This window comes from Astatotilapia calliptera, chromosome 1, assembly GCF_900246225.1.
Source record: "Astatotilapia calliptera chromosome 1, fAstCal1.2, whole genome shotgun sequence".
In the NCBI taxonomy this organism is placed as follows: domain Eukaryota; kingdom Metazoa; phylum Chordata; class Actinopteri; order Cichliformes; family Cichlidae; genus Astatotilapia; species Astatotilapia calliptera.
The window spans coordinates 4,115,070-4,187,158 of NC_039302.1; the positions used below are offsets into that span (position 1 = coordinate 4,115,070).

At 42.0% G+C, this 72,089-nt stretch overlaps 4 protein-coding genes across 5 annotated transcripts in view; 1 reads left to right on the plus strand and 3 right to left on the minus strand.

The window, feature by feature from the left end:
* The first annotated feature begins 5,658 nt into the window (after positions 1 to 5,658).
* Positions 5,659 to 25,867, plus strand: kiaa0895l. The gene is given in 7 exon segments (XM_026145943.1): positions 5,659 to 5,859; positions 5,861 to 6,208; positions 6,298 to 6,441; positions 6,711 to 6,843; positions 9,159 to 9,464; positions 21,886 to 21,983; positions 23,631 to 25,867. Coding segments are annotated over 7 exon segments (1,332 nt in total). The 5' UTR covers positions 5,659 to 5,718; the 3' UTR covers positions 23,793 to 25,867.
* Positions 25,868 to 33,279: 7,412 nt separating this feature from the next.
* Positions 33,280 to 52,979, minus strand: LOC113008537 (casein kinase II subunit alpha'-like). Of its 2 annotated transcripts, none has more exons than XM_026146029.1 (13): positions 52,868 to 52,979; positions 45,643 to 46,019; positions 45,446 to 45,557; positions 40,375 to 40,476; positions 40,203 to 40,253; positions 39,979 to 40,038; positions 39,311 to 39,394; positions 37,121 to 37,231; positions 36,935 to 37,036; positions 36,335 to 36,435; positions 36,079 to 36,227; positions 34,954 to 35,041; positions 33,280 to 33,725 (listed from the first exon to the last, which is right to left on the minus strand). In XM_026146029.1, the coding sequence occupies exons 2-12, from the start codon at positions 45,747 to 45,749 to the stop codon at positions 34,968 to 34,970; spliced, it is 1,053 nt and encodes a 350-aa protein (XP_026001814.1). In that variant the 5' UTR covers positions 45,750 to 46,019; positions 52,868 to 52,979; the 3' UTR covers positions 33,280 to 33,725; positions 34,954 to 34,967. The 2 variants fall into 2 exon arrangements, with proteins under 2 accessions (XP_026001814.1, XP_026001900.1); XM_026146115.1 differs by lacking the exon at positions 52,868 to 52,979 and adding an exon at positions 46,453 to 46,513.
* A 1,646-nt stretch (positions 52,980 to 54,625) lies between these two features.
* Positions 54,626 to 59,458, minus strand: znf319a (zinc finger protein 319a). Its single transcript, XM_026146370.1, has 2 exons — positions 59,106 to 59,458; positions 54,626 to 58,119 (listed from the first exon to the last, which is right to left on the minus strand). The coding sequence occupies exon 2, from the start codon at positions 57,949 to 57,951 to the stop codon at positions 56,191 to 56,193; it is 1,761 nt and encodes a 586-aa protein (XP_026002155.1). The 5' UTR covers positions 57,952 to 58,119; positions 59,106 to 59,458; the 3' UTR covers positions 54,626 to 56,190.
* Positions 59,459 to 63,815: 4,357 nt separating this feature from the next.
* jph3a (junctophilin 3a) overlaps positions 63,816 to 72,089 on the minus strand; it is an 18,193-nt gene continuing 9,919 nt past the window's right edge. The window contains exons 3-5 of the mRNA XM_026146249.1: positions 71,705 to 71,829; positions 69,123 to 70,372; positions 63,816 to 65,640 (exon numbers count right to left, since the gene is read on the minus strand). Coding sequence (XP_026002034.1) covers positions 65,560 to 65,640; positions 69,123 to 70,372; positions 71,705 to 71,829 — 1,456 coding nt within the window. The 3' untranslated portion in view covers positions 63,816 to 65,559. The remainder of the gene's footprint in view (positions 65,641 to 69,122; positions 70,373 to 71,704; positions 71,830 to 72,089) is intronic.

Below are 72,089 nucleotides of genomic sequence, written 5' to 3' on the forward strand. Positions count from 1 at the left end.
AATGGCAAACAATTCCAGGGAATTAAAACAGTGGAAACCGGTTCTCAAAAAGAACCGGTTTTCGATACCCATCCCTAGGTCTGGTGAGCAGTGACTGTCTATAATTCTACTGTTATGGGACCTGTCCTGAAGCACATAAGCACAGAGCCCACCACCGTTTTCCTTATGGCAGGGGTGGGCAACTCCATTCCTCAAGGGCCAGTGTCCTGCAGGTTCTAGATATCACCCTGGGTTAACAGGGTTAACCTGAATCACCTGAATTATTTTATTACCAGGCCTCTGGAGAACTTCAAGACGTGTTGAGGAGGTAATTTAGCCACTTAAATCAGCTGTGTTGGACCAAGGACACATCTAAAACCTGCAGGACTCCAGGACACTGGCGAGTTGGCCACCCTTGCCTTACAGAGACTTTTGGAGTCCTGCTAACTCCACTGAGGCATCAGGGATGTTTGGATGGAGCCAGGATTCAGTAACAATCAGTAGACAACACCGCTGTCTGCATCGCTTGCTGATCAAAGCATTGCAGGAAGATGCAACGAAAAAGAATAAAAAGCACAAAAAAGATGCACCGTAGTTGGAAGCGCTGTGCTGCCTCATGTGTCCATACGCATCACTATCTTATAAAAATAATAACACAAATAACATACAAATAACAAAGTTTTACAGTTTCGAGAAAAATTATCATCATTTATGATTAATTTCTGTAATATTCTGGATATTTATAAATGAGCTATTTGTATATATTAAAGCAATTTCTTACATTTTGTAACTTTGTAATATATTTGCTTAATTTAAATTAGTTCGGTCTGTTACTGTTCTTAATGTCTTGGAGCTTGTGTAACCTTACTTAGGGAACTTAGGGAATAGTAAACCTGGTGTTACTATTGACTTTAGACGCTCATGTTAAATCTCTGGTCCACTCCTGTTTTTATCACTTGAGAAACATTGCTAAGCTGAGTTCCATTGTATCGCGCTCCGAATTAGAAATTGTCATTCATGCATTTGTTTCACCTCGTCTGGATTATTATAGTTCTTTATTTACTTGTTTATGTAAAGCCTCTTTGAAACATCTGCAAGTTGTTCAGAACGCTGCTGCAACGCTTCTGACCAAGTCAATGTTCCCTCTAATTTTTCACGTGTCTGAGCGAACACACAAACTCCCTGAGTGGTCCCTTTGACCACTGTGAGCGACATCAGACGTGTGCACTGTGGTCACGCCGGCATCTTATCCAAACATGGTTTATTAAAATAATCAAATTACAGCGTTTACATTTATGTTAGACTACTTTTAATTAACTGCTTTAGCCCACTTACAGTAAAAATTAATAAATAAATCTTGTTCATGAGCTGTGTAGTATGTTAACACTATTGGAAGTAAAAATAACTGAACTCCAATTTCGAAAACACAACTTACTTTTTTTTTTTTTTTTTTTTTATAAAGCTCTGACTTGTATTATGATGATAATAACACAAAAGTTAGGCGCACACAAATTTTATAATAATTTATATAATATAATGTGTTTTTCTGGATACACTGTGCTTTTTCAGCATTCAAAGATTGATGACACCGTGTCAGAGCACTGGCTATGAATTTCAGAAGGATCAGGCCTTAACAGAAAAGTTAGCAATAGTTCTTTTCCTATTACAGCTACATCCACTTCTGTCGTGCCTAGGCTGCTCACTAGGGCTGGGTATCATCACTGATCTCTATAATCCATTCGATTCCGGTTTTCAAAGTCCCGATTCGATTCAACTTAGCCTCAGACAGTCAGAAATATTATAATTCTGATCATTTATTAGTACTGACTTCATCAGAATTGTGAACATCACAGCAGATGCCTTTGTGTGAAAGTAACTGAGAATAAAACACAGAAAAACATGAAGGAGATTTTCCTGGTCTGGCTTTTTATAGCAGATAACCTTAAAAAGATTCTACAATGTTCTGCATATAAAGTTTAAATTTCTTCAGTATTGAACAACAGAAAAAATAGGCTTTCTTGTCCGAGGTCATTTAAGTGAAAAAAAGATAAGAAAAAGACAGCAGCCACAGCGCTGTAAACAACGGTAGACTGGTGGGTAATAAGCGAATGAATAATACAGAAAACAGAGATTGGAGACGGGAAACTGTTCTTGAAGTACAGAGAGAGAGAGAGAGAGCTAGCTGTGCATGAAGTGTGATTTTAATAGTCGTGGAAGCAAAACAGCAAAATTCATGACGACATTGATCAAATGTGAAGCGCAGTTTGCTGCTTCTTTTGCTGCTGGCTCGGTGAATTTTGGTTGGAGAGACAAAACCTGCAGCTCAGAATCAGCGCAAAAAGACGTAATCACAGCGCGGACCGGACGCATCAGGATCGCTAAGCTCCGACAGCGTGTCCGTCTACGGGCCGTCGGGTGAGAAAGCCGAGAAAGACAAAGTTGATTCTGATGCGTCGGGTCCGTTCTGTGTTTACGTCTTTGTGTGGAGTCCGTGTACCTGCTCTCATTTGCTGTTTGGTTGTTGTTGAAATGGTTTTGTGAGCTTTAATCTGAGAATCTGGCGTTTCTGGCAAAACACAGTTATGTTTAAAAGTCGATTCAGGATTTAATGAATTGATATCGCTTTATTCAAGCTACTCACCTCCCTCTCTCCACCTGCACTTTCAACTGGACCACGGCCAATCAGAGAGGTCCCGCCCCTTACTATCTCTGATTGGTTTAGTCCACGATAGGGGCATAACGTGTGTCTGTTGTTGACCACAGGGAAGGTTGCAGATTTTTTTTTTTTGCTACCCGAACAGTTGGTCGCACAGGTGCAACCAAATTTTTTTTTTTTAGTCGCACCAATTTGGTCGCATTTGCGACCAAATTGGTCGCACTCTAGAGCCCTGCCGAGACTGTCCAAGCCGGGGCTCGAACCGGCAACCATACAATCGTATGAGTATGAGTCTGTGGTCTGGGAGAGAGTCTGTAACTCTCTGTCTGCAAAACACAGCATATAATGACCAATTTTGGGCAATTAATTATATAGTTACTTCTTCAAAAAAGTAACTCAGTTTGGCAAATAAAGTTTTTTGCAGCTATTTTTTTAAACGCAGCCAATACGTTTTTAAATAAACATTTCAAACTATTTACAGAACAATCAGCTGTTCTGCATCAAATCTGATGCCACACAAATTATTTGTGCCACTCCAAAAAATATTTCTGTCCACTATGAGATAAAGGAGAACAACAGCCTGATACCTGCAGGCCTGACAACAGGAGATGTATCACTCCTGTAACACCTGTAACATTCAGAAATTGCCTCATTGTTTTGACACACACAACAAAACTATTGACTACACTACACACTGACTACACAAGATTTGCGCTAAACGTCTCAAATCTCTCACATCTCAAAACACCGCCGTCACTCCTAAAACTTCCCCCCGTTTCTTAACAACTAGATGCCACGTCACCATATCATTTTTTGATTTGTTGACATGGTACTTTTTTTGGACCAATTGGAAAGGTGGGGGGTGGGGTTTGCTTTTGCTCACAGGCTTTCGAGCCTTTTTTCTTATAAAACGCCGTTTTTACCGTTTCTTCCCCCAGTAAATATAAACAACGACAGTATTCAGGAAGAAAACCAAACATTGCAGATATTTTTATCACAACTCTGGTTTTACGTGGCCGATCAACACAATTTAAAAGCTGGTATAAAGTCCACACTTTTTCCGTCAATTGTTACAAAACAGCTAAAAACCCATCTTTTTAAACTTGCGTTTGGTTGATTTTTATTTTTATGTTTTAGCTTCTGTGAAGCACTTTGTGATTTTTATCTTGAAAGGTGCTATATAAATCACATTTTACTTACTTACATACTTTAAAGTATTCTGATTAAGATTCTTCTCTGGAATAGGAGTGTGACAACTGATTTTTCCTCAAATCTATTATCAAGTTCTTGCTGTTTTTGCTTTTTTATAGGACGAGTATATATTTTCTCTGATTTTAATCTAATTAATTAGGTGCTTCCAAAAGTCTTCCTTTGTTTAAAAGGCTTTGGGATGGCCTGTTGGGCTGTGTTTAAATCCATTCAGTAATGGCTGTAGCAGTAATTGATATAATCCTCCTGTTGTGTTAATTCCTCCAATATATTAGATATAGGAGATTATAGACAAACTCCAGTATTTACTTGTCAAAAGTTACATATAGTTTAGTTTTCTCTCAGTGCCTCGATGAATCTCCTCCTCAGAGTAACATCTTAGGATGCCTCTGATCCAATGTGGAGCAAACGTCCAAAACAAAAAGCTGCACCTCCACAGAGCCCCTGGAAGTCTTGGAAAGTGGCAGTTTTCCTTACATTATCTTTTCGAAGGACTTTACTATCTAATTTGTGAGGTCACAGTGCCTGTCACCATCTTTCATATACAGTCTATGGATAAGCAGCTTTGTTTTTGCTTGTTGTTGTATTTTCACTTATTCTTCGTTGTTATTGTTTTTAAACTGAATACCGTTATTATTTGTGTGAAGAGAGCTTTCGCTATGTAGCTCATGGCTAATGCTAATGGTGTTTAGTTGTCATAGTTGAGGTAGCTTGATAGCTAATTTGTCAGTGGATTCCATCAGGTTCCCGTCCCGTCCCTCTCCGCTTTGTACGTAATGACGCAGGAGAGCGTCATGGACGGCGTACACTGCGTGACGCGTCAAATCTTCCAACTCAACCGCCGCTTCCTGGCCGGCCCAGGCAGCCGCCTCAGGCCCCGCTCCTCACTGAACCGCTATCCGCTTATTATTGTTATCACACCGACTGAAGAGAGCTCCGCTCCGGCTGCGTGGAGCTGCCGCCGGGATGAGTGGACGGAAAGGCTAAAATTTGCACATCCTCCGCAGAAGTCTCGCCGCTTGGTTAGTGTTTGACTTCTTTTTATTTGTTTGGGTAGTTAAAGGCTTGCAGGGAACTGATTTTTTGTATTTGTCTTCCTCCAATAAGAAACGTTACTGTAAAACTCTAATGGCAGCTAACTCCACGGAGAAGCTCTAAACTGCTTATCACAAGTTTTATTGTCGCAGGAGCTGAGCGCTGCCGTTTTCTGTTTTTATTTTTTGTGTGTGCACGGATATCATCTGCTGCCACTCATTGGATCAACTCTCACAGCCCCATTTTCCTGTCCTTTCACACCCAGCAACATGAACACACAGTGGTACACTCACACATTTATCAGTCTCAATGAAGAAGCTGGAAACCTTCATTACATTTGTTTTAAAGGAGTTTAGATACATATGATGATGGGATTTTTGAGTGGTTGGTTTATTGGCTCTTAGTAATAAAATTGGGAATTTATGTTATTTCATTTCATATTTCCAAATATTATTTTTTTCCATATATATGGATTTATATGTCCGTATATAGGCTTTATTATATGCTTGTCTATAATAAGAATAATAAGTCTAATAAACTGAGTGGTGTGCATTAATCTTGCTATTGTTACAGCAGCGCGGGGCTGAGCGAGGTGCAGCCTGAGGAGCAGCTGCTGTGGTGATGGTGTTGGACTTGGGCGCAGTCTTCATGGATCGGGTCGAGGGTGAAAGAAGTGCTGGGGACCTGTTGAAAACAGACGCTCGAGAAGATCCACCCAAAGCTGTTAAAAGGTGTGGCGTCACAAAAAGGGAGACAGTGTCACACAACGGGCTCGCAGCCCCGACGAGCTGCAGCAGCCAGGTAGTACAGAGAAGATCATCAACATCATCGTCATCAAAATGTGGGACTGCATCCAGAACGCCACTCCGGAGGCCCCTCAGCCTGGAGGTGACATCCCAGCGCATGAGAGGGTCTCAGGAGCAGATGGTGGACCGGAGGATCCTACAGCCTCCTTGGCGCAGTGGTACGGCTGCCCCCTCCCCCCCGGCTCGTAGCCTGACCAGCCCCAGCCTGGGAGTGAGTGGCTGGATGCGCCGTAGTGAAAGCACCTGCTCCGTGAACTACTCCCTGGGGCTGCGGGGCAGTAAGGGGCAAATGCGACCGGCCACCTCCCTCCCTCATATTGCTAAAGGAGTGGGTGGTTCAACACTCCCTACAGCCACCAGGCCCTGCCTGCTCGTTGCCCTCAGACCTCTAAACTTGGAGCAGGAGAAGCAGGCTTTCTTCCAGTCTGACTACAAGTATGAGCCTCAGTTTGAGTATGCGCAGCCTGAGCCCAGGAGCGTGCTGGACAAGTACAGAGAAGGCTCGGGTCTCTTTCTTGAACAGGTGTGTCACATTCAACCAGTCTAACAGTCAGCTCTGAGCTCATGAGATCATGAGGATGATGATAATGATGATGATGTGTTTAACTGCAGGCAGTTGGGATCATGGAGTGTGTCCTGAGGAAGTTTGGCTCCTATGAGAACTTTGAGGAGGTGACTGGTGGCAGCGCTCTGCCTAAAAGTCAGGTGTGGGCTGCTGTGCGCAAATACCTGCAGAAAGAGGGCTGTGTGGGGGAGGTGAGTGCAGTAGCCAGATTTCAGTATATCTCTGCTATATTGTGTCCATTGGCTGAATGCTGAAAATGCTGAAAAAGCAAACAACCCCCCCCCCGAAGTGTTTTTGGTGAGACAGTAATGTGACAGAACAGCTGCAGAAGTGACAAGCTAACAGTAAACCTACATCTACAGGATTACTTGAACCCTGTGACTGATTTAGCTGAATGACTTTCCACAAAGCAGCCGATGAGCAAAATCTGATGATTTTGTGTGCGTGTTTGTGTCTCCAGGTTGTTGTGCGTCTATCTGAAGAGCTGCTGTCTCAGGCTGTGATGGTGGTGGAAAGCTGTCGTCCTACTCTGACCATTAACCTATCTGGGGCTCGACAGCACTGGCTGGAGGGAATGCTGAGACATGAGATCGGTGAGCAGATAATAATACGTAAGCTTGGTAGGAGTCTTTCCACATGGTTTCTATTCCCCATAGCAGTTGTGACACAAAGAGGTAATTGATTATTATTATTATTGTTATTGTTAATATGGCTGACATCATTTATGGTTTATAACAGTAGTTTGGTACCGGTCCGCGAGAGTTGAGGCTCGGGTGTGAAATTTATGGTTTTTTCAAACTTTTCATGGTTTTTTTCGTTAACTCGGTTTCCCCGGGTCTTTCCCATGTTGTAGCTGTGCGTCTTATTTTGAAAGAAATATTTATGCGTTACCATAGCGACCGGAGAGCATTAAGGGGCAGAGAGGAGGATGTTACTCTCAGTGTTGTTGTCAGGAGGACGCTGCTAATAAAGTTACACATTTACACAGTGAATTCATGTTTATTATTATATTTACAAACTACCACAAGTTTTTGTCTCAGTCGTATCATTTTATTTTGCTGTATTTATCCGCCACACCGGTCGGTGGCACAAAAAAGGTTGGGGACCGCTGGTTTATTATAAGCTCTAGTCAAATGATTTGATTGAGCTTGAGTTGCAGCTCCCAGAGCAGAAAAATGAAGACTGTTCTAATGTGTCAGAAACTGCCACCAGAGCCTAGCCACGAAAGTGAGTCGGTCCTTAAAGACTCCTGTGTTAAAATACCCAGCCTTACAGCAGAATTAAACATGTGTACACCAATCTATATTTTGGTGTTTATAACAAATTTTCAACTTCATGACAACAGCACGGGGCTGCGTTTTCATACAGTTAGCCTGGCGGTGTCAGAATGGTAGACAACAAACTGACAAATGGTGTCATGCTGGCTATACTTTAATAAATGTCTGTGGTTGAATCAGCAGTCAGTTGCTAAACTTCAAGTGGCCTTGAGGTTTCCATTGATGAAGAATGGACCCACTATCGTTGTACCCCATATACCACTCCAAACCATCACTTTTGTTGTTCCAACAGTCTTGGAGGGATCCATCCAATGTGGGTTAGTGTCAGACCAATAGCGGTGATTTTGTTGGTTAACTTCACCATTCACATAAAACTTTTCCTCATCACTGAACAAAATATTCTGCGTGAACTGAGGGTCCTGTTCCAATTTTTGTTTTGCCCATTCTGCAAATTCTGTGCCCCAATCTGGGTCATCCTCATTGAGATGCTGCAGTAGCTGGAGTTCGTAAGGGTGTCATTTGTGAGTAGCTAATATCCTCCGATGTTCGACTAATGCCACTCTCCAGTGACATGCGGCGAGTGCTACGCTGTGGGCTCTTGCTGAATGAAGCTAGGACAGCCACTGATGTTTCTTCATTAGTGACAGTTTTCTTGTGTCCACATTTTGGCAAATCCAACACTGAACCAGTTTCACGAAACTTAGCAAGCGGTTTGCTAACTGTAGCATGGGAGATGGGTAGTCTCGTAGGGTGTCTTGCATTGAAATCTGCTACAATGACCCGGTTACTGCGTTCACCAGATATCAACACAATTTCGATCCGCTCCTCATGTGTTAACCTCTTCGACATGTCAATGACTGTGAACAAAGAGAAACTTGTAAATAACTCATGAAAGGATAAAGTTATGTTGAAACCAAGCACACCATTGTTTTTCTTGTGACATTACCAATAAGTGTGATGTGTCACATGGCCCTCTTCCTATTGAAAAAACAAAAGTTGTATCCAAGATGGCCGACTTCTAAATGGCCACCATGGTCACCACCCATCTTGAGGAGTTTGCCCCCTCACATATACTAATGTGCCACAAACAGGACTTTAATATCACCAACCATTCCCATGTTATTACGGTGTATCCATATAAATGGCCCACCCTGTATATGTATACAAGTGTGCACATAGCACTGCAGCAGACTGCTGAGGATCTGATTGTTAATAAAGTTGTATGTTCTCTATGTCAAATAAAGTTTGAATTGATGGAGCCTGTGATATTGGGAGTTACAGTGTGCCTGCTCCAAACCCACCCATGTCTGTTCAGAGATTTCCTGCTGTTATGAGAATCTGTTCTTCTCACCGGTCTGCACCTTTGTGCTGATTCCTGAAAGAACCAGATTTTTCCCAGATTACAAATTAATCTGCGGGAGAGTTCAGTGTAATGCCCTCATCAGCCCTGGGCTAAAAAAATCACTGTTACTGCATGCCAGTTAGCATGCTGGTAGCATTTGGGTCAAACCACAGTGGTACATCTGACAGAGTGGTTTTTAGATATGTGTTTTATCAAACTACAGTGTGAAGCATGTGCAGACAGCATGGAGGGCCAGCAAAGTGACTGCAGCAGCTTTCCTTCCTCTCAGGCACACATTATCTGCGAGGTGTGAACAACAGCGTGCAGCCATGGGCCACCGCCGAAGGCAGGAAGCAGTTTGGACTTAAACCAGCTAATCCCACAGAGGAGGGCCTGGCCAGCCTGCACAGTGTGCTGCTACGGAAACAGCCCTACCTGTGGCGCGCGGCTCTGCTCTACTACACAGTGTACCACGCCACCAGCATGAGCTTCAGCCAGCTCTTCAGCCACATAGCACGGTTCGTCCAGGACCCGGACGTCCGCTGGGAGTACTGCCTGCGAGCCAAGAGGGGACAGACGGACACCTCGCAGCCCGGTGAGCGTGCACGCACAAACACACACAAGAAACATGTAAAATTAATAGACTTGGCATTTTCCTAGGCAAAACCTATAAGATTGAATGCAATGAAATGTAACAGTATCAGGTTAGGATTTCATGCAGTGATTAACTTTGACTATTTAGGATTTTTTTTCTTCTATAATGAGTCTCTCCTGAGTGGGGAAAAAGCCTAAAATAACCTGTAATATAATAATATGAACACCCAAACATAAAGCCTGTAATCCACAAAATGATCCCAGCGAAAAACTGTGAAAACGTGTTTTCATGATGTTTGTCATATTGAAATGTTTCAGATGATCAAACAAATTTAAATATTAGACAAAGATAACACAAATAAACACAAATTAAACATCAAGTAACTGTGGTGTATCGCATCTTTGGAAGCATTTACGAGTTCAGTTTCCCAGCCACACCCAGGCCTGATTATCGCCACACCTGTTCACAAACAAGCCCGGCTATAAAAGGTTATAAAGCCACGTCTAAAGCTGCCAGATAACATTCTGGTGATCCCCGAGACTTTTGGGAAAATACTCTGTGGACTGATGAGACAAAAGCATGAATTTTGCTGTTTGCCAAAAAATACTCGTAAATACTCTAGGACAGGGGTGTCAAACTCAAATACACAGTGGGCCAAAATTCAAAACTGGAACAAAGTCGCGGGCTAACGTTAATATTTATTAAAATATATTTATTCCTCCAGATATAAGAATGAATCTTTTCTTATGGACTCAAACACGTTTTGCTGAAAAACTGAATATGGAACAAGCAAAGCTTAATACTAAACAATATATATATATTAGCTGTATAATACCAGTAGGCCAGCTCTAATAGTAATTTGGTATGGCTTCGCGGGCCAAATGTAATTAGGCTGCGGGCCAAATTTGGCCCGTGGGCCAGAGTTTGACACCTATGCTCTAGGAATTACAAGTAAGCCTGCAGTCTGAGAGCAAAGAGCTCTAACGGGGTGGCACGGTTAGATACGGCCTGATTATTCAAGACCTTGTATGTGGGAAGCCAATACAGGAGAAATCTGCTCTCTCTTTCTAGTCCCTGTCAGGACTCTTGCTGCAGCGTTTTGGATTAGCTGAAGGCTTTTCAGGGAGTTTTTAGGACTTCCTGATAGTATAAATGCACAAACTCGTTTTTTAACATCACTCTGAGACAGGAAGTTTCTAATTTTAAGAAGAAAAATGTTTTTATTTCTTTCAGTGCCACTCCCTATATAGGTTTGGACTTTCCCCTTGATAATAAACACGTTCATTTAGAAACTACATTTAGTGTTTACTTGTGTTAGCATTGTCTAATATTTAAATTTGTCTGATTATCTGAAACATTTAAGTGTGACAAACATACAAAAAAAATAGGAAATCAGAAAGGGAGCGCACACTTTTTTACACCACTGTACACCACTTAACACAGCTAATTACTAGTGCTGTCAGCGTTAATCTCGTCAAAATGACATTAATGCCATGACTGCATTAATGCGGCAAATCTCCGTTAGCGAGTCGCCCCGTGCGTGGGGCTGCATGCTGTCAACGCGTTAGTGTGGTTAGCTTGTTAATGCGGTTATGGCGTTAAGATCTTTTTAACGAGTGTAACGCTGACAGCACTAGTGATTAGCTGTCAAGTGTCAGTGTAGCACTCAACTACACCATGCCTCTGTGGACTGTGGTGGTGGTTTTTTGGTTTCATTAATATCAGTTTAGGGTTCTTTTTCAGCAGAGATAAATGATAAAATGAGAATTATGAAAACCTCAACTTCAATGTTCAGATTGTTCACATTTAAATTTTGGAAATATGTGCAAATTGGCTAATATGCAGATATTATTAAAATCCTATTTCTGAAAACCTAATATCCCATAATAGTCCTAACTCTTTAGTCCTTGAAAGGCATCCATCCATTTGCTTCCGCTTGTCCTTTTTAGGGTCGTGGGGGGGCTGGAGCATATCCCAGCGGTCTTAGGGAGAGGCAGGGCACACCCTGGATAGGTCGCCAGTCTGTCACAGGGCTAACACACAGACACAGACAACCAATCACACTCACATTCACACCTATGGGCAATTAACCTATCCACACTAACTGCATGTCTTTGGACTGTGGGAGGAAACCAGAGCACCAGGGGAGAACCCACGCAAACACGCGGCGAACATGCAAACCTCACACAGAAAGATGCCGGCCTGATGGTGGATTTGAACCCAGGAGCTTCTTGCTGTGAGGCAACAGTGCTAACCACCAAGCCTACTTGGAATAACCCTTGAAGTAGAGCAGGGCGATATGACCAAAAATATTTATCACGATATACATTTGAAAATTTGCAATAACGATGTAACTGACGATATAATTGACACGAGACAAAATACTTTACAATTCCACAACTTTATTAGTGTGAAAGACCCCATCAATGTATTTTCACTTAAACAAGCAGCTGTTTTTTATGTGCATTAAAGTTATATAAAAATTTAACAGTGCAAATGCAAATTCCTTGCTGACAGTTTAACCAAAAGGCATTTCCAGTGGAAACTGGGCGACATATCCTCAGCATAACCATGTATAATATGTATAAAAAACAATAATTGCTATAAGAAATTTAATTTGTAGTAAATTCTAAATGCATTTAGGACATTTTTTACTCACTTTGTCTCTTTCACGATGTTATTTCTCTCTCCAACAACGTAGGTTACAATTACATTAGCATGACCTATTATGCAAATTAGGCAATTACGTCATTTGGCGACTTCTAGCGACTTTTTGGACAGCCAATAGTGATTTTCCTTACTGAGGAGTTGCCAACACTGCGTGAGGCTCTAGACTACAGTAGCCGTAATGCTCTGGCAATCCATCAAGCAGTGCGCCTTCATAGCTTACCAAAGTCGTACTAAAACATTTTTTGACAGATTTCTGTGCGCCATGTACCACATAAAATCGGTTCGCGGTCAGTAAGCACAACCAGAATTCATACACAAGGCACACTCTCGATTTTTGAGAAAATTAAAGGATTTCAAGTGCACCTTGTAGTGTGTAAAATACATTATAGAGAAGAAAAGAATATATCGCGATATATATCGTTACCGCACATGCTTCAAATTATACCGTGATATGGTTTTTAGGCCATATCGCCCAGCCCTAGTGCCATAGGGCTCCTTCCATTTCTGAATGATCGCTTGAACAGTGCTCCGTGGGATGTTCAAGGCTTGGGAAATCTTTTTGTAGCCTAAGCCTGCTTTAGATTTCTCAATAACTTTATCCCTGACCTGTCTGGTGTGTTCTTTGGACTTCATGGTGTTGTTGCTCCCAATGTTCTCTTAGGCAACCTCTGAGGCCGTCACAGAGCAGCTGTATTTGTACTGACATTAGATTACACACAGGTGCACTCTATTTAGTCATTAGTACTCATCAGGCAATGTCTATGGGCAACTGACTGCACTCAGACCAAAGGGGCCTGAATAATTACGCACACCCCACTTTGCAGTTATTTATTTGTAAAAAATGTTTGGAATCATGTAGGGCAGGGCGATATGGCCAAAAATATATATCATACGGTGGCCCTGAGAGGCCAAACGGACTGCAACTTCAGTAAACACTTGTAAAAAGAAAAACGCTGCAAAAGCACACACAACACAATAGAAATGTTTCTGGGGAGACAATAACCGGACGGACCAGTTGCATGAACCAAAACATGTATGTACGGCTGTATCAAAATTCAGCCTTCTGCAGCCTTAAAGTACGCAGCCTTAACGGTCCTCAAGGGCCGCGTACTCAAAGACCGCTGAGGCCGGAAGTGCGAGGCTTGTAGGCTTGTGAAATGGGACGGTCTAGCCTCCGTCGCGCTGCCCAGGTTGCCTAGCAACCATGATACTAACAGCTGGAAACGTTTTATACAGCTTTGTTTGACAGAAATGAAGGAGAACATATTTTGTACATTTGTTTCTACATGAGCTGTGTGTGATGTGATAAGTATCTGAGGCTGAGACCACAGGACTGTAAAACATGATTTTTGGGCTTCATTTCTATACTGAGCAGTCATTTAAGATTAGCTAGTAAATAACAATTAGCTCATGTTGTTCATGAGACTAAAGTCATCTCACTTTGGTAATGTAAATATAATATGGCCAATATTATATTAATCATTATTAGTTATTACAGCAGTGAACATGAACTCTGAGCTTCAGTAAAGATTCAAGTTGAATTTATTTATATTTCCTATCACCTTAAATCTTCACTTAAAGACAAGTATCTTTGACAGTGTATCTATAGATGTATTATATATAAGAGACAAATATTGTTCTTTTAATATGTTGGCATTATTAAATTTGGCTCAATGCTTATATATATGTGTGGAAAAAGCAAATGTGCGAGCTGTGATAACTGTTTCTGATAGAATGAAGAGTAGACTGATATATGAAATATTCCTTTATTGGGTGAGAAAATCAGACCATGTCATAACTGCTTTAAGTCATACAGAATAGACATCAGAGCCTTAAACAGGCTGACGTCTGCTAAATGGGTCAAACTGGGCAGAAAGAATCCAAACACATAACATCATTATAGAATATGATGTAACACTATAGATCAACTTAGCTCAGAATATATAAAGCATATAAACAATTACAGCAATATGATGCAACAAACACAGCAGTGCTACTAATCCAAAATACTCAAAGCTTCATAGAACTGAAACCAACATTTATTTTTAGGTCCATTCTGCTGCTGATACATACTTAGGTTTCTGAACATTAAACTTGTTGCTGCCTTTCATAGTGTGTAACTTGAAGGCCCTGAGTACTTTCTCCCACACTGAAAACACTGGAATGATAAAATTATTTGAACATTACCTAATAAGACTGATTCAGGACAGACAATTAGTTATTTTAAACTTTTCTAGCAGTCCTTCACAAACAGGGGACAGTCTGTCTATTCTCTCCATCTGTCAGCTGCTGCTGGCTCTTCCTCCTCCTCTTCCTCACACACTGCTGAGTTTGTCCTGGTGGATCATCAGGGGTGCAAAGCCTCACAGATGATGTGCAGCAGTGTGTCCCTCAGTCTGTCGTCACTCTGGACACTTGCAGTTGTCACACATGGAAATCAAATGTGTGATAAGCTGCAGGATTCAAACACAAGTGTGACTTATAAACACATGTTCATACTTTTATTCCACAGACACAGGACAGACAGACAGGTGGCAGTCTTAGGTGTACACACTGCTACACAACAGCACCAGAGAAGGGGGATTTAGTGTTTGTGTTATTACAAGTGTAAACAAGTAGAGTTCCCAGATGGTACAGTGGACACACGTGTGACTGCTGTGATTAAAGCATCTTTCTTTCAGCTTAACGAGTGAACCGTCAGCTCGTTCAAACACACGTTAAAGTCCATTTGGCTCGACACCTCCGAACAGAGGCAGCAATATAACATAGCTAACATTAACAGTGCAGTGAATCTTGCTTGTGCCGTGATATTCAGGACTGCAAACCGAGCAGCATCACTGACTTTCAGCCTGTTGTGTTTGTGGATATATGACTGACTTTAATTATCCATAAAATCATCAGATTCTCTGTAAGATTAAGGTTGACTATCTAACGGCGTATAAAGTAAAGGCTTTAAAACAAAGTAAATACTGAAAGTACAAACATCGCTAATGTCACATAACTTTGCCGGCATGTGGCCAACAGTAATGTTTTAATGTTCTTCATTATTAAACATTTGCACATAAATAAGTGACATAATATTCAGAACTTACTTTTGAAAGTTTACTCTTTGGCTGCTCCGCTTCCACTTTGAAGTGTCTCCCAGTCCCAGTGCACTTGTTAGCATGTTTTGGTTCGTGCAACTGGTCCGTCCGGTTATTGTCTCCCCAGAAACATTACTGTTGTGTTGTGTGTGCTTTTGCAGCGTTTTTCTTTTTGCGGCGTTTTTCTTTTTGCAGGTGTTTTTCTTTTTGCAGCATTTTTCTTTTTGCAAGTGTTTTCTGAAGTTGCAATCTGTTTGGCCTCTCAGGGCCACCGTAATATCACGATATATATTTGAAAATTTGCGATAACGATATAACTGACGATATAATTTCTGCGAGACAAAATACAAATCCACAACTTTACTAGCGTAAAAAAAACCCATCCATTTATTTTACTTAAACAAGCAGCTGTTTTTTTGTGTGCATTAAAGCTATATAAACATTTAACAGTGTAAAAGTAATTTCCTTGCTGAAAAGTGGCCTTGCTGTACAAACCTTCATTATTAAAGTACATAAAACAATATAATAAGAAAATAAGCCTTAAAATATATATTTAAATCTCAACATCCTAAACCTTGATCAGCTGTAAAACAGCCTGTTTTAATTTAAGCATTGTTTTCAATAAACTGCATGCTCAAAAAAATGTTTTGTCTCTCTCACATTTCTTTTTGTTGCATGTTGAAGCTGTACTTGGAACCTTGTTAAGATCTAAACATGCAAAATATGATTTTTTTATTTATGTTTTTTCTACATTTTTCAAGTGTGAATTGAATTGGGACTGTATTACAGGTACTGCGCTGCAGTGGTTTGTATCATATCTATCTAATAGACTCCAATTTGTTCATGTAAATGGAGAGTCCTCTTCACTCACTGAGGTTAATTATGGAGTTCCACAGGGTTCAGTGCTAGGACCAGTTCTGTTTACACTACACATGCTTCCCTTAGGCAGCATCATTAGAAGACATAGCATACATTTACACAGCTATGCAGATGACACCCAGCTCTATCTATCCATGAAGCCAGGTAACACATACCAATTAGTTAAACTGCAGGAATGTCTTAAAGACATAAAGACCTGGATGGCCTCAAAGTTTTGGTCATCTTTGCTGCTAAATTCAGATAAAACTGTGTAGGGCTGCAACAATTTGAGTAATTCAAATTATTTAAGTTAAAAAAATTCTCCACCCAAATTCTTAGCTTCAATGCTTCGTTAAATCCGCGGCTGTGTAGTGCACCATTGTGTTAAACACAAGTGAGACCCGGGCCCTATTTCAGGAAGCCGGTTTAGTGCAAACTCTGAGTAAGTATACCCTGAGTTAACGAAAACTCTGGGTTTTCGGTTTCACAAAGCGAGTTTAGATTAATTCCAAGCGAGTTACTATGACGACACACTCCATGAAGCTAACCTGCCCCCTAGCAGGTTTACTTCAACTAACCCTAACTTTCTCCGCCTCTTTGTCGGAAACCTGACTGTGGGAAGTGTCAGACATGGCGTGCCCCTTCCTTGAAGAGCCAGTAGATGTTGAAGCCCAAATTCTCCGCAGAGCTCTCCGCCGGGAGAGAGTGATTAGAGCGCGTTCGGACATTTTATCATTTCCTGATGATCTCCTGTGTGAACGTTACCGTTTTTCAGCACAATCTATAATTGATTTGAATAACATCCTCAGGCCTAATATTGCTCATGTGACACATCGCGGACCTGCTCTCAGTTCTGTACATATTATTTGTATTGCACTTCGGTTTTTTGCAAACAGGAACTTTCTGTATAATATTGGTGACGCTGAGCACGTTTCCAAGGCTACCGTCTGTCGGGCAGTCAGGAATGTTACAGTTGCACTGAAACGTCTCCTGCACTCGTTTGTGGTGTTCCCCGATCATAGACCCACAAGATTTATCAAAGAGGGATGCCACAAAATTGCAGGTATCAGGATGAACAAAACTTCATTCATGATGTGGTGATACTTGAACTACTACTTCAATTTTACATTTATTCCCACGGTTCCCAGGCGTGATTGGCTGTATAGATGGCACTCACATTCCAATCATTGCTCCTTCAGTAAATGAAGGAGACTATGTGAACAGGAAGTCTTTCCACAGCATTAATGTACAGGTACATAGTTCCCTGTAGCATTTCAAACTAACAAATTATTTCATTATAGTAATGGATGCTAATTTGTGTTCTCTGCACTGTGAAGATCATATGTGATGCTGCCAACATTATCACAAATGTGGAAGCCAACTGCTCAGCCTCTGTGAGTGGTGGTGGTGGAGGACCCCCACCTGTTTTTCAGGCCTCCGCTTTTTTTCTGTTGGCTATAACGGGTCACATTTGAGCATACAGAGTAAGCAAATATGTACTTGTAATGTGCTCAGATAATTTCAATAAGTGCTTACAGAGCGGAAATTAATGTAGCCTCTAACTGCAATTGATTTACATCAGACAAACAGACCAAGCACTATGGCTCATAATACAATTACACCTTACCTGTTTGGACTATATTTTTATATTTCATTTTTACTTGCTGCCAGGAACGTTGGGGGCCTGTTGGGTTGCACCTGCGCTCACATCACATCACAAAATAAAATGTATAAATTAAAAAATAAAATAAAATATAATAAAATAACGTGTTAAATGGGTGTAAATCCCTAGATCAATGTTTAAATTAACACTCACGCATTGACTCTGTCGGCTATGTTTTGCCATGCATGCTCCCTTTCTTTTGCAGCTGAGGCTGTGTTACTTTTTTTCCGCAAAATTTGCATGTTATCGGCATATGCTGCCATCAGAATTTCGGCCTCAAGCGCTGTAAAATACATTGACCGCGCCTTCTTTCCCTCCATCTCCATGGTGACTCGCTTAATCTGTGCTCCACTAATCAGGGCTTTATGTATCCTCGTGCGCGCGTTTAACTTGGGGTTAGAGCAACTCCGCGTTGACTGAACTAATTGTTATCAGCCTTTCTGAAACCGAATATTCCGAGTTGGACAGTTCGGGGTTACTCAACCCTGAGTATCGTTTTTCACTCTGAGTTTTCTAAACCGGCTTCCTGAAATAGGGCCCTGCAATAGAAACATATTTAGGAGCAACACATGAATAAAAAGTTTGACAACATTAAGTCCACGCAGCCCTCAGTTTTAAACAAGCAGCAGCTTTCCTGTAACCACCATTAAAACTTTACTGGGAAAAAGCCCGAAGGAGTTCTTTGTTATTTTACTCAGCCCTAAAAAATCTCTGAAATGTGGTGCTTTTAATGGGGCTTACACTGGATAGCATTACTTTGTCCCCCAGTAACACTGCAAAGGATCAATCAATCAATCAATCAATCAATCTTTATTTATAAAGCACTTTTCATACAAAAAAAAAAAGTAGTACAAAGTGCTTTACATGGTTAAAAGCAGCCCACCCCACCCCACCCTCCAACTCACTCCCCACACTCCAGGGCTGGACTGGGACAAAAAATCGGCCCGGGCATTTTGACTAGAGACCGGCCCACCAAAAATGTGATGTTATTCAGGGGTAAATCCGCAAAGGATTCTGGGAACTTGTGGCAAGAGGTACTAGCGCATGCAGGCTTTCAATTGAACTCAGTTACACAGCGATAAAAAGAAACACAAAAAATGGCAAGAAGCTGTTGTATTATTAACTGCAATAGCCGGTGTTGTGCCAAAAACTGATTGTCTGCCAAAAACTGATTGCTCGTATTTAAATTGGTATAAGTAACTTGTTGGGCTATAATATGTGAAACATATGTCAAATGCATCCCTCATGGATGACATAAAGTCATCTCTCCGTCTCAATCTCTCTCTGCTGCTCTTCTGTCTCCTCTGTCACAGACTTCTCCACTTTTGATGATAAATCAGCCTGGTGCAACATGTAAGGATTGGCACAATTTGTTAAGATTTTGAGGAGTTTGAGAAACTAACCTTAAGCATAAAATAAAATTTACTATCAGTAACTTCATAGCACCCGCCCAGCAGTATATAAACTCTGTCATGCTAGCTAGTACGCAGTACCAGTTATTCTAAGCGACTGTAAAAAGTCAGCACAACGAAAACAAACTACAACTAAACTTGGTTTATATCTGACACAGATAGACAGCAGGTCATAACTTCTTACCTGAAGTTCAGTTCCTCTGCCACTATGACCGGCCGCCGCCTCGGGTCTCTCCTCCTCTTGCCTCCCCTTTCCCTTATCCACCTGCTGGCCTCCACCACTTGCTGATGTTGCTAAATCTGTGGAAGCTATGCCATAGCTACCGCCAAACAATTCAGTTATTTTTACACATTTGGCAGCGTCTGCCTGAAGGGCTTGTTTCTTTTTGGCCCTAATTTTTTCTGCACCTCCTTTCCTTTTTTGTTTTCCATTTTCTTTAGTTCGTCTATAAGATTGCTAAACAAGGGGGAGGGTGCATCCGACCTCCTCGGCTGTAATTGGTCCAGCCCAGAGTCGATCATGACAAATCGATCGGCCCATAAAAACAAAATATCGCCATCGGGCATACCGGCCAGTCCAGCTATGCCACACTCTCATTAACATAAACGATGTGAATACACGCATATCCCCCCCCCCCCCCACACACACACGCACACACACGCACACTTAAAGAGTAAAATTGGGCTGGGTACGCATGTGCCAAGTGAAGAAACACTATAACAGGGCCACAGCAGCCACGGTCGATCACAGCCCCGGTGCGCAGAGAGCGCCCTCCGAGGAAACACTGGAGATATGACACAATAGGATATGTACAGGGTAAAACGATAAAATAAATAAGAACGGGATACAATATAAATATAAATAGAGTAAGAAGATTAAAAAATTAATAAGAATAAAATCAATAAATATTAGGTAAAGCCTAAATTAATAATAGAATAACCGGATAGAATAAATAAGCAGAAAATAAATAAACGTTAAGTAAAAGCTAAATTAAAAAAGGTGGGTCTTGAGCCTGTTCTTAAAAACATGTACGTTCTCTGCGGCCCTGAGCTCCTCCGGCAGGCTGTTCCACAGACGAGGACCATACCACTGAAAAGCTGCCTCTCCGTGAGTATGTGTCCTGACTTTAGGGGCAATCAAAAGGCCAGTACCAGAGGACCTCAGGGTCCGCGAGGGTTCATATGGTAAAAGCAGATCTGAGAGATAAGAAGGCCAAAGACCATTAAGACATTTAAAAACCAATAAAAGAACTTTAAAATCGATCCTGAAACACACGGGGAGCCAATGCAGCGATTCTAAAACCGGTGTAATGTGGGCCCGCCCTCTGGTCTTCGTCAACACACGAGCTGCCGAGTTTTGTAAAAGTTGTAAAGTTGAAATATTCTTTTTAGGAAGACCAGAGAGCAGGGCATTACAGTGATCAATGCGACTGGTAATAAAAGCATGCATCAGCATCTCTGTGTTGGCCCGAGAGAGAATAGGGCGGACTCTGGCTATATTTTTTAGATGATAAAATCCAATTTTGGTTACATGTTTAATATGTGGGATAAAATCAAGCTCAGAGTCAAAAATAACACCCAGGTTTTTGACTTGTAGCGAAGAACATAGTGAAAATGCCTCTAATTTAGACAAGAGTTTCTCTCTCTGAGCCTCGGGACCGACGATTAAAACTTCAGTTTTGTCCTGGTTAAGCTGTAAAAAGTTTTCTGCCATCCAAGATCTTATATCTAGAATACAGTTAAAAAGGGCATCCATTGGTCTGGTGTCATCAGGAGACACAGAGATGTACAGCTGAGTGTCATCAGCGTAACTGTGAAAGTTCACTCCATGCCTCCTGATGACACTGCCGAGAGGGAGCATATACAAATTAAAAAGTATGTGGCCTAAAACCGACCCTTGAGGCACACCACATGTCATTTTATGGGTCTTAGAGGAGCATGTATCCATACTCACCATAAAAGTTCTGTCTGAGAGATAGAAAGTGAACCAGTTGTGTACAGCACCAGAGAGGCCCACCATGTGTTTCAGTCTGTTTAAAAGAATAGCGTGGTCTACTGTATCAAAGGCTGCGCTTAGATCCAGTAGCACCAGGACTGAGAGCTTTTGGGCGTCCCGGTTACATCTAAGATCATTTAAAACCTTTAGGAGAGCAGTCTCTGTGCTGTGGTTCACCCTAAATCCAGACTGGAATATCTCCAGGATCTGTCTATCATTTAGAAAATCAGTAATCTGAGTAAAAACAAGTTTTTCTAAGATTTTACTTAAAAAAATCTTAGAGAAACTTGGAAAAACTTAGAAAATCTTAGAACTCTTGGAGTTCTTTCTGACCAGGATATTTTCTCAAGTGTGTGTATCAAACAAATATGTAACTGCTTTCTTCCATTTTATGGAATATCTCTAAAATGAGAAACATCCTGTCTCAGAGTGACACTAAGTCTTCACCTTACAATATAAGTACGTTGAGGCAACTGTTGTGGTTTGGTGCTATATAAACAAAATTGAATTGAATTGGAAAAAAAGATTTAATTGTGCAACATGACAAATAATCGTAATTGAAAAGTTAGAGGCTATTTAAATCCTGTAAGCATCATTTTACAAGCTCTTCTGTTAATCTCGCTAAATTAAAGAGCTAAACAATCAGAAGTGTCAGTTGACCTTTAAATGAGCAAATCAAAGTGAACTCAAAACTGTAATCTGTAACTTTGATTATTATTTTTGTATATTTCTGTCTTAGGTTGCTTCAGCAAAGATCAGGTGTATCTGGACGGGATCCTGCGGATTCTTCGGCATCGAAGGACAATTGACTTCAAAATGTTAACTTCTTTAGGCAAGGTCAGTCAGACTACCCACAAAAAAGACTTAGAATTAGATTCAGAAGTATTAAATTAAATCATACATGGCATTGAGCTCCCTTCATTGTGTTGCAATATGTGATAATATGTACACTCTCTGCCCTCCACATGGTTTCTACAGTTTGGTCAGAAGTATTGAATAAATGTAAAACTCAAGGACTGGGTACATGAGTTGGAGTTTATGTTGAATGTGGTCCCCCATCTGTTTTGGGGATAACCACCTCAACAGCTACCAACCACCATGCTCCTTGCAGCAGCCTGGAACCCTGCAGAACTAGGCACCAACTCTTTATCCTCTCAAGGATATTTGAGGGTGCATGGCAGTTTGCACATTCAGTTCACATATGTTCTGTGGACTTGGAGAAAGCATTCAACCACATCCCTCGGAGTGTCCTGTGGGGGGTTCTTTGGGAGTATGGGGTGTCCGGCCCGATGCTTTGAGCCATTTGTTCTCTGTATAACCATTGCTCCCCTTTGTCACTGATTCTGTTCATAGTTTTTATGGACATAATCTTTAGGCACAGCAAGGTGTTTGAAGGTTTCTGCTTTGGTGGCTAGGGCAGTACGGTGGCATGGTGGTTAGCACTGTTGCCTCACAGAAGGTCGTGAGTTCGGTTCTACTATCAGGCCGGGAGCTTTCTGTGTGGAGTTTGCATGTTTCTTCCCCGTGTTTGTGTGGGTTTTCCCGGGTACTCCGGCTTCCTCCCACAGTCCAAAGTGGGGATAGGTTAATTGGTAACTCTAAATTGCCCATAGGTGTGAATGGTTGTCTGTGTCTATGTGTTAGCCCTGCAACAGACTGGCGACCTGTCTAGAGTGCACCCTGCCTCTCACCTTTAGACAGCCGGGATGGGCTTTAGCCCTCCCACAACCCTGACATAGATGCTATGGTGCCTTCAGAATCTCATGTCTGCTTTTTGCAAGTGATGTGGTGCTGTTGGCTTCATCAGGTGGTGGCCTCCAGCTCACACTGCAGCGGTTCAAAGTCTTAGGCCATGGTTCTCAGTTACAAAAGGGTGGAGTGTCTACTCATTGCAGGGATAAATTGCTGCCCCAAATGGAGTAAGCTTTTTATCCATTGAACAACCAGCTTTGATGCATGGTTGGGATCATTGTTTTGTGGAACATCCTGTTGTTTACAAGAGTCAATCACGTAGCTGAAGATCTGAGGTGAAGTTCAAGAAGTGGGTGGTAGTCCTACTCCTTCATTATATCATCCTCTTTATGCAGTGTACCACTGTCAGCAAAATAGCTCCAGAGCATAATGCTACCACCACCCAGTGCAATGTTCTTAGGTTTGAAAGCCTCGCTTTGCTCTTCCAAATATATCTCTCGTCATTGTTGGCAAATAACTCGGTCTTTGTATCGTCTGACCATAAAACGTTTCCCCAGTAGGTATTTGGCTCGTCCATGTGGGCAGCTGCAAATTTCTATGTAAAACTTGCTTCACTGTGGACAGCGATCCTGGTTTTCCACCAGTTTCCAGTTAATGGTAGGCTTGAGCCTGTGTTGTTCATGAACATACTAACCAGTTTTCAGTCATTTGAGGGTACATATTGAAAAAAGTGTGGGAGCAGTGCTTTATGTTTGGACGGTTCATGAGTCCTTTCTCCCTTGACATTTGTAGGTGTCTTATGAAGATGTGGAGAGACTCCGACATCTGGCAGTGCTCTCCAAAACTAGAATCCCGCATTTCATGCGAGACCAGGAGCGGTACCTGCAACATCTGGACCACATCATCACCATCAATGAGCTCGAGGATTCAACTCTGGAGCACCTTCTACCGTGACCATCCCACCCAAAGAGAAGAGGAACTGGAGGATCTTCAGACTCTACCATGTGGTGACCCAATTCTTGCTTAAGAGATCCAGTATTACTGATGCTTTATTGGAGCAATTTTGTTTTCTTAAAACTTGAATGACATGAACAAAAGGGACATACACACTAACACCTCTATCTACATTTCACCTGTGTCCAATGCATGTTTGTGTGGCTTTTCCACAGAGCCAAGTACAGTTTCTGTGCGCCGTCGCCTTTACTGCTATTATGAAATTACCTCAGTACTAAAACTTTATGATGTAATCAACTTTATATATGTAAACTCACTCATAATCACAGAAATGTTCACAATCACAAGCTTTATTTATGCAATTATTTAAGTTTTTCTTTTTTTTACTTTGAGAAAACAGACTGAATGTTTCTGGTATTAGCTTTATATGTTCTTTTTTAGACTGCGTTGTTTTTATGCCTTTGATTATTTGCATTTTAAAAAGAAGACACCAAGGACACATTTCAAAACTGAGACCATGAATCTTAAAGATATCAAGTGCCAGCAGACTCAGTCTGACCTTCCACCAGGGATAATTAAAATATCAGTGTTATTAAGAAGATAATCAGCTCTTTTATCACTGTCTTAACAGTGTCCTTGGTGGTCTTTGATTATCAGTATGCTACTGTGATGTGTGCCCGAGACCCTGACCCCAACTCCACCCCACTGCGCAACAACCAAATTTTCCTTTGAAATGTCAGAGGAATGGTTGGACATTTTGGGTTGCTTACGTTTATTGAATAACTTGCAGAGTTATATTACGATTTATAGGATTGTCATGTCTTTGTAGTTAAACCGCTTCTATGCTTGTGTTAAAGAAGGCAAATAAGGGTTTGCTTACCCTGAGCTGAGTCTGTCTAAAAATACTGTATTTCATTACTTGGCACATCAGCCTCGTCAGTCTGGTTTTTGCTATGTGCTAAAATTACAGTCTTTTCTAAACAAACAGTAAAAACGTCCTGGCCGGAAAAATGAAGTCACTGCAGAACTTGTGACAATAGGTCTCTGTTTTGACCTCTGCAAACACTTTGCTGCTGAGCTGATGGGCTCAGTCACTCGTTTGGGGTCATAAATGCAAACTAATTAGGTCTGTAAATCTTGGTCATACCATAAAAATCTATATCAAGTGAGTCATGACAACAAAGTCCCTGATATTTCAGTTGAGCTTTGCAATGCTGCTTAATACCTTAATGACTCATAGTTAGTCCTGTGGCCAGGAATCACGATCTTTATTCCCGTTGTAGCAGTGAAACTGAAGCTCAGTTCTCTCGGTGCAAACAAAGAGTCACACAAAAAATTACATTTAAGTTACAGTTCCAGCCAGGCTAAACGTTCCCCGATTAGTGTGTCGCTGTTGGTGGCCTTTAGCTGTGGCTTTATATTTAACGTAGTCTTTTCTGTGATGGAATCAGTCTCTTATGACTCTGCAAGAGAGCAAATGTAGGTATTTCCCCTAAAAGTCTGTCTTTATTGGAAAATGTGCTGAAGTAACATTTTTAATACTGTGTTGGGCTTTTTGAGACCGTCTCATCCAGACTGAGTCTCTTGTTAAGGAGGAAACAGGGGTGTAGTGGGTGTGCCTTAAATGGGTGTAGCGCTCATCTGCTGTAGCTAGCCATGTGTTTTGTAAGCTGCTTTTATTGTGTTTGACACTTCAAACTTTAGATGTGAGTCATTTTGGGCCAAGCTGTCAGTCAGCACAGAGAAACCAGAAGAACCAGGTCACAGCAGCATCACGACACTAGCCTTGAGTTTTTAACTTGAAGATGAAAAGACCGGGCCAACATGTGAACTCTACAAACACGGTGCATTTTAAACACTTGGATTTGAAGATCAACATGTAACCCAATTATATTCTGCTGTGTTTAAGTTTTTAGCCACGTGATAAGCTGATATTTAAGATCTGACCTTAACGGCAGCCTGGTTTCACCTAAACGAATGCACCGATTTATAAACGCACGAATGTTGCAGAAGTGTTATTTTGTGGAAAACAACTTGAATTTCCAGTTTATTTATTAAAATGTACATACACTGTTTCTGGTCTGTTTCATGTTGCACATCACTCACCAGGACAAACCAAACTCTAATCAGGATTTTTAATTTTTAATTCAATTCAATTCAATTTCTTTATTGTCCCACAAGGGGAAATTAGTTTAGCAATTCAATTCAATTCAATTTTATTTATATAGCGCCAAATCACAACAAAAGTCGCCTCAAGGCGCTTCATAGATACAGAGAAAAACCCAACAATCATATGACCCCCTAGGAGCAAGCACTTTGGCGACAGTGGGAAGGAAAAACTCCCTTTTAACAGGAAGAAACCTCCGGCAGAACCAGGCTCAGGGAGGGGCGGCCATCTGCTGCGACCGGTTGGGGTGAGAGAAGGAAGACAGGATAAAAGACATGCTGTGGAAGAGAGACAGAGGTTAATAACAGATATGATTCAATGCAGAGAGGTCTATTAATACATAGTGAGTGAGAAAGGTGACTGGAAAGGAAAAACTCAATGCATCATGGGAATCCCCCGGCAGCCTAAGTCTATTGCAGCATAACTAAGGGAGGATTCAGGATCACCTGGTCCAGCCCTAACTATATGCTTTAACAAAAAGGAAAGTTTTAAGCCTAATCTTGAAAGTAGAGATAGTGTCTGTCTCCCGAATCCAAACTGGAAGCTGGTTCCACAGAAGAGGGGCCTGAAAACTGAAGGCTCTCCCTCCCATTCTACTTTTAAATACTCTAGGAACAACAAGTAGGCCTGCAGAGCGAGAGCGAAGTGCTCTAATAGGGTGATATGGTACTACAAGGTCATTAAGATAAGATGGGGCCTGATTATTTAAGACCTTGTATGTGAGGAGCAGGATTTTGAATTCAATTCTGGATTTAACAGGAAGCCAATGAAGGGAAGCCAAAACAGGAGAAATATGCTCTCTCTTTCTAGTCCCTGTCAGGACTCTTGCTGCAGCATTTTGGATTAGTTGAAGGCTTTTCAGCGAGTTTTTTGGACATCCTGATAATAATGAGTTACAGTAGTCCAGCCTGGAAGTAATAAATGCATGAACTAGTTTTTCAGCGTCACTCTGAGACAGGATATTTCTAATTTTAGAGATGTTGCACAAATGGAAGAAAGCAGTCTTACATATTTGTTTAATATGTGCGTTGAAGGACATGTCCTGGTCAAAAATGACTCCAAGGTTCCTCACAGTGTTACTGGAGGCCAAGGTAATGCCATCCAGAGTAAGAATCTGGTTAGATACCATATTTCTAAGCTTTTCAGGGCCAAGTACAATAACCTCAGTTTGATCTGAATTAAGAAGCAGAAAGTTAGCGGCCATCCAGGTCTTTATGTCTTTAAGACATTCCTGCAGTCTAACTAATTGGTGTGTGCTATCTGGCTTCATGGACAGATAGAGCTGGGTGTCATCGGCATAACAGTGAAAATGTATGCTATGTCTTCTAATGATGCTGCCTAAGGGAAGCATGTATAATGTAAACAGAATTGGTCCTAGCACTGAACCCTGTGGAACTCCATAATTAGCCTCAGTGTGTGAAGAGGACTCTCCATTTACATGCACGAATTGGAGTCTATTAGATAGATATGATACAAACCACTGCAGCGCAGTACCTGTAATACCTACAGCATGTTCTAATTGCTCTAATAGGATATTATGGTCGACAGTATCGAACGCTGCACTGAGGTCTAGCAGGACAAGCACAGAGATGAGTCCACTGTCAGAGGCCATAAGAAGATCATTTGTAACCTTCACTAAAGCTGTTTCTGTGCTATGATGAGCTCTGAAACCTGACTGAAACTCTTCAAATAAGCCATTCCTCTGCAGATGATCTGTTAGCTGTTTGACAACTACTCTTTCAAGGATTTTTGATATGAAAGGAAGGTTGGAGATTGGCCTATAATTAGCTAAGACTGCTGGGTCTAGAGATGGCTTTTTGAGTAAAGGTTTAACTACAGCCACCTTGAAGGCCTGTGGTACATAGCCGATCATTAGAGATAGGTTGATCATATTTAAGATCGAAGAATTAATTAATGGCAGGACTTCTTTGAGCAGTTTTGTAGGAATGGGGTCTAAAAGACACGTTGAAGGTTTGGAGGAAGTAATTATTGAAGTTAACTCAGAAAGATCAATTGGAGAAAAAGAGTCTAACTTAACATCAATGGTACTAAGAGTAGCTGTAGATAATATTACATCTGTGGGATGATTACTGGTAATTTTTTCTCTAATGATAAAAATTTTATTTGTGAAGAAGTTCATGAAGTCATTACTAGTTAATGTTAAAGGGATGGTTGGCTCAAAAGAGCTCTGACTTTTTGTCAGCCTGGCTACAGTGCTGAAGAGAAACCTGGGGTTGTTCTTATTTTCTTCAATCAGTGATGAATAGTAAGATGTTCTGGCTTTGCGGAGGGCTTTCTTATAAAGCAGCAAACTATTTCTCCAGGCTAAATGATGATTATCTAAATTTGTGACACGCCATTTCCTCTCCAGATTACGAGTCATCTGCTTTAGGCTACGTGTTTGAGAATTATACCATGGAGTCAGGTACTTCTGATTTGAGGCCTTAGTTTTCACAGGAGCTACAGTATCCAGAGTCGTATGTAGTGAGGAGGTGAAATTATTAACCAGATAATCGAGCTCTGTTGGAGTAGCGTTCAGATAGCTGCTCTACTCTGTGTTGGTACAGGGCATTGAAGATGATAACAGTGGGTGGATTATATTCTTAAACTTAGTTACAGCGCTTTCAGAAAGACATCTACTTTGATAAAGTCTACTCTCCACCGCTGTGTAATCAATTATTGTAAATGTAAATGTTATCAGGAAATGATCAGACAGGAGAGGGTTTTCAGGAAACACTGTTAAATGTTCAGTTTCTATGCCATATGTTAAAACAAGATCTAGAGTGTGATTAAAGTGGTGGGTGGGTTCTTTTACATTTTGAGAGAAACCAATTGAGTCTAATAACAGATTAAATGCCATGTTGAGGCTGTCATTTTTAGCATCTACATGGATGTTAAAATCACCCACAATAATTATTTTATCTGAGCTCAGAACTAAATTAGATATAAAGTCTGAGAAATCAGACAGAAACTCTGTGTAAGGCCCAGGTGGACGGTAGATGATAACAAGTAAGACTGGTTTCTGAGTTTCACAGCTGGGGTGGACAATGTTAAGCATCAGGCTTTCAAATGAATTAAAAGTCTGTCTTGGTCTTTCATTAATTAATAGGCTGGTGTGAAAAATTGCTGCCACACCGCCCCCTCGGCCTGTGCTTCGAGATTTCTGGTAGTTAGAATGACTCGGGGGTGTTGATTCATTTAAACTAACATAATCATCTTGCTGCAACCAGGTTTCTGTAAGGCAGAGTAAATCAATTTGTTGATCAATTATTAAGTCATGTACTAACAGAGACTTGGAGGAGAGAGACCTAATATTTAATAATCCACATTTCACTGTTTTACTCTTTGGTTCAGATGTGGATACTTTATTGTTCTTTCTTTGTAATTGTTTATGTTTAAGTTGTTTGTTGCTGGTTTTTAGTTTGTTTTTTTTGTCTGTTTGGAAGCTGACACAGTCTCTATGGAGATGGGTTTTTGGGGGGGTAGCAGGAGGAGAGAAGCTGCAGAGAGGCGTGTAAGACTGCAACTCTGCTTCCTGGTCCCAACTCTGGATAGTCATATTTTGGGGGGTTTAATAAATTTGTCCATATTTCTAGAAATGAGAGCTGCTCCATCCAAAGTGGGATGGATGCCATCTCTCCTAACAAGACCAGGTTTCCTCCAGAAGGTTTGCCAATTATCTATGAAGACCACATCGTTTCTGGGACACCACTCAGACAGCCAGCAATTTAAGGAGAACATGCGGCTAAACATGTCACTCTTGGTCTGATTGGGGAGGGGACCAGAGAAAACTACAGAGTCCGACATTGTTTTAGCAAAGTTGCACACCGATTCAATATTGATTTTAGTGACCTCCGATTGGCGTAACCGGGTGTCATTACTGCCGACGTGAATTATGATTTTACTGAATTTAGCAGCAGGATATAAATAAACAGAACAATACTATAAAATAATAATGACAATAATAGTGATAGAAAGTCCAAGGGCAGTTATTTGCCATTGAGGAGACAAGCCCTGAAATTTTGCTAGCAGTTTTTAGCAGAAGTCCCAACCGATTCTTATTCTTCACCGTCAGGTTACCAAACCAGGCAGCGATACAAAAGGACATCACAGATTCGATAAAACTTCTATAAAACAAGGACAACATCTCAGATGAGACATTAAAAGATCTCATTTTCCTTAAAAAGAACAGTCTTTGTTGAACTTTTTTAGTAGTGGCATCAGCATGAGATTCAAAACACAGTTTATGGTCAAGTACCACACCTAGATATTTATAACTCTCAACGATCCCAATATCGGCAGTTTTAATGATAGTGGGTGATGAGCTATAAGAGGACTTCCTAAAATCAATAATCATGTCTTTAGTTTTTGACACGTTAAGTGAAAGGAAGGACTCATCACACCAATTCACAAAATCATCTACAACCTGTCCATGGCCTGACTCGCCCCCACAAGAAGACTGACGATTACTGTGTCATCACCAAACTTCAGGATGTGTCTGTTCGTGAAATTGCTGCAACACTCACTCGTGTACAGAATGAACAGAAGGGCAGAGAGGCAGCATGCTGGGGTGATGCAGTAGAGGAGGAGAGCACATCAGAAAACACATGATTCACCATCACGCATTGTGACCTATTAGTCAGAAAGTCTGTCACCCAGCCGACCAGACTAGTGTCAAGCTTGAAATGATTGTAAAGCCTGTCAGCAAGTAAGAAGGGTTGAATTGTATTGAATGCCGATGAAAAGTCAGCAAATAATAATCTTGCATGTGGGTGGGGGGCCTCAAGATGCTTATACAAGAGATGCAGGAGTGTGACAGCAGCATCCTCCACACCTCTCCCTGCTCTACAGGCGAACTGGAAGGGGTCAAGATGGTGTTCAACATACATTAAAATCTCCTTCTTAATTATCTTCTCAAATGTCTTCATCACTAAAGAAGTCAGAGCCACAGGCCTAAAATCATTCAGTGCCTTAGGAGAACTGCCCTTAGCAACAGGAACAATGACAGCATGTTTCCAAATCTTAGGTACTGTCTGTAGCTCTAAAGAAAGTGAGAAGATATAGTGAAAAATCCCACTCAGCTGATCAGCACAAGTTCTCAGTACCTGTCCACAGATGTTGTCAGGTCCAGGACTCTTACTTTTAGTGTGTCTAAAGAGATTAGCTACCCCCTCTCATCAATACAAATTGATGGGGGAGTGATGGTCTTTTCCCTCAGTGTGCTGGTCTGCCTAGAAGTCAAAGTTCTCAAAACGAAGGTTAAAAACTGTTAAGACTGTCTGCCAGATGTTTGTCAGAGGTAAACCCCTCTAAGGTAATATTACTTTTACCTTTCGTCTGTAGCCCTGCCATTGTTTTCATACCAAGCCAAGCTCTTTTGAGGTTGTTACTGCTGAGTTCTGCCTCAATCTTATTTCTTTACCTCATCTTGGCGATCTTTATTGCAGCCCTCACCTCCTTCCTCAATATTCTCATAGTGGGAACGTCTCCCTCGTTAAAAGCAATTTCCCTTTTAAGAATCAGATCCTTAATATCTTTAGAGAGCCACGGTTTGTTATTAGGGAAAGTCTTAAATTCTCTGACTGGAACCACAGAGTCTTTGCAAAAAGAGACGTAGCTACACACCACATCGGTGAGTTCATCCAAATCAGAAGTGCTCTCTTGAAACAAGGACCAGTCAGTGCAATCAAAACACCCCTGAAGGGCAACACAACTGTCTTTTGTCCAGACATTAGTCCGCTTCACACAGGCCTTCTCCCTCCTAATCACAGATCTGTAAGCAGGGAGGAGGTGAATAACATTGTGATCTGAAGAACCTAGCGCAGGTCCAGCCACAGACTTATATGCCCCCTTAACTGGTCCATAAGACAAATCCAGCGTTTTGTTTTGCCTTGTAGGACAAGTGACATATTGAAAGAAATCGTTCAGTGATTTCTTAAGATTACAATTGTTAAAATCACCAAGAGTAAGTGAGAGTCTGCAGATTGTGTACCACTTTAAAAATGGCATCGGCAGCAACTTTAACGTCAGCTTTAGGATGAATGTAAACAACAGTGACAAAAATTTGAGGGAACTCCCTCGGTAAGTAAAATGGCCTGACAGATACTGAAAGTCGGTAAGACACAACCGCTCCGGCACAGTAAAGTTATTACACCAGCCCTGGTTGATATACAAACATAGCCCTCCTCCGTGGGATTTGCGTGTTACTCCACAGTTCCGATCCAATCTGACAGGGGTCCCAAAGCTGCTGATTTGCAGTGAAGTGTCACTGTCCATATCGGTCAGCCACGTCTTGGTAAGCGCCATCAGACAAGCCTCCCTGTATTCCCGTAGATGAAGCACATTTCCTTGTAATTCATCCGTTTTGTTTCTAAGAGATTGGACATTGGCCAGAATCATAGAAGGCAGAGGAACACGATTCTTCCTCTTCGGAGGAAGAATCGGGACTAACTTTTTAGTTAGTCAAGATTAGTCTTAGCGTTTCTTATAAACAGTTATTTTAGTTGTCACGTCAGGACCTGTGCAGTCTTGTGAGAAACAAAAATAAGGTACAGTAGCCTCCAAGGACTGAGTTAGTTACTGGCTACTGGGGCTGTTCGATATAACGATATATATTGGACGATGATATAAAAACGTCTATCGTTTCATTTTATGCTATCGTTTGTTTCGTGGTGTCATAAAATAAAATGTTTACAGCATTATTTTTTCATGGTTTTGATGGTCACTGTACTGGCTATATTAATTTATTAAAGTTCTCTCTTTCTCTTATATTTAATATAAACACACTATGGACGACAAGCGCTAGTCATTGTTGCGTTTGCGTGGCTCTGCTGTCCGCTTGTTTGTTTTCCATGTAAACCTTTCACAATAAAGCTCAAGATCCTGTTGACTTTTCAAAATAAACTGAATCAAGTGAAAGAGTATGCAGAGAGTTTACGGATGAGAAGAAAAAAAAGATCCGTCAGGTGCTAAAAAATAAACCTTAGACTCAAAATTTGTAACGGCCACCATTTTCTTTCAACTTACGTCTAAAAATGTAGTTTCATGCATCGGTTAAAACACTAGAGTCCAGCTACATGACGCCCAGCTGGAAACACTTCACACAAGGTGAGTATTACAGAATTTACAGAAAATATTACATTTTGTGATTTATATCGTTGTCAGGACGATAAATGTCTTATATCGGGATATTAGATTTTTGTCATATCACACAGCCCTACTGGCTACACTAAACTTTAGAGACCAGGTCTGAGCAATGTGGACCATAGTGTTTGAAGATAAATTTCAGTTCAGAGACAATAAAAGTCCAAAAGACACACCTTTAAATAAAAATGGTTTATTCTCTTTTAATATAGCTTTTGTTCTATCCATAGCAGAAAAGAGCCTCCACGCCACTCAGTGCTTAAAACCTGCAACTGGATCTGAAGTCGTCGCTGCAATAACCGACAAAGGTCTTCACAGCAATAACACCAGCTTGATACCCATCCAACAAGTCACGTTGCTCATTTTAAAAACAAGTGGAGATGTTGGCAGGTAGGAAGAGGAGGAGGAAGAGGAGGGTGAAGGGGTCAGATCTGATTCCAGATCTGATTTATTTGTGACTCAGACCAAGCAGCGCAGATTCCCAGGGTTTTGTTGGGAGGAGTTTATTCCGTGCGTGTTTGTTTGTGCTGCAAAATTGACATCTTGCTCCAGTATGGCTGTTGATGTGGAGGCAGAGGTTTCTGCCACGAAAAGGTCACAAGTTGAGGTAATAAAGATTCTTCCTGAATGGACAGAAAAACAAATACTGAAAACTCATCCTGTAATCACAGAGGTGTGAGCAAGCAGAACACAAGCAAAAGGATACCATTTGATATTCATAACAGGCCGGCTTTGTCCAAGCAGGTTCTGTTGCAGTAAATATTTCATACTGAGCCTGTCTACAAATGCTGATGCACAGCTGCTGCTTTTTATTTTAAGGAACAATAACTTTGGCTCGTGAAGGATTTTATTTTGAGTCAGGTAGTTTAAAATCACCCTAAAATTTTCCAGTAATGTTCCGCAGTCTTTCCCGGGTCACCACAGGGTGTCTGAGTAAATAAAGAAGCTCCATTTAAGACAACCAGAGTTGTCTTAAATTTGAGACAACCAGAGTTGTCTTAAATTTGAGACAACCAGAGTTGTCTTAAATGGAGTGCGTGAAGATTCCGGGTGAAGAGGAAAGATAACAGTGATGGTCAACATGAGGAGCAAGAGGTGAACAAAATCATCAGATTTCAAAACAACAGTGTAGACAGGCTGTTGGCTGCAGTTTCAGTTTACAGTGTTTGAATCTTGGTCTCAGGCCTTATGCCAGCTCACAGAGTGAACAGGCTGAGGTGCACCTTCCTCCACTGCTTCCTTTCTACTCTTCACTGCGCTCGCTGATTAAAATGTCTCTGTGGCGGGGCGGGGCCTGCGGTGCCGTGCAGAGGAGGCGGACGCACCTGCACGGTACCGCAGGCCATGCCCCGCCACAGTCTCCAAAAAGAAAAAACATTAGTTTTACATCACCCCAAAGTAGTTGTTTTGTCTTTATTGATTACTGTGCTCACTGTGGTAGGAAATAAACTAAAGGAACACAACATACATCGGCACCCCTGGTGATGCAACATGTTCTAACACTGCCCCCTGGTGACAACAAACTGCTACCACATGCAGAAAACAGCCTGAAGCACAAATGCACGACCACGTTACGTGCTGCTAGATAAAAATTCAGGTCCCTTCTGAAGAAGCTCGACTTGTGCTGTTTTTGTATCGTTTTTGGTTGATATTTAACATTCACAGAAATAATATGTAAACAGACTCAGACTAAAGCATCAGCATTTGTAGGAAAGCCCGTAGCTTCTGCGTGCTGCAGTGGCTGTAATCATTCGCACACGCATTGGCATGGCATGTAAAGTGGCACATCCAAGCTTTTGCATACCTCTACATCTCTACATATTATAAATAGAGTATTGTTGTGTGTCTTACCTGTTCTCTGGGTATCATGTTGCATTGGAGCTGCTTATTGCCTTTGATCCATCTGTGTTGGCATTTGCTTGTTCCTTCACCACAGGATCTGAGACATAAACACAAAATGTTTTCCGTGAGCTTTCTTGTCGTTTGTTTAGGCCGTCTTCAGGCAGGAGGACAGAGAGAGGGAGAGAAAGCAGATGCAGATGTGGCCAAGCACAACTTTCTGACATGACTTCTGTAAACTCTGCTGATGAGTGCACGGGCTATCACTTGTTATGGGTCACGTTAAATTTTTAAAAATGACGTCATGTTTAAAAACAGCACTTCCTCATCACAACCTGATTACCAGTGGCCAAAATACCTGGAACAACATCAATCTTTTATCCTGCCTACGGACACAGAAAGAGCAGAAGCTGAGAGACGGAAAGAGACGTGAGAGAAACCATAACTCTAAGTCACTGTAGCTTTCTGTGTTGATGGATTTTTCTAACCCAGTTATTATTCTCTTTTTTACTTTTGTCCTTGTTTTCAAATTGCACCATCTTTCTTAATGTTTTTATAATGAATTTAGATGATGTCACCCCTTATTTATCCCCCCCCCCCCCCCTTTTTATGTATAATTTATGACCCAGGTAAGAATGCAGATGTGTAAGGATGAAAAAGGAAACCCTGGATGTGAAAAGCTGTATTAATAATCATGCAGTGCACATGCATCTGTAATCAGTACACATAACAGACAGCTTTGATGTGGACTGAGACATTTTGCTTTTTATCTTTTAAAAAGCAAACTGAAAAGTGAATTTCTACATGCTCAAAAAAAGAATTCTCCTGATTTTAAACAATGATTCTGGAAGACGAGTAAAGTATTTTACTATAAATGTTGCTTTGTCAGCATCATAAGGAGTATCAGCTGATCGAGTGAAAATATCAGATCAGGTCCACAAGGCTGAAGATGAACTTCAGGTTACTGTGTGTTTGGCCACTGTGGTCACACATCGCTGCTTTATATTTGGTGAATGGAGTTAACTGATAAAATGGAAGAAGAGCTTGTATAATCTTGAGAGTGAAATCAGATTTGTGACTCATTATTTCAGCAGGCAGCTGTTGTTGCAGACGTGCTGCGGCTCGCGCGGTACTAACAGAAGTACGGGTGCTGCATGGCCTCGGCCGCCGTCAGCCTCTGCTGGTGGTCATAGCGCAGCAGCTTGTCCAGCAGGTCCAGAGCCTCTGGACTCACCAGGTGCTGGTTCTCTGATTGGATGAACTGCTCCCAGCGTTTCCGTGTTTGCCTGGAAACAAGTGACTATTAACATCTAATTAAGCTGCTTGGGTGTGAGCTGCTTTCAATACATTTGAATATGTTTCAGCAGTTTTACAGGAAGTCAGCGATACTCACTGCCCCAGCATGTCTTTGAAGCGAGTGTCCAGTTCTATGTGATATTTGTGCAGGTAGCCAAAGAGCTCATCGGTGCCGAGAACCTTAGCGATGCGGACCAGCTGGAAAACAAGATGCATACCACGTCAGTGCGCCCCCTAATGGCTCAAATATGTCAGTGCACTGTCACAGCAGAAGACACTGTTTATGAAAGCAGAAACAAAGACAACACAGTCAGTCAGTGGCTTTTTACATCACTGTTCATCAAGACCTGAACTCTGACCTTTTAAAAATAAAATGTTATCTGTTGGCCGTTTTATCCTAATTGAGTGAACTGTTGTTACAGTTAGTGTAGAAATGTCTTGAGTTACAGCTTTCAGAGCATGAAGTGGAGGCTGACACAACAAGCTGTCGCTCCTTTTAAAGCAGCTCCTTCGACTCACTGCTGTCTGGATTTTTCTTAGAAAACACACGGCTTATATTCAGGTCACTACTATGTATTATTATTGGCTTACAATTTATTATAGTTCAAAAGCATAAGTATAACCCACCATAGCATTTTTGTGTCTGACCTGCAGGATCACACATTTCTGAAAAACCACTTCATGTTGTCTCTCTCACCTGGTCATAGTTGTCCTGGCCATGAAAAAACGGTTCCTTCAGGAAAATCATACTGGCCAACATGCAGCCGAGACTCCACATGTCCAAACTGTAATCATACATCTGAAAGAACAACACACAACTAAAAATGAGCTCAGAGAAAACTGAGACGGGCAGGTGACCGTGTTCTGCTGAGTGGAAGCATACCTGATAGTCCACTAGCAGCTCGGGGCCTTTGAAATAGCGCGAGGCCACCCTGACGTTATATTCCTGAGCGGGATGGTAAAATTCAGCCAAACCCCAATCTATAAGACGCAGCTGTCACACACAAACAGAAATCAGAATCAGAATCAGAAAGGGTTTTATTGCCAAATGTTGAGCAGGTTTACAACATTAGGAAATTGCTGCGGTGCTTCAGTGCAAACATACTGTCATAAATTGCGCTTAAATAGACATGAAAAAATAAAAGTAAGAATAAGAATTAAAAGTGCTACGTAGAAAGATATATACATGATATATACATGAGTGCAGGTGGTGATCAGTGCCAAACATGGAATGATGCAGTGAACACAGCGTAGGGTCATGTGTTAGTGGCGGGTACAGTCATATGGTTATTGTTCATGTGTCCAACAGCAGAGGGGAAGAAACTGTTCTTATGGCGAGAGGTTCTGGTGCGAATGGACCGGAGCCTCCTGCCTGAGGGGAGCAGGTCAAACAGACTGTGTCCAGGGTGAGAAGGGTCAGCTGAGATCCGAGCTGCACGCCGCAGTGTCCTGGAGGTGTACAGGTCCTGCAGAGATGGGAGTCTGCAGCCAATCACCTTCTCAGCAGAGCGCACAACACGCTGCAGTCTCTGTTTGTCCCTGATAGTGGCTCCAGGTACCACACGGTGATGGAGGAGGTGAGGATGGACTCGATGATTGCAGTGTAGAATTGCATCATCGTCCGTGTTGGCAGGTTGAATTTCTTCAGCTGCCTCAGGAAGTACATCCTCTGCTGGGCTTTCTTGATGACGGAGGTGATGGTGGGCTCCCACTTCAGGTCCTGGGTGATGGTGGTACCCAGGAAGCGGAATGAGTCCACAGAGGTGATGAGGGTGTCAGTCAGGATGATGGGGGGGAGTGGGGCTGTGTGCTTCCTGAAGTCCACAATAATCTCCACTGTCTTCTGGGCATTCAGCACCAGGTTGTTGTGGCTGCACCAGGACACCAGACATTCAACCTCCCTCCTGTAGGCAGACTCATCCCCGTCCGAGATGAGCCCAATAACGGTGGTGTCATCTGCAAACTTGATTAGCTTGACAGACTGGTGGGTGGAGGTGCAGCATTTGGTGTACAGGGAGAAGAGCAGAGGAGAAAGAACACAGCCCTGAGGGGAGCCAGTGCTGATGGTCCGAGAGTCCGAGACATTCTTTCCCAGCCTCACATGCTGCTTCCTGTCCGTCAGGAAGTCAGTGATCCACCGGCAGATGGGATCAGGCACATTCATCTGGGAAAGCTTGCCTCGGAGATGGTCTGGAAGGATGGTGTTGAAGGCAGAGCTGAAGTCCACAAACAGGATCCTGGCGTAGGTTCCTGGGGAGTCCAGATGCTGCAGGATGAAGTGTAGGGCCATGTTGATGGCATCATCTACAGACCTGTTGGCTCTGTATGCAAACTGCAGGGGGTCCAGGAGGGGGGCCGTGAGGGTCTTGAGATGGGAGAGAACTAGGCGCTCAAATGACTTCATGACCACAGATGTCAGAGCCACGGGTCTGTAGTCATTTAGTTCAGTGATCCTAGGTTTCTTGGGGACAGGGATTATGGTAGAGGACTTGAAGCAGGCAGGCACATGACATGCCTGCAGTGAGGAGTTGTCATGTCATGTGACAAATGACAACATTACACACAGTGTCTTGTTGAACCATTCTGAAGGTTCACATTGTGGTTTGACAAAGTTACAGCTCAAGTATTAGCCGTTCTCCCACTAGTACCTACTCGACATGGTTTTTAGGGTTTGCTATTAGGGGCCAGTATCTGGTACTTTTATAGTACCCACTTGGCCGGGGTTCCAAGCGATCAACAGACAGCATGTGTTTGACTGGTTAGTCAGTTATGTCACTCGACAGGGTATGGGAGTGTTTCCTTCACGAAAATCAAAACTGCCATTTTTTTTAAGGACTCGGAAACGATGGAAAGCCTCACAAAAATGAACCCGTCACCCAAAAACTCCACAGACTGAGCAGCAGGTGTAACATCGCCTAGACTACAAATGACGTCTTGTGGCTAGCACTCGATTGTAATGGATAATTAGTTGAGCCGAGCACGTCCTAATGGAAAAAGGGCTACAAGTGTTTGCAGACACACAACTTGCCAACATTCCAGCATACAAAACAACCCATAGAAGCGTCAGTAGCACCTTCCTCAGCTGGTGGTCAATCATCACATTGTGCGGCTTCACGTCCCTGTGCATGATCCCCATACTGTGACAAAAGTCCAGAGCCTGGAAGAACACACAGAACAGGCTTAGTGAGGTGCTTATCGTGGTGGCGTTCCATTCAAATGTACCTCCAAAAGTCACTTTTCCCCTCCAGGTCCGTCCCATTCAAATTCAAAGGTTGTGCGCATTCAACATTTTCATAGATAGCATTAATAAAAGCACTGAGGCCACTGCTTTGTCTGCTAATGCTCAGGACAGCTTATCTGAATGAATGTTTAACGACGTTCTATCATCAGTGAGTATTCCCGGAGCAGTCCATATGGACTCGTATGTTATCATGTGACGGTGCAGGCTGTTTAACACTTACAAACTTTGCTTTCATTTTTATTAAACTAAAGTGTTTAGCAGTCGTTTTATAACTTTACTTAAAACGTCCTGAATAAACTGTCCCAAGGATGCTTTCATATTTGACTCGTGCTGTGTCATTAGATATAATCCTGGCTCTGCTGCTGGGCCCTTGTGGCGACAGATTCACACTCTGAATTAGGAAGTCCCTCAGTGACCGCAGCACATTTGAAGAGTGGTACTCTGCAGTTCCACTTTGAAAAGTGAGGATCAGTTTACATGTGAAAACAAAGTAATATTACCTTTAGAAGCTCATACATGTAGTAACGGATATCGTAGTCTGTCAGCTTCTGGTAAAGCTCCTGTGGACCGCACGAGAGACATCAATGTATAAAAAGTGTTCTGATGTGAGCAGCTGGCCTCTACACATGTGGAGCAATAACTGGAGGGTTATTCATGTTATTAATAATGGACATCAACGTGTTTGCATGGATGGTAACCCTGCTGGTAGTCCAAACTTGAGTACCTTAAAATCTGTGTTATTGATGTACTCAAAGACTAGCGCTGGTGTTCTGGACTGCAAAGAGAGGACAACACATGGCTTCACTGAGGAGAACAGCAGGTATCACTGAGTTACAAGCATGACTGGATTACATGGCTCACACGCACGCATGCAGCTGCCGGTTTTCACAACTCACCACCGGGTCTTTGACCGTGTCCACCAGGCGGATGATGTTGGTTCCTCCTCGCAAGTTTTCAAGAATTTTGATTTCCCGTTTGATCTTCTTCTTCTTGACAGGCTGAGTAGAGATGGACACTCATAGTCAGCACAATGGAAATAAGTGAAAATGAAAATAGGGCGCTGCTGAGAGAATCCATCTTTGGGCATCCAAACACACACACACACACACACACACACACACACACACACACACACACACACACACACACACACACACACACACACACACACACACACACACACACAGTATTTCCAACATTATGCTGCTCATTTAAAATGTTTAAATGTTCTGTGGATGACAGAAATAGTTACAATAAAGCTGCTACAATAACCATAAAGTGATACCACATAAACACTGAACTTACCTTCATTTGCATCATGTGTTAATAAAAGCTTGTCACGGCACAAAAATATCTACTTATTAAATATTCCTGCTGATTTTTTCTAGATCATCAACAGCTTCTTTATGTTCTTTAGCTTCTTTACCTTTATATTCTACTTAAGGGTTTCTGTAGCATTAACTGCATAGTTATTTGGTAGGGGTGCAACAATACTCAATTCAATTCAATTCAATTCAATTTTATTTATATAGCGCCAAATCACAACAAAAGTCGCCTCAAGGCGCTTCATACTCGTATCGATATTGAACCGTTCGATACAGTGCTTTCGGTTCGGTACGCATATGTATCGAACAATACAAAATTTTTTATTTATTTGATCAACTTTTCTTCTGACGATGCTGTGTTGAGAGCTCAGTGGATCTGCATTCGACTACTCTGCCTAGGCTGCACTGTCGAGTGCAGATCCACTGAGCGCAGCGTAAGCTAGCAAGACAGAAGCTAAGCTCGTTGCAACATGGCAAATTGAACCTCCCCCACCCTCATTCAGATCTGGCGTTTGGAACTATTTTGGTTTTCATGTGACGTATGACCCTGAAGGTAAGCGCGTCATGGACTAAAGTAAAACAGTATGTCGGATGTGCCATGCAATGCTCAATTACATGGGTGGGAACTAGTGCTTTAGCGCAGTTAGCTCGTTAACGTGTTGACGCCGTCGAGCCCCACGCACGGGGCGATCCGCGGTAGCTCGTTAACGGAGATTTGCCGTGTTGTGGCGTTAACGTCATTTAAGATTAACGCTGACAGCACTAGTGGGAACACAACAAATATGACTGCACATTTATGTCGACATCATCCTAGTGCAAAGACAAGTGGAAGCAGACAAAAACAACAAGCATGCTACTAACTTTAGCCGAGTCATTAGACAGCCGTTAGCACATGATTCTGCTTATGGGGACCTGATATGTTTAATATGCTGCTGAGAATATAGCCCAGAAGAAGCGGATAGTATAGCTTTTATTTTTGAAAGAGCCATTTCTCTGTAATAAACTCTCTTTTCCAAAGATGAGTGATTTCTCGATCAGATAGATTTATTATTTTATTACTTTGTTGTTTCAGCAACATTAAATTTAAGAACTGTACATTTGAGTTAAAATATATATTTATAATTTTAATAAATGACAAATTAAAAAAGCATGAACATTTTTTGTATTGAAAGTATCAAACCGAACCGAACCGTGAATTTTGTGTATCGTTGCACCCCTATTATTTGGTAAAGTGTTGGGTATCTCATTCACTTGGCTGTTGATGCCACAGCCTTTTTTTTTTGTTAACTCCTGTCCTGTCTGGCAGCTTATGCAACCAGAGTTATGATCTGAATGCACTGTTGAGCCAAACAACTTGTTATTCCAAGATCAGCTCTATAAATTCTCTATAGGCTCCTCTGGTATACAGTTTGATAATGTATAAGACAGGATGGGTAGTAGAAAGGGAAAAAAAATGGGGTGGGGTGTAATAAAACGACAGGGTACAAACAGAAATGCACAATACATCGCCAGTTAGTGCACCTTAAAACAAAAACAATAATACATAGAGCTGGGCGATAGAACGATAACGATATGTATCGCGATATAACTTTTACTCGATAGAGAAATTAAGCTATCGCGATAGACCTCGCCGCTCTTGTCCTCTTAAAAAAAAAAAAAAAAAAAAAAAAAAAAAAGGTCAGCCAATCCAAATTAAGTAGCGCAGAGCCGAACCAATCACAGCCGCAGCGTCACGTCGCGTCACTTGTTACGTACAGCACAAGTGCCAAGCCGCACGTGTGTTTGTTTGGGAAGCAGCCAGCGGGTAATGGAGCCAGCGCATAATGGAGGAAATGAGTGTGCCGACTAGAAAAATCAACCGAGCGTGACCGAAGAGAAAACAGATGATGGTTCCAATGCCGGAGAGATTGTCGAACGGAAGAGCCATAGAAGTTCCGTAGTTTGAAGGTATTTCGGCTATTTCAAGTCTGACAAAAAACAGAGTAGCGTGCACTGTAAATTGTGCCGAAAGCAAGTCTGGAAATACAATAAACTGGTGCATGCGTCACACTGTGCGCCACGTTATTGTTTCGGTGAAATGAATTTCTACAATACTGTTAATTCTACTCTCTGCAGTGTTTAAATGCTTACACATACACACAGTTACTGTCTGTCCACACATACGACTCGGTTCTGCTTCTATGCCGCAGCTTTGTTTACTTTTTCCCACCGAGGCTTCTAGACTTCTGATTGGCCAACATTTCTGCACGGTTAGGAATCTAGCGCCACCTGCTGCTTTGGCATGTTCATAGCAGCGTTTTCCTTCATTTCTCCCTTTATGTGCGGACAGGATTATTTTTTAAAACGAAAACGGAAAATCTCCGTTTTCAAAAATACCCGTGTACGTGTGGACGTAGCCTCAGTCTCTGACTGGAAGCGCTAATTCGTCATTCGGCTTTTGTCAGACTAAAGTAACTGTTAAAACTGTTTGAAAAGCTAAGCTATACAACAAGGAGAGATTGAGAATTTCCTTTTAGTTCTCAGTTTATTTGATATTGACAAAAGTTAGTCAGTTTTGTCTGTTCTTCTGTAAAACAAACTAAGATTTATTTTTAGAATTAATACTTTGTTTCTAAGTGGAATTGACAATTTAGTCTGTTTCATTTGTTCTATTTTGAAACTTAAACGCTTTAGCGGCTGCCTTTTGTGTAGTTTGCAATATTTGCCTTTATTTATCTGAAAAAGTCTCATGTTCCTTAAGTACATCTACCCTGTTGAACTTATTATGGGAAATAAATATTTAAAAACAAGCTGCTGATTATTTCACATTTTACTTGTGAGCAACGGCACATTTAAATCTTACAAATATAGTTATTTGGCTTATATCGTGATAGATATCGTTATCGCCTGAAATGAAAAAAACATATCGTGATATGAAAAAATCTCATATCGCCCAGCTCTAATAATACAGCACCTGGAACAAAATCTTGAAAATGCACAGGTAAATGGTAAATGGCCTATATTTGTATAGCGCTTTACTAGTCCCTAAGGACCCCAAAGCGCTTTACACAACCAGTCATCCACACATTCACACACTGGTGATGGCAGCTACATTGTAGCCACAGCCACCCTGGGGCGCACTGACAGAGGCGAGGCTGCCGGACACTGGCGCCACCGGCCCCTCTGACCACCACCAGTAGGCAACGAGTGAAGTGTCTTGCCCAAGGACACAACGACCGAGACTGTCCAAGCCGGGGCTCAAACCGGCAACCTTCCGATTACAAGGCGAACTCCCAACTCTTGAGCCACAATCGCCCCGGTACATAAGAGCGTGAAAGTTTGTGAGTGTGTATGTGTCACAAAATACACTTGAAAAGAGGGTGAGAAGCAATACTACCCCCCAGCAGGGGTGGGAGTCCAGGACCAGGGGCGATGGGCAGCCAATCCCACTAGAGGCCTGCCACCCCGGTGTGAGCTGAGTTCAGGATCCCAAAGCAACAGCAACGTCCAGTGGGGAGTGGTAGGGGAGGTGAACCCCTTCCTCCAATACCAGGCTCAGCAAATCCACCCATATGACTGCTCTACCCACTGTGACACTGTATGAACAATGTGCCGTATGAGGGAGTGCTGGGATATGTAAGACCAGGAGGACAAGAGCACTAGACCAGAAGGAGAGAAGCAGCAAACAAGTGGCTCAGTGTGCACCCCATTTCCCACGCCCCACCACAGGGGTGTGCAGATGAGCCCAAAGAGACCACTCAATTACAACAGACACACAGCAAAAGGGACATGGCACACTCATCTGGGTCTTGGACGAGCTGCACCCAGCAACGGTTGCCCCCATAACCTGGACACCCTACCCCATCCAATGGGCTTGCAGTTACACACGACCGCCATGGTGCAGACCAGACATCCCAACGTGCGCTAACACACACTACACTGCAAGGCAGTCAACGGGGTGCAGACCAACCCTGTGCAAGAAGGTACCCAGCCGGACACCAGGCAACCCCGGGCACCTGGGCAGCCATCCAGCCTGGGATCAGGACCCACCACCACAAGGACCCCAGGCCCCACACCCTAAGATTGCTAGGCAGCACCCACCCCAGTCCCCACCGCTACCAACTGAGGCAGAGACCCAGACACCCCAAAACAGCAACTGCAGCTCCCAGGGAGATGCCAGATCCCAGTAGTCCCAGAGACCACCTTCATCCTGCTGCAAGTCATACAGGGAAACAGGACTACAACCGACCATCCCCACTAAGTAATGGAACTGATCAGTGGGAACCAGAGAGAAACACATTCATCCAGCTGGTTTTCTGAGGGGGAGGCATTCTCTCCAGACTGATGGGATCCAGAAGTAAATTGATGCCACAGGCTGTTCATAAACCATTTGACCAATAGATGATGCCAGAGTACAATGTAAGGTTTGACAGGATTAAAGAAAGTAATCTGACAAAGAAAAGTCAGCAAGTGCCAAGAAAAGATTTAACAGAAGACATTTTAAAAATGTTTGTGGATTTGATGAGGTTTTCAGAAATGGATAACTGCCAAAGCGAGAAGACTCATGTTACCACAATACAAATTAGAGATTGTAGGTATAAAAGGTAAAAAACAGACACACACACACACGCAGCCCTAGCAAAAAAGTCAGTCTAGTGCTTACCTTGAGGATTTTCACCACCACTTTCTCGTTATTGGTCACATTTATGGCCTCAAACACTTCACTGTACTTCCCTCTGCCCAGTTTACGCACCAGCTGATAGTTGTCTTGATTACTGAGAAAAGCAAAAACACTTTGGCAGTGATTAAAAATTCATTAAAAAAATCATGCTCTCACGAAGCCAACATGTATATATATACCTCCAGTTTGGCACATGAGCATCATAGTCCCAGTACTCTCTGTTCTTCTGTGTATTAACGTCGGTGTAAACCCGAGCTTTGCTGAGGGTCGGTGTGGGGCCAGGCATTGCTAGCTTTGAGGATCTGAGTCGAGGACCTTCACCTCCTTCTAAATACTTGCTGGCTCGATACTGGAAGGCAGCGCACCGACTCTCCAGAATATGCGGCTCTAAGGTCCCCGAGCCGTGCTTACCATTGGCTTTGGCTGCTCGTGGCCTCTGATGAAAGCTGTCAGGCTGGTCTAACACAGTCGCCGTGCAGACTGACAGAGCTACAATGACTGACTGAGTGAAGCCCCTGAGCAAGGTGTTCAGTAGGATGGGATGAAGAGCCGCCAGCTGCAGGAAGACAGGAGAGGAGCATAACTATGGGTCTTTCCTCAAAGTAAAGCTCAGACTCTTTGGAAATGTATGAACATTTCCATGTGGTGGCAGATAGCTGCATAACATTAAGGACACAATAATACAGGTCAACAGGTCAAAGTCATCAGAGATAAGTTTATGTGGGTTTTTCATGCCGATTTCAAATCTGTGTTTAGTTTTTTTTAAGCGCGTAGCTTCTGTGATGAAGCTAGTTACATATTGCATGATAGTTGGAATAATTAACCATAAGCGTATTGCCAGATTTAATGACAGTTCCCTGTGTTTTATGTTACAGACTGAATTAACTGTGATTGATTTCAGTTGTTACCATGCCTAGAAATTGTATCAATCATCCAGACACTTTCAGTTACGTGCAGTTCATTCACGACGTCGCCCAATTACCACAGACCTTAAGATGATGTACAAGTTGTACTTTATCCACTGGATGACCAGGATAAATCTTGGGCTCCACATGTCATCTGCAACAGTTGTTCCAATGGACTGCGTGACAGCTTAAATCTGCGAAATGCCACTTGCAATCCCGATGGTGTGGCTGGAACAGTGAGATCATCTCAGCGATTCCTATCTTTGCCGCGTGAATACAACAGGATTTTCAAAAAATTGTATATCCCAGTCTGGAATCTGCAATAAGGCCTGTTCCTCATGATGACTTACTGCCTGTTCCTGTACTGGCATATGATGGATTAGCTTCTGTAGAAGGTGACGAGGAACACGGTCAAGCTGCATCTGGTTACAATCCAGAGTCATCAGATCCTGATTACATGGCCAATGAAGATTCAGAGACTTTTACACAAACAGAGCTGAACGATCTTGTTTGTGCTCTAAACCTGTCGAAAGACAAAGCAGAACTTCTTGCTTCGAGGTTTAAGCAGAAGGATTTGCTTAAACCTTTGTGGACCTGGCCCATGTAGACCGCGAAGGCCGGGTCCTCCGAAGAATGCAGCCGACGTTTTGGGACACAGCTATAATGTTGTGCTATGTGATTGCTAGCAACATAACATTAGCACAGTGTTAGCATAACATTAGCACAGTGAAGCTGGAGGATGAACGTCAACTTTTTTTTCCACTCGATAAAAGTTAACGTGAGGGATTCTGGTGGTTAGGGACAAATGCAATCGCATAGCAGGATGCTATACACGGGCCAAACTTCAGTCAGGAGAACAACTGAGATTATTCATCCACTATAGAGATTGACAGACCACGTGACTTTCGCGCATTGCATGCTGGGAACTCAGGACCGCAAAACGTTCATTCTCTGGCTCCAATACCTTCTTGGTTTTTCTTTGCCCCCCAAAAAAGGAATGTACAAAACGAAGGAGAACAATGCCGGTCCGTACAAAGACAGACTTGATGAAAAGTCAAAGAAAATATACGAGGACAAAATCAAAGGAGTGAAAGGTTTAGACCCTTACGAGTAGAGCTGGGCGATATATCGAGTTTTTAAAAAATATCGATATATTTTTATACGAGATATAAGATGTGACAATATCCTTTATATCGATATAGTCTATGTTACGTTATAATTATACTTGTGGAGCCGCAAGTTTCCCTCTCTTTCGTCCACTTTCGTCTTTTCGCAACGTTACTCGGACTTGCCTCTCCTTCACTGAACACAACTCCCCCTCCTCCCCCATCGCTTCACCTGCAGGAAGCGACAAGATGGACACGGCAAATCTCCGTTAATGAGTTACTGGACGGCGTCAACGTGTTAGCTAGCTAACCACGCTAACGAGCTAACCACGCTAATGCCATGCAGCCCAGAGGTGCTGCACGGACTAAAATCCTTTCATTTTCTCAAAAGTTGATAGCGCGCCTTATGTATGAATTCTGGTTGTGCTTGATGGCCGCGAACCGATTTTATGTGGAACACAGCGCTCAGCAATCTGTCAAAAAATGTTTTAGTACGACTTTGGTAAGCTACGGACGGAGCTGCACCGCTTGATGGTTTGTCGGAGCATTACGGCTGAGCCTCGCGGAGTGATACATACTGTGCTTCAACGTAATATCCACCTTACTGTGTATAAGGACCATAAATGGCACCTGTTAAGAGACGTGGTTGCGAAGCAGATTTCAAACTCCAGGCTGTCAGTCACGCAGTACAAGTTGGGAACAGAGCAGCTGTGAAATCTGTCTTTGTTATTGTGCTCAGCGTCTTTTAGTTTACATTTTGACTGCACAATTGTGAGCTTTTTGTTATGCAGAAAAACAACACTGTTTTCTTTTATTTATGGAGCATTATTATTTAATAAATGCTCATAATTTATTTTTGAGTAAATTTTATGTACATCTATGCTCTATGTTAATAAAAGTGCCTGTGTGACATCTGGGACACAGCTTTGACTAAGAACTGTCTTTTTGTTCTTACTTTATGGCTTTAAAAAATATATCGAGATATATATCTTATATCGCCATCCAGCTAAAAAATATCGAGATATAAATTTTGGGTCATATCGCCCAGCCCTACTTACGAGCACACAGAGTGGACAAAAGACGTTAGCGTGCTGCCCAACTTTCACCACGCTCATATTTATAATTATATGGTTCTTGGAGTGAGTGCATACACTCATGAAGTTTAGTAACTACAGGTCACTGCAACAAGCCCAGGTACAGTTTACCGACGGATGGGTACAGGACCTTGAAATGCACCGTGTAGAATGAAAGACCATCGTACGAACAAAGGTAAGTTTACCAGTCTCACAAATCGTCTTCATAAATACACATTCGTTAACCGTTTATTAATAGGACCTTTGAGCTTAACGTTAATTAATTAGCAGTGGAAATAATTTCTGGTACGCATTACAGAAATGTAGCAGTGACAATAATATTGTATGCTGTAATCGTACTGGGCAATTAGTGATACAAAAAAAAAAAACGTTTTACCCTGTGAATAAAAATATATGTTTTTGTCAATGTAACATGGTAATAACAGAAGCGAAACGTAATATTGTGTCAGGACAATTCACTATTTATGCACAATAAACAAAGGAGCATAGCGCGACAATTTCTGTTCAGCGCCAGACTTGCTTGTAACCTATATCACCAATTATGTTATGAAAAATGACGTATTAACTACTACAAAACTCTGACCTTCGTGGAAATGCTTGGAGCAGACTAACATGTGAGCTGGAGTGTTCTGGGACGTTATATTTGGTCTTTGAATGGCTGCAACCCAGGCCATCCATTGGCTCTTTGTTACTTTGGAAACATGACTTGAACAATTTCTCTTCAACGACGTAATCCGATAACAACCGATCTCTTCCCGTGGCTGACATGCGACTTGCTATTGCAGTTAATGATACAACAGCTTCTTGCCATTTTTTGTGTTTCTTTTTATTGCTGTGTAACTGATTTCAATTTAAAGCCTGCGTGCGCTAGTACCTCTTGCCACGAGTTCCCAGAATTCTTTGCGGTTTTGTCCCTAAATGACGTCACATTTTCAATCTCTATACAAGGTTAGTTATTAATATACTGCAACAACATGGGAATAGAGCAGCTGCGAGAGAATTCAACATTAATGAATCAATGTTACGGAAGTGGAGGAAGCGCAGTTTTTGGCTTTCCCCATATTTCAAAAGTGCTTCATCTCTTTGCTGTGACTTTCGGCATAATTTGCAGATGATAATGGTTGTAGCCACTGCGATGCTTTCGATCAAAACAGGCGCAGGTTGATGATGTCATCAAGCTGCGCTATCGTGATAGAGCAGTATAGTCAAAATCTCTATTGTTGGCCAAATTTATATCGTTCCTATCATATATCGTTTATATCGCCCACCCCTACCACCAACCTTCCGATCAGTATATGACCTGCTCTACAGCCACCCCATCAGCGTCTATGGCTTTGGGGATCTCAGCTGGGTTCGGTGGGACCAGCTCCACTTGGGCGTAGTGCCAGAAAGTCGCTAGCTGGGGTTTGGAGTATGTAAGAGCGGCGCCGACTAATGCAGGAACTTTATTCACAACTTTCTTAACTGCCTGCGCCATGATGAGGACTTCCCAGGAGGTCACCAGAAGAAGAAAGCAAGTCTGTTTTGCAGGATGAAAGATACAAACAAACTCTCTCAACAGTTGAGTTTGAAGCTTGGGTGGTGTTCAAGTGGCTCTGCAAAAGCTTTCTGGACATCCACAAGTCTCCTGGATACAAGGAAGAAGTTCAGCATCTGCTCGATTCCTACCAGAAGCTGGGCTGTCGCATGTCATTGAAAATACACATCCTGCACTCACAATTTGAGTTCTTTCCAGAAAATGTTGTCATGGTGAGCGATGAACAGGGAGAGCGTTTTCATCAGGATATTCAGTTAATAGAGCGTCACTACCAAGGTTTCAGGAATTGTAGCATGATGGCCAACTACTGCTGGATGCTGTACCACAACAATCCAGACACAGCATGTGATTTTTCTTGTGTATACTAAGTGTTTTTGAAGAAACTGTGGTAGCTGAGCAGTTTTTATGCTTCTTCATTTCACTTTGTAAATATACTTGAATTCAGCTCCTATTTCATTCACATATTATTTGAGCTTTGCATTTACCAATTTTAGATGTCTTATGTGCACCCCTTCCCTTCTTTTTTTATAAAGTTTGATATAAAAGTAAACGAGTGGTTTCTTTTTTAAATTTTGGCAGTTTCAGTCATCCACAGAGGAAGAAAATCACCTGGACTAGATTAAAGCAGCGACTACAGCTCCACGATTATGGCCAAAATATAAACATAAGAATTTTAACATGTAAATGCTTCCACATCCATGTCACGCTACATTCCAACTAATATACAAATCGTTACTTCAAAATAAAATTCATCCTCCATCACGTGAATATCTTAAAAAAATATATGTGTATGTGACAAAAAAAAAAGTTTATCACAAAGGCTTCCAATTTTATATTCTGCTGCATTCGTGATAATTTCTTTACAGACATATAAGGTGTTTATTCACCTGTTTCAAGCAGATCTTCACAAAGCAAAGGTGAAAGATTTTCACTCCCTTCACTGTACCTGCCTGATGTGAATAAAACTTGCAGAAAAGTACTCAACAGCTTTGAGTTCCCTCTACAGTTCCCCATGTTTTGCGCAGTAACAAAACCTGCACAAGACTTTCACATATCTTTAGGCAATAAATCTTTGTTACCTGGTGTTTATTGGACACGTCTTTGGCCAAATAAAATCCGAAAGCACTGTTGACTTCACTATATCTTTGGCATTAATTTAAGAACCACATGATTATCTTTTGCTTTGCATTATATTGGTGAAGTATGCATTTTCAATATCGGTTAATCAAGTTAATTTAATGCTGGGAGGCCAAAATTGTGATTGAAATTAAAGGTGATTAACAGTGGAACCCTATTAAAGACTTATCAACGTGCTATTGAAAGTGATTTTCAGAAAAAGTCTGTACAATTCAGGTTCAATCAGGTCAGATAATTGTGTGCAGTTGCCTTTTCTCACATGTAACATATGACAGGACAGCGCAATGCAGGTGCACTGTAAAGAACTGGAAATGCCACATTTGCTTTAGGGGAAAGTGCTGCCTGAGTAAAACACGCAGGAGGAAGGACTTCACCAGACTGTGACCTGCTCTAATTTCACATGCAAGTACATTGTGTGATACATACAAATGTTCAGTGCTGCAGTGTGTGTGTGTGTGTGAGAAAAGATATTCCCGTCAGCACCTCTCAGGAGTAAGAGCAGTTTATAGTCATTTTCTAACTACTGGTCATTTTGTGCCCTTTTGTATTATCACTGTGTATCCATTTGTGGTTTTGGGGGTCATTTTTACATCTTACTTTAGTTTATTTTAATTTATTTATTTAAATCTGTAGTAGTTTTGGTTAATTTCTTTGTGGTTGTTAACATTTTGCTTCTCTTTACTAAGAACAGCAACAAGAACTGGTCTTAAGAATTTCAAGAATGAGAAACATGCCTCCCAGCTTGTCAGTCCCAGCATGCATTTCTGACAGTTGTGCATTAATAAACAATGATGTCACGCTCATAGCAATGGAACCTTTTTCTCCTTGTTATGTTTCTCCCCTGCATTCAGAGTCACAGATAATAACATAATTGTACTGATGTGAATCTGTGCAGACCTTTGTTGTCTCTGTTCATTTTTGAGTATCTGTTGCAGTGTAATCTTTTTGGGTGTTTCTTTCCTTTTCACCATGTTCGCACTTTTTGTGTTTGTGTAGCTGGCTCTCTCTGCGGTGGGCAAAGGTTTCGATTGAGTATTGGGAGAAACACAATTTAAGATGGGGAAATGAGGGTCCTGTCTGAGAAATGATTGAACATCAGACGATTTCAGGAGATTTTTGTAGATACAGATATTTTACTTACTGGGGGTACAGGTCTCCCGCGTTCCCCCTTTAAATCTACAGCTATTTGCGATTTTGCAGGTGCAGTGCTGGGGACCCTCGCATCCCTTGGGCTCATGCCCAAAAGGCCTGTTTTTAATAATCCATCTCTGCCTGTTTTGAACCAGCGCCATAAACACCTTCCCCTTAAAGACAAACCCTGTGGATTTTTCACCAACCACATTTACACTGTATAACAGAAACTGTAGCATCCAGTCCAGCTGGTCACCACTAAACTACCGTAGCATATCTGAAACATACCCCTAACGCGAACTAGCAACGTTTACCTAGCTAGCTTCCTTAGCATAAAATCTTAAAACGTCAACAATACTGGAGCAAGACAAAGACGATGGATGATGATTGTTCTGTCTTTATGCATAAGGGACACATACACGCCACAGGCTGTGTGTCAGTGTGACATTTCTGTGACGAGAAATCAATAACGGGGCTAAAGTTAGCCTGCTAACCTCGTCGTAGAAATATCCGAGCTCGGAGGAAGTCCGCCCAACATCAGAGTTAGCTCGCGGGCTCCGGTTATACGTCGCTCTTCGTGGACCGAAGCCGCTGCTGCACGTCTGAAGTTATTGAAATGGGTGTGATAGTCACACTGTCAATGATGTGATAGTTATTTCACTGGAGGGGTGGTGGTGATGATGGGGGTACATCTAGCCGCGGTTCGTTAGCAGAAATAGGATGATCTTCCCTTAGACAGTCAACGTCACCCGGAAGTAAAGCAAGCCTTAAACGACATAATTTAGATGTGAAAAATAAGACCCCGTTTAAACGCGTAATTATTACAAAATATTTTCCCACGTATTATTTTCCGTTAGTAACTTTTGAAAGCTGCTTAACATTTATCTGCATTTATTTATGTTTGTTTTTAGTAGCAGGATAGGCAAGTACTGCAGCACAAATCTGCTGCAATTTTACCTTCTACTTGCAATCAACATTAACTATTTTGTCAGTCTTTACTAAACGTTATTTTACAAATACATGTTAATATAATATATGTATCTAAAATAAAGCAGCGGATGGTGTGACAGCAGAGTATCTGCTTTTTCGTCCACTTCTTCTCCTGCCTGGCATCTCCATGTTCAACATGCTTTGTCCAATAAAGTCACTATCCCTCATTTCCAAACCATCGCAGCTTCGCCTCAGTGTCTCCAAACTGCTCAACCCCCATGTCTCCCTAACATCTCTCTCCATAACTCCCAACTACAATCTTCAGTAATGCTGCTGAATTGCTTTTTGTCAGAGCCACTGTCCCCAAACTACACATCAAGTTCAAACCACCATCTTGTAAATTTATCCAAACTACAAGTGAAATGATTTTCAGTTACCAGATTACTAGTACAAGTTGATCTAATCAAATTTATAATAATAATAATAAATAACTAGTAGGGATTTACTGTTGATTGTACTGCAGAATTTTCCAAATTACATTAAAAACAGCTACAATTACAATTCCTACAATACCTAAAAAGAATGCGCTGCTCAACTAAGTTTAGTAAATATTAGCTATTTTATGTCAACCCTCATATCCCAATTTGTTCAGTGGTTAAAAAATATAAATGGAGTTCTCCGTGTATTTGTTTATACCCAGTTATTCTTTCCCTACTGACAGACAACCTGGCGTTTGGCTTGTGTACTCTAAACATATTCAACTTCAGGACATTTATGTTAGTACACGAGGAAGAACAAGACTGCCAAGACACATAAACAGCAAATAAACAATAAAAAACAAAATGACAGAATATCATGTCAGTTTTATTTTTTTATATTTAATCTGAGGAATGTAATGGGATATATCTCTTTTCAGTGAGCTACTGTAAAGGCTTTCCTGTCTTAATAGCAGGTCAATTATAAATTAGTAACAGTTGCACCTTTGTCCCTAAAAACTCACCTCGATGTCCACGTACACCCATCAACGCAAACTTGACAGTACAAAGCAAATTCAGTTTACATTGGAGCTGGAATATTATGATTCAGTTTTATGGTAAATGGACTGGTTCTTATAGCGCTTTTCTACTCTGAGCACTTAACCTCCTTTCAAACGCTGCCGTATTTATTCAATTAATTCTGATTATAAGTAGAATGTACGTTAACCTGCCTTATGTATGGTTGGCTTGAAAGGTCACACCATCCCTGATGTCTATCCTCTTTAACGTTCATCATCATCATCCATTCATTCTCCTGATAATACAGCTGATGAAAACACTGTACACTTTAACTGTCATAAGGGTGGTTTATTTTAATTGTCTGTATACAGTATGAACAGGAGCCTATATTTGATATCCATATGTGTAAATCAGTGCTCCATTACAATTGCTAATCCCATACTGCAGCGTGAAGCAGACTCACCAGGATCTTTTAACCATGGCACACAATCCATCCATCTCACTTTCCCATTGCTAATCCCAGTTTGTGATCTTTTAAACTCCCAAATCCTTCTTTTAAATATACTGCAAAGATTGTACAGAATATAGAAATCCACACAGTAAACTAAAGGTACACACACTTTTTTTTTTTAAACTTTATCCCTGGTACAAACCAACACATAAGTGGCAACTTTGAGGCTAGTCATATTAATCTGCTGAACATCTGATCTGGACCAAGGGGAGGCTACAATCCCATGAAAACATTACAAGGCCAATTCTTGAAAAATAATAATAATAATAATAATAATAATAACAATAAAAATAATAATACTTTTGTTAGATCTATCATACAGTAACTAATGCAGCTAATTTGTGGCAAGTGAGCAACATAATGCTTTGAAGTCCTGTTGGGTTAAACATCCTTCTGGAAATGGAACTAAGGTGCTTGCAAAATACAGCAAGCTCATTCATAGTAAATAGAAAAGCAGGTAACGTAAGCACTATACAGTTCTCAATGTTTACATAGCGTATACACACAATCTATAATATAACAGAGTAGACTATGCCATTAATCAGTAGTCATAAATATTACATTGTGCATGTTCTATTGCACATGTCAAGTGTTCGTATGACATAATAGGTATAGGTTAGTTACCTACATGTCATCTGTTTTAATACAAAGATGCAACAACACACATTTCATAGGACACTGGCTATACATTTTCACAATCCACTTGTATTTTTTTCCTTCTTCTTGGATGTTTTTCTAAATAAATCAAACCTATAATACAACAGTGATATTAAAGTGTGATAAATATTCATGCACAAACAGATGATACTACCTAAGACCTAGCATGTGAAAAGATACTGCAGCTCAAGCCAACTGCTGGAAGGGAGGACTTTTCTTTGCGCTATACTGGACATAAAATTAAACACCACAAAATGATTGATTGATTTTAAAAAAAAATTAACGAAAAGAAAACAGAAAAAACAAACAACAGAAAATGAAGGCACACGGATTGCAGAGGAGCCTACACATGTACTGGAAACAACTATCGGGACTTTCCTGCCATCTTTCTTAACAGAATCAAACGGGTACAAAACAGACGACCACATGCAACCACAGGATAAGGTTCCACACAGTATTAAACAAAATCAAGATCTTTCCACGTTTGACATTACACATCTTTCTCTTACATTAAAAAAAAAAAAAAAAGGAAAGGAGAAGAGGGAGCCTAACCCCCTCTGGCGATTTACCTTTTACTCAGAGGATGAATCAAGTCTTAACATTACTGATCAAGTCTTAACATTACTGATGCTAAAACTCATAGTTAATGGGGGCATGTTCTAAAATACAAATGAGCAAGTGGAGGCTGGCACATTTCCTGCCCAGGGCTTGGCAGCAGCTCAGCTCACGGGATGCAGGGAGCTTCAGGAAAACTCTCGCCCTCTGCGGTGTGCTGGACCGTGTGCTCCTGCAGGGCTGTGAGGTCAACAAAACGCTCGCCACACCACACGCACTTAAACTGCGTCTCACGCGAGTGCACACTCTGGTGCTTGGCCAGGTGCTCACGCTGCTTGAAGCTCTTGTCGCAGTTTGCGCATTTGAAGGGCTTCTCCCCCGTGTGAACGCGGCGATGGCGTTGCAACTCGGACGAATACCTGAAGCGCTTTTCACAGTCGGGGCATTTGAGCGGCTTCTCTCGAGTCGGGTCACAGCGGTGCTGGACGAACTCTGAGGATGACACGAAACGCTTGTCGCATAGCGAGCACTTTAGCGGCTTCTCTGTGCAGTGAGAGTTCTGGTGGCGCTGCAGCGTTGAATTCTTTTTGTAACCTTTGCCGCACACATCGCACTTGTAGGGTTTCTCCACTTCGCCGCCGCATTTGTGCCGCAAAAGTTCTCCCGACTGACTGAACGACTTCTGGCAGGAGGCGCACTTAAAGAGGCTTTCCATGCCATGAACCTGCTGGTGGTACAGCAGGTGGGATGGCTGGAGAAAGCCCTTATCGCAGAGGTTGCACTTGAAAGGGCGGTCAGCTGGGTTCTTGTGAGTGCGACGGTGGCGAACGAGTGCATACTGCTGTTTGAAGCTCATCTGGCACTCCTCGCACTGGAAAGGTCGCTCCTCAGAGTGGGTGCGCTCGTGTTGTCGCAGGTCAGACGGCCGCTTAAAGCTCTTTCCACATGACCCACAGCGGAAAGGCCTCTCGCCTTCTGGCTGGCATTGATGATGCAGAAGCTCGGATGACTCCTTAAAGTGCATCTCGCACAAATTGCACTTGAAAAGGTGCTCGCCTGAATGAGCGTACATGTGCCGCACGAGGTGGGAGCGGTGTTTAAAGCTCTTCTCGCATACAGCACATTTATATGGTCTCTCTGAGCTGTGCGTACGCTGGTGGTGTGCCAGGTGTGAAGACTGACTGAAGCTTTTATCGCACGTGTCACATTTGTATGGCTTTTCGCCAGTGTGTATTCTTTCGTGACGTGTCAACTCTGACAAATGGCGAAAGGACTTGTGGCACACGGAGCACTTATATGGCCTGTCTGGTGCAGAAGCCTCAAATGCAGGAGGAGACGAGGCACTGATTGCTGCGCCTCCACCGGATGTCTCCCCGGTGGAGGGCTGCTGAGGGTTGGCAGCTGACGAGGTGGGGGTTGCGTTCCCAGAACCCGGCCGGTAGGTTTTCTCACAGATGGAACATTTCATTGGATTGTTTCCGTTGCCATGTGAGTTGTGATGCTGAGCCAAGGAGGTGAGTAATGAGAAACCCATCTTACATACACCACACACAAAAGGCTTCTGTTCCACCTGCACACACTGATGCTCTAAAAGGTCTGTCGCCTGACTGAAGATCTTCATGCACTGCGTGCACTGGAAGGATCTGTCTTGAGTTACCATACACTGGTGCTCATGGGGGTTGGCCAGGTGAGATATGTCGTGGCCACAGGCTCCGCACTTGTGCCCTCTCTCGCCCCCTACCTGCAGCGAAGGCTGCTGAGCTTGAACAGCATGCTGCTGGCCATGCTGGGGCTGCTGCAGGGAGGTGTCTGGCTGCAGGACGACTCCATACACAGCGCAACCCAGAGGGTTGTCAGTCCCTTGGGGAAGCGTGTGCACAACAGAGGGTGGAGCCACTGCATGCTGTTGCTGTTGCCACGCCTCCGTCATCTTCCACTTCGCATGCAAGGGCTCAGCACTCGGGAGATGACAGGGGAATTTCAGTCCCAAACTGAGAGAATGGTGGATGTGGTTTTCAAAAGTGGAAATGAGCTCACTGACAAGAGCTCAGTGCAGTATCTCTGTTTACACGTGTCCTCTGAGACTAGGAGAGAAAACCTGTTTGGATAGAAGAACATAGATTTAAGTATGATTGGCCAGCGAACACACAAAAGGGAGTGTAAAATATTAAAGCATGCAGTTACCACAGTATGTAACACTCAATATCGACAACAATTTACAAAACTTACTATTGGCTACAAGAAAGTAATACAAACCTGCCTGAATTTCAGGTTTAGACTGTGGTGAGGAAAAACTGAAAAATACCCCAAATTTGAGGCCTAAAACTTGACCCATACTTATACTAGAGACAGAAGTCAAAGTACTTCGTACATTTAGTTAGCTAATGCAGATGTAGAGTGCATGTATGTACTTCTCCAGAAAACCCTAAAACCCTCAGCTAAGCTAGCTTTGAGCATTACCATAACCACAATTATTTGGTTCGGTCTAATTCCTGAAACGTAACTCGGGAAATTAACAGACGAGTTTTTCCAATTACAGGTATGTTTTAAATGCAAGTGGTTTACGAGTCAAGGTTTTGTCTACTTGGTCCTGAAAATAAACGCTTTCTTACAACGTATTTCATTATTTTTTTCCCCTCGGTTCCAGGGAGTAGCTTGCTACCCGACGTTAGCTTGTCAATTGCGAAAGCTAACAGCTAACCACTAGTAACAGCTAACGACACTAAACAACTGGACTTCCTTAGCAAATAATACCGGTTTTCTTTCACTAGAAAACCACTCTAACTTCCCATATTTCTTGGTCATAAACTGCATATCGTGTCGTAAGTCAAACATTGCAAAAGCGACTCAAGTACCACGGGCTTTAAGCTATATTTTTTGGCTTCAAAATGCCGCTTCATGACAGGCCACAATAGCGTTTATACTGGTCTAACATTTGATATGAACCTTCACTGTATGCAGGACCAATATCAAACTAGGCCTCCCCGAAGCTGCGGGAGGAAATCCGCCTCCTGCAGCGGAGTCTCGCACGTTTGCAAAGAAAAAAAATCGCATTCAGAAAAAAATGAATTCACGATAACTTACTTGAGCTGCTTAGCATTGCTTTTCACGGCCGTCTTCGGCCTCTGGTCGAAAACCGTCGGTGTTTTCTGGACTCGGAGGACCAGCGGTGGTAGGGATGCGGTTGAAGTCGGACGCCATCCTCTAGCAGACGGACGGACACCGGAAACCGCCACGCAGCGAGCTGTCGTCGCTGTTACTGCGATACTATGTTAGAGAAGCACCGAGGAACCAAAACGAGCTCCGGTGGAGATAAAATAACTCTCGCTGATTGTTGGAAGAGTTTACAATCCACCACAAAGCTAAAAGGTGTTGTTAACGTATCAGAAAGTCTACTTCCTCGTTTTGACAGTAGGGGGAGTGTTTCAACTGTGTACTCTGTCTCATCAGCTCTGTCGTGTACACCATGAACCCCCACAGTCTCAACTGATACCATCGTTTTCAACCGACAGACAAAACCGCACAAGTTAGGTGAAATTCTCAGCAGCGATACTTTTGTCTAATATAAAGCTCATTTCACTTAATGTCTTCCCCAAAAAAGCACCGTTGCCCAAAATCAATGTTAAAGGCAACAATTTTAATAACAATGTATTCATATTTTTCAACATTGTTGATATTGTTCACTCACCAACAGGAAGAACATGTTTCTGTGTGTCACAGGAAGCGAGAGGCAGCCTTCCTTTTTTTACATTCTACATTTTCTCAAGTATTTTTAAAAATTAGAATCCACAGTTTTATTTCTAACGTGGGGGAAAAACCTGTCTGTCTGGATAGATAAATAGACAGATGGGAGAAGCATTCTGTTTATTTAGTAAAATATGCTCTTTATTACCACCAAAGAGGAAGATAAACATTGTTATAACGATGAGTTTAATGGGTTCCTCGGCATCATGGTGAGATCCGCATGCAGCACAGAATTATCACCTTCTGTGTCCTATGGGCTCAAAATGTGGTCATAAATATTTTGTACTTGTAAATCAGGATTTGTATGTGTAAAAAAAATTTGTGTGTGCGTAAAAAATATTTGTATGTGTAAAAAAGATTTGTGTGTGGACTTAGACAAAAAAAACCCCTGAAAGTTACAAATACGAATTTTGACCCCATTTTTCTTCCTTTCATCTGATTGGTGAATGTCATGTCAATCACAAATGTAACAATCCAATCAGAGAACAGATGGGTTTGGCTGTCGGAGGGGCACTTTTTTTGAACTGCAGGTCTTTGAAGGGAATAAATGCCTGTTTTCATGCCAACCCAGCGTTTTCCTTCATCACCACGAAGGAAAACAGTCTGTGGTCGTCCGAGTTTGGTGATTTTTGTGTCACAGGTCTACGTGTTTAATACAGGGACTTCCACAGCCTTTTCAACAGCGCTGCGGACCGCGGGGTGGGGGCGGGCAGTGTTTTGGAAATGACAGTCTTCATTACAAAGCTTTCTTCGTTATGAATTAGCATACATGTTTTTATTGAACATTTGAAGAACTAGCAAGAAAAACAGAAACTCTTGTAGAGGACATAAAGTCAGAGATAGAAACGACAAGGAGCAGGTGCATCTAGTACAGGTAGAGCTGCTGCAAAAACCCACAGAGCCCAGCAGCCAGCAACAAATTCTGGATCCTTTGCTTTTAGTTAGCAGTTAGCATTAGCAGCACATCCTGCGTCCGATGTGAAATGACTTTTATGCTGCCCACTGTGACTCACAGCAATGGTCCCGGGTCAGCCCTGACTTTGTGTTAAACTAATCCTAAAGTAATTTGGTATTTCTAACCACTGATATACCACAACTTTTTCCTTTCAACAGCTACTGAAAGTTAGAGGACCTAGCTGCTATCGGATATTTATATAGAGATCCTCCAGCTTCAAACTGTATCACCCTTCAAGGACCAGCAGTTCAAAAAAGCGCCCCTCTGACAGCCAAACCCATCTGTTCTCTGATTGGATTGTTACATTTGTGATTGACATGACATTGACCAATCAAATGAAAGGAAGAAAAATAGGGTCAAAATTCGTACTTGTAACTTGCAGGGGTTTTTTTTGGCTAAGTCCACGCACAAATCTTTTTTACACACACAAATCTTTTTTACACACACAAATCTTTGTTACGCACACACAAATTCTTTTTACACATACGAAACTGATTTACAAGTACAAAATATTTATGACCACATTTTGAGCCCATAGTGTCCTTTTATCAAAACTGAAAAAGATCATGTATTTTAGTTCAAAGGTGGCAGACTTTTTAACATGGGCTTCAGCTTCCTTAAGCACTTTTCAAACTGTTTCTTTGGATATAGGCGGCTCACTGGAAGCATGGCTGTCAGGAAGCAATCTGAAGGAAGTGAAGTGGCAAGAAAAGAGTGAGTTATGCCACATTATATAAGAACTGGACTGGAAATTGTTGGCAATAGGTTTTGTGGAGTAAGGAATCCAACTTTTAATTTAAATCATTACATTGTTTAGAGGAGGTCAGGAGAGAGGTATGACTGTCTCCACCTTCTATAAAACATGATGGAGACTGTGTCATTTCAGCCACCCGTCCTTCAACACCGTGGAAGCGGTGTGGGAGCTTTGAAGCCTTGAGCTATGGAATTTGGTTGTTTTGGGGGGGTTCCTGACAAGAGTCGACCAGCATCCAAATACGAATGCTTCGAATGTACATCAGAAAGACTGGAGAAATATTCCTGAAGACAACTAAAAGAAATAACTGGAGAGGTTTCAGGTTCAGACTGTGGCGAAGCCTCAAAGTGGACACACCAATTATTAACGTTCAAGTCTGTTAGAACAACACAAACTGTTTGTGCCTTATATAATGTATTTTCACAGACTATTCCCTGTTTCAATTAATCAGTTATTTAACATTTTCATAGCAAAATGTAATTTAAAAAACTGAATAAGTAAAATTAAATTAAATAAAATTAAATAAATAGGCTGCATAAGCTTCATTTGGGCCAAATACAAAACAAAAACTTGCTCCACATAAAGATAAGTGTTGCTGGAGCTTTAGACTTAACATTTTTTGTACTGACTTTGAGCTCATTATTATTCAAAATCATTGTTTTAAAAACTTTTTATTATATCACCCACCATTATCATATGACCTTTTTACTTTAACTGATCCAATACAGTGATAGCAAACTGGATAGCCGTATAGGCTAATGGTTCTGTTAAATGCTGGGTTTTCCATTATATTTCACCAATTGTATAATAAATATCACCACCTGTGCTCCTACAGCTTTGAACTATGGAATTTGGTTGCATTTTTCTTTCACCACTTTTGGATGAGCGGGTTGAGTTGGGAGGTTATCAGACTAGCTAGCTAACTAACCCAACTAGCATTACTTACTGTCATATTAATGGAATGTTAATATTAACTAGAAAAAAATATAAAAATACAAAAGCTTAAAACTCAATCAATAAACTGTAACACTGATTCTTCAGTGTCTTTTCAGCCCATTTGCATCCCCAGGGCATGACAAATTTGGCTGTTTCAATTTGACACTTTCAAAAGTGTTACTGTTGTATGACTGTGCATTTTACACTAGAATCTGGTCTTCTCTTAAACTTAACCACTTACCTTTTAATGGCTAAGCCTAACAAAGCTCTTGCTAACAGATGAGCAAAGTTAAAGTAGTACCTCAAAAAGCAGATTCTGTTCATCTGGAGTGTTTTAAGTGGGAGAAATGTTTCGTCACTCATCTGTGTGACTACTTCAGTCTCATCTGACTGCAGGTTTCCCCAGCCGTAGCAAAGTAGTAAGTAAAAGTGAAAAAATAAAAGCGTCTCCCAATCAAATTTAAACCAAAGGCTTATATAAGGCTTTTATACCTGCAGCTTAATTCACTGCTTCACCTCTAAGGTCCAACCGTGGGCTCAGAAATGGAGAAGACTTCTCATGGCAGACAATAATGCTGCAGCAGTTGCATCAGGACAACAACACCAGAGGACACTTTGTGCATAACATGGCATTAAGGAGAACGTGTTGGTCTTTTAGTAGTCAGACAAAATACACCAACTTGTCAGAGCCGCCATGCCAAAGGTTACAGCTGTAATATTCTTTAAAGAGGTGAGTTATCCTTAAATTGCCCCACACGCAGTTGGCATTGATGAGGATATGAACTCTATAGACTGACACTGTTCTAGACTCTAAACATGTTTTTTTCTGCTGTAAAGTTGGGCATTTTAACATTCATGTCTATGGGGATTGTCTATAGGTGGCCACTGGAGGAACTGGAATTTTAGTAATGGGGCGTCAAACATAAGGCCCGGGGGCCAGATTTGGGCCAGCAAAGACTCCAATCTGGCTCAATGGATGGCTTCGGAAAATGTGGACATGTTAGACTTTTAACTGTATTTTCACACGTTTTAGAGCTTTTCCTACAGTTAAAGGCCTCCCTATGGCCATTGATACGACACCAAAACAATTAAGTGATATATTTCTATATTTTACACATTTAGTCCTTCCAATTTAAGTCCAAAGAGTCATGTTGACAGATTGCGTTCATATATTACAGCAGTCTTTCTTTACCACATGGGAAAGTTGCACTTCTTTTTCTTATATACTGACAGAAAGGGAAGTTGCACTGGTCCACTTCACACAAGGCCAAAGAGGGCTGTATGTGTAAAACCATGTAAAATGAGTTTGACATAAAGTGCAGGGCAGATAGCTTTTAGACTTCCTGCTCAACATGTAGTCTGTACTGGCTGTAGTATGGGCTGTAGATGAAATTACTTTCAGTAATAACCACACCAAGCTCTTTAATTTCAAACATTTCATTATTTTCTCCACATTAACTTTGAAACAACCTCATAAACCAAAGAGTAAGAAAGAGCATGCTCGGGCATGCAATGATGTCACAACATGATGATGCCACTGGGTGCGAAGTATAAAACATACAGTAGCAGAGAGTTTCTTTTATATCATTCATAAACTCGGGACATTTCAGTATCCACTGAGAGTTAAAAGCTAGCGTTTATTTTACACTGCTCTCCATGTCTCACGTAGCCTTGTGTTGCTGGATAAGAGAGACAAGAGGGAGAAATTCACAAACTGACACCAGATTGAGCAGGCTAAACAAACATGCTGGAAACAAAAATCTCATCCGGTCTCAAAAAAAAAACAGTTTTCTGGAAATGACACCGTAGAAACCCCATTTTCCCCTTTTCGACTGGTCCAAAAGGGGCGACTGGGAGAGAGAGACAAAACAGTGCATGCCATTTCAGGGTGAAGAGGGAAGGGCTGATTGTGTGGAGGGCCGAAGGATGGGGATCGCTTTTTTTTAATTTTCAAGGTTATTTGTCTCCTCTTAGCCTGCCCGTGTGGGGTGTTTGATCTAGGGTTGGCTTTTAAATCAATTTGAGAACCAAAATGAATAAATACGAGGCACTCAGCATTCTCTCTGGCTTGCAAACTGCAAAAAGTAACAAACTTGAAGAATAATGACACATACACTTATATATTAGAATTAGTGATTATAACATAACAGTCTCAAGGCTGTACAAAGGGGCAAGGCTGATACCTCCTCAGTATGTCAGCAGTTAAATGTGTTTTTTTTTCTTTTTCTTTTTGTTCGGTTTATTATGCACGCAAACGTGTGTTTATGTGGTTCCACTTTACTTGTAATGAATTCAGAAAGTTCCTCTCGGATTAGACCAGGAGGGCTTGGCATGTGTTGGTCGCTGGCATTTGATTTCGCAAATCAAATATGATTTGGTCATACTCTGTGATTTTGGTTGAATGTGAAGTGTCTGACAATCGAGAGGTGACCATCAGGATGAAGTGCGCACAAATGAAGACAGAACAGTGATGTTAAAGGGATAGAAAAATGCACTTTTTAAAATCTCACACAGCCTCATGCAATGGTTGCGTGTTTATGTAGTAGAGGGGAAAAAGAGAAAAGAATAATGACGGAGCCCTTTAAAATGGATCTACTCTTGCAGCATAGTTCTGTAGCGCATAGTGCGAATAGAGACTGATGGATTTGAAGGAAAGGAAAAAGGTTCAAAGGCAAAAGGGGGCTTAGGACTGAGTGTGTTTCTCATGATAACCAGGAACATGGGTTGCTATATTCTTTTCTAGACTGATTTTAAAAAATGGGCAACGCTGCCTGTGCCATCTCCAGTCCACTGATCTGTCAGCGACGGGCATCCGTGCACGTGAGCCCGAAACAACACGCTCGTCTAAAGCTGCATTTTCTTTCTTTCTCGTGACTCTAATTCAACCGCCTTTTATCATGTGGACGTTCTATGGAAGTTATATTGAATGAAAGTCAAAATAAGCATTTGAAAAGAAATGGTGTCTTTGTAGAAACTGAAATGGGCTTCAACAGAGGTGAAAAAGACAGTAGCAACAATAGAAAGGCTCTGCTGTGTCCTTCACTCGGGCTGCGGGCTCCAGTCGAATAGACAGAACGTCCATCTCATTAAGTAATCATATAATATACCGTAGTTATCAATAAGTCTTAGTAGATCATACCTGTATAAGCTTAAATAAAGAAGTGAATGAAAAGAATGGCTACTCCAATATTGAGTAAAATGACCATAACCACCAGAATAGAGCTGGAGCCCTAGGAGACAAGAGAAGAGAGAAAAAAGCAATTAGTCCAGTTACAGCACCAACGATCTCAGTGGAAACACAAACACAGACACTCAGACTCTGGTCAAGATTTAACAATGGACATCTGAGTAACCCACCAGGCTATCAACAAACAGGTTAGAGGTTAGAGTTGGGCTGCACTTTCTGCTCAGGTGCCTTAAAGAGCACAATAACTGGGCAAAATAACGTAACAGATGTGAGTCTCGATTATATTTTCTGCGTCCGTGAGTCTGCTTGGGTCCGAGTGACATAAAGTGACAGCACGTTCTCACTCCCAAAGCGTAACATTTTACACTAGGTGACCAATCGTCAGTATATTATGCCTCGGGAGTGAAAATGAAGGTCCATGTTGTTGCCAGCCCACAGAGGAGTCCGCAGTGACTTAACTTTTTTTTTCCTACATACACTCAAAACACAAGGAGGTTTAGTTACTTATTCTTCAACTAGTTGTGTTTATGGTTTTCCTAACATCTGTTGAAAGTTAACATGCTAAACTATCTTATGTAAGCATGCACTCTGTAAGAGGAAGAAGAAAACCCCGCCCAAAAAAACCTGAAATTTGAAGAATTACAAAAGTAATACCCTAATACCGAAGTGTTTTTGTGAAACTCAAAAAGAATACTTGGTAACTTGATGTTATGCTGATTATTTTAAGGCTTGTTAACAAAGTTAACTATGTACTGATCACCAGACAACTTTGGCCCATCACAGGGCACGCTTAGACCGCACTGGTGCAAACTACATGTAAAATTCATGATTTTTGTAAACACAACTTCCTCATGATAATGCCCACCCCACACGTGTCCACGTCTACCTATGGAATAAGAAGGCAATAACAACGAGTGTGTCATCTAGTGGACACATTACAGACTCTGGCTCCTTGGTGTCATTCTTACAATCGTCCACCATGACTGATGCAGGAAAGTCTTGTACTGAAGACACTGTGTAAAGAATGCATTTATATGGGAACAGAAATGAGGAAATACTTCTAAAACCAGAGCACTTCTGGATTTCGGTTCCATTTTAGACCCTTTGTGGTGATGGACTTTTGAATTGTGTAGTGGGAAAATTTTAGGCTAGACCCAGGAGTTTCTTAGCTAATCTCACAGCTACAGACCTGAGTCAGCTGAAGGTGGTTTACCCCTTTTTGTTTTGGTTTTGAGAGTATTCATATTTTGCCTTCATACAGAATCTTTGTAGTTGTTTTCAGACATTTTTCAGTCTTGAGATCCTTTTGAGTTATTTTTTTTTCATTTCCTTTTGTTGTTTTGTGAATCTGTGAGTATTCAGTTTCACTTTGTGCTCGTTTTGAGTCTTTCCGTAATTGTTTTAGGAATCTTTTGGTTAGTTTATACCTTTTTGTTGAGATGCTGTTTTTTTTCGATTGTTGCATTTTTGAATCTCTGCATGCAGTAACACCACATGTTAGCAGTTTTAGGGAAGCTCTTGGATCAGTAATCTGTCCATTGAAAGTTCCTTTGTTCAGTGTAAAAATTGAAAATGTAACATTGTGGAGTTAATTGTGATAGTTTCGTACCTTTGATTCTTATCACAGTGATAGATATTTTCCAACACAGGCGTCTGTGCAGGTTCTCGGTCACCCCGAGTCTTAAGAGCTTGAAAAGCTAGAAAGGAAGTGAAACGTCTCCAAAAAACTTCAGGAAGTCCAATCGTCTTCTTTTTATGCTCTTAATAATTTCAAGACAGACGTTTATCTGCTGTGCTGATGATTCAGCAGTGACTTTCATATCCCACTGTCGTCTAACACTGAGAAAAATGATTTTTCTTGAGTTGTTTTAAAATTTCCTGTCTAATACATCTTGGCATTTTGTGAACTAAAAGTCTTTTAATCTGAAAAATCATTTGATTTTTATCATTGAGGCACTGTGACTAAAACGTGAAGTTTTGGTAAACACATAGCTCTTCCTTTAAATACACTGAACAAAAATATAAACGCAACACCTTTGTTACTGCTCCCATTCCCCATGGGATGGACGTAGAGACCTAAAATTCATTCCAGATACACAATATAACCATCCCTCCCAAACAGTGGTCACAAATCAGTCCAAATGTGTGGTAGTGGGCACGTCTGCTATATTGAGATAATCCATCCCACCTCACAGGTGTGCCACATCAGGATGCTGATCTGACATCATGAGTAGTGCACAGGTGTACCTCAGACTGCCCACAACAAAAGGCCACCCTGGAATGTGCAGTTTTTTGCGCTATTGGGGATCTGGGGACCCAGAACCGGTCAGTATCTGGTGTGACCACCATTTGCCTCATGCAGTGCAACACATCGTCGCATGGAGTCTATCAGATTGTCAATTGTGGCCTGTGGAATGTTGGTCCACTCCACTTCAATGGCTGTGCGAGGTTGTTGGATATTCGTGGGAACTGGTACACGCTGTCGTATACGCCGGTCAAGCACATCCCGAACATGCTCAATGGGTGACATGTCCGGTGAGTATGCTGGCCATACAAGAACTGGGACATTCCCAGCTGCCATCTGCCCTGAACAATGTGAACCATGATTCATCCGTGAAGCGCACACCTCTCCAACGTGCCAGACGCCATCGGATGTGAGCATTTGCCCACACAAGTCTGTTACGGCGACGAGCTGGAGTCAGGTCAAGACCCCGATGAGGACGACGGGCATGCAGTTGAGCGTCCCTGAGACGGTTTCTGACAGTTTGTGCAGAAATTGTTTGGTTGTGCAAACCAATTGTTCCAGCAGCTGTCTGGGTGGCTGGTCTCAGACGATCTTGGAGGTGAACCTGCTGGATGTGGAGGTCCTGGGCTGGTGTGGTTACACGAGGTCTGCGGTTGTGAGGCCGGTTGGATGTGCTGCCATATTCTCTGAAACGCCTGTGGAGACGGCTTATGGTTGAGAAATGAACATTCAATGCACGGGCGACAGATCTGGTTGACATTCCTGCTGTCAGCATGCCAATTGCACGCTCCCTCATTGCTTGTGGCATCTGTGGCATTTTGCTGTGAGACAAAACTGCACATTCCAGGGTGGCCTTTTGTTGTGGGCAGTCTGAGGTACACCTGTGCACTACTCATGATGTCAGATCAGCATCCTGATGTGGCACACCTGTGAGGTGGGATGGATTATCTCAATATAGCAGATGTGCCCACTACCACACATTTGGACTGATTTGTGACCACTGTTTGGGAGGGATGGTTATATTGTGTATCTGGAATGAATTTTAGGTCTCTACGTCCATCCCATGGGGAATGGGAGCAAAAACAAAAGTGTTGCGTTTATATTTTTGTTCAGTGTATTAACTCTACACTAGTTTTGTTGCATTTAACTGAAATATGTAGGTCTTATCACACAGCTCTTTTTCTTTCTTTTTTTTATCAGTGTGTTGTGGTAACAGCAAACATTATGTTATTATGTGTTAAAAAATGAACTGTTAGCCTGACAGAGCACTGCAGACTCACTGAGTTTGATTTGAGGGTGAATTGCTCTCCTTCCTGCTCCAGAGTGATGGGCTGAGACTTTAGAGGTGGGGAGAGGGTGAGGTCCCTGTGCAGTGGCCACTCCTCCAGCTCTGCCCCCACATTCAGGTTGTCCAGCATCTGTACAGAGTCCATGGATCCTTCTCTGACCGGTCGAAGGCTTCTGGATCGCAGCCTGTTGTTCTTGGGGGCCGGGGACTCTTGTCCCAGCCCCCGAGAAGTCTGCGAGTCCGGACAGTGCAGCCTCATGTCGACTGTATAGTCATTCATCTTCTCCTCGTCCTGCTCTGTGAGGCGCGAGTGGGCGGGGCTCCACCTAAGGGTGCTTTCAGCAGTCCAGCCCCCGGTGTGGCCGTCTAGCCTTTGGTCGATTACAGCGTGCTCGTTAAGCTTGTGGTTGGAGTGGTTGTGCTGCTTTGGATGGTGGTTGGAGTAGACATGCTCTCGAGGATTGTAACAAGAAGAAGAGACGTGGTCCTTGGCATTGTGATTGGACAAGATATATTCTTGGGGCTTGTGATTGGAAGAAGCATGCTCAGAAGTCTTGTGATTGGACATGTTGTGATCCAAGGCCTTGTGATTGGATAAAATGTGCACCTGTGGCTTGTAGTTGGAAGAGACATGCTCGCAGGTTTTGTGATTGGTGGACGAATGATCCCATGTTTTGTGATTGGACGATGAGTAGTCTCTTGACTTGTGATTGGAAGAGGCGTGCTTGGAGAGCTTTTGGTTGGACAAGGAATGCTCCCAGGCTCTGTAGGAGGAAGCGTGGTCCCGGGGCTTGTGATTGGAAATGGATTTCTCCCGTGGCTTGTGGTTGGACAAAGGGGCTTGTTCGTGGCCATTTAGTTGTCCCTCCTGCTCTTCCAGAAGGGAGGGCGTAGTGGAGCGACTGCTACACGCTCGATCCGGATACATGTCGTCGCTCCAATTGTTAGCCCCGCCCCTCGGCAGATCCACCCCCCGCCCTTCTACCAGCACCTGGATCTCAGCCCCGCCCTGATCGTCCACGGCGCTCTGGCGCATGAAGCAAGCATTCCTGGGGCGATGGGTGTGTTTGAGTGGACTGTGGGGAGGTGAGGTGGGTACGCTCAGCACGGGGCTGAGATCAGGTGTTATCACAGGTGGCGTGGTGTCAGGAGTGCACAGCTCCGGACTGTCTGTTCCTGTGGAGATGACCTCATGGTCTTTGTCCTTGGTGCCCTGGTGTTTGGGCCGCTGACATTCGAGCCCTATGAAAACAGGAGAACAGCACCAGTGAGGTGATTTGGCACCCAGAGCAAAGCCTACAGCGCGAGTATGTTTGAGTGTCATCGGCACACAAAAGGAGGAGAAGAGCTGCAAACAAACGGAGCCTCGTGCTGCCAGCTTAGAGAGGATTATGAAAGTGAATATACTTGATTTAATTTGAATTCTTACAGGCTAATCCTTTGTAGTTTATTATGAGATTAAAATGTGTGTAACACTGGGCCTATGCTTAAAAGCAAATTCACACTTACTTTATTAATCTGTAAAGGTTCCAGTAGGCGTACTTTTGCATGTAGATTTTAAGAAAATTAGTGCATTTGAATCCTTTAGCTATGACTCATAATTATCTCAAACAAATTTCTGTGGAAAATCTAAAAAATACAGAGTACTATAGAATCAGTGAAGCTAAGAGAAAAGCCTGAAGGCAAAAAACAAATAGAAAGGTTGTTATACCTTTGTTTTATCTTTATAGGTTAATTAGAAAGTGTACATTATTGTACTTTATTGAGCCCCGTGGGGAAATTGCTCTCTGCATTTAACCCATTCACTCAGTGAAGCAGTGGGCAGCCATTGGGCGCCCGGGGAGCAGTGTGTAGGGACGGTACCTTGCTCAGGGGTACCTCAGGGTAGCTGTTAAGGGGAATCGAACCCCCGACCTTCCGATCATGGGGCAACCACGCTACCTACTGAGCTATCCCTGCCCCCTATTTATTTTGCCTCCATAAACAAATAGTTTGTTTATGGCTTTAAAATTGAGATAAAATATACCATATACAGTCAATTTCTACCATTAATTGACTGCATAATTTGCCAAATGACAAATTCATTTACAGCATTTACTACAAAAAACTGCTTTTTTTCTTCTTTCCTTTTGCAATGCTAAAATTGCGTTTTTTATGGTTTCCAGTTCTATAGAGGTCTGTGGAAAAATGTCTTTCTGTCTTGACCTCCGTGAGCACAGGCACACATCTGAGGTCATACCGGTCATATTGAGAAACACTCATTTTGCGGCTTCACAACAGGGCCTCAGAAACCAGTCGTCCATCAGATGGGGGAGGCCACTCATCTAAGCTAAGCTAGTTAGCATTTAGCTCTTATTTATGCATGCTACATATCATATAACTCATTTGTGAAAGCAGGATCATAACAAGAACATGTAAAGTGTGAAATTAGCTTAAGCTAACATCATCTAGCTACCTGTTACTTGCTGCAGACCCTGTTGGTTAGTTTTGGTAAATGGTAAACAGACTGATTCGCACATAGTGCTTTGCTACATTTGTTACATTTAATGTACTGACACTTGTGCACCTACTAACCATTGCCATAGATGTGAAAGGAGGGTGAAAGCTCTTTGGCAGCTATCCGAGCCAGTCGACACTCCTCCGTGGCTTTCTGCGCCACACCTTCTGCAGCCTCTGCCTTCCCACGAGCGTGGCTCATCCTGAACAGAACAGGCAGAAACAGCAAAGTCAAAACGTGTGTGTATTTTAAGATAAATTACTTTGTATCTATGAAGTAATAAAAATGTTCTCCTAAACAATATCCAGGTATTTGTAATATCTAAGTGAAACTTTCATACGAGACTGCAAAAAATATGTTTTATCGAAAAGAATGCATGACTGTCTCTCAAAAAGTTTGCAGTTAAAAAAACGTAGTTTGATTAGCCTTTGAAGGGCTAAATATGTGCTGTGGCTCCCTATG

Excerpts from the sequence above, each read along its gene's own strand:
- LOC113008537 (XM_026146029.1), bottom strand. The coding sequence starts at position 45,749 with ATGCCTGGCCCCACACCGACCCTCAGCAAAGCTCGGGTTTACACCGAC. Across the intron at positions 40,254-40,374 it reads ACACGGTCAAAGACCCGGTG|TCCAGAACACCAGCGCTAGT; the intron begins GTGAGTTGTGAA and ends CTCTCTTTGCAG. Across the intron at positions 37,232-39,310 it reads TTGACCACCAGCTGAGGAAG|CTGCGTCTTATAGATTGGGG; the intron begins GTGCTACTGACG and ends TGTGTGTGACAG.
- znf319a (XM_026146370.1), bottom strand. The coding sequence starts at position 57,951 with ATGACGGAGGCGTGGCAACAGCAACAGCATGCAGTGGCTCCACCCTCT.